This window comes from Drosophila ficusphila, unplaced genomic scaffold, assembly GCF_018152265.1.
Source record: "Drosophila ficusphila isolate 14025-0441.05 unplaced genomic scaffold, ASM1815226v1 contig_106, whole genome shotgun sequence".
In the NCBI taxonomy this organism is placed as follows: domain Eukaryota; kingdom Metazoa; phylum Arthropoda; class Insecta; order Diptera; family Drosophilidae; genus Drosophila; species Drosophila ficusphila.
The window spans coordinates 4,156,206-4,228,294 of NW_025063993.1; the positions used below are offsets into that span (position 1 = coordinate 4,156,206).

General features: G+C 37.2%; 5 protein-coding genes, 2 long non-coding RNA genes and 1 pseudogene across 9 annotated transcripts; 7 read left to right on the plus strand and 1 right to left on the minus strand.

Moving 5' to 3' along the window:
- Window positions 1-3,749: 3,749 nt before the first annotated feature.
- LOC108099981 lies at window positions 3,750-4,357 on the minus strand. The gene is made up of 2 exons (XR_001771965.1): window positions 4,201-4,357; window positions 3,750-4,016 (listed from the first exon to the last, which is right to left on the minus strand). It is a non-coding gene; the product is annotated as an uncharacterized LOC108099981 (long non-coding RNA).
- Window positions 4,358-8,569: 4,212 nt separating this feature from the next.
- Window positions 8,570-9,162, plus strand: LOC108099802. Its single transcript, XR_001771949.1, has 2 exons — window positions 8,570-8,813; window positions 8,914-9,162. It is a non-coding gene; the product is annotated as an uncharacterized LOC108099802 (long non-coding RNA).
- A 4,523-nt stretch (window positions 9,163-13,685) lies between these two features.
- Window positions 13,686-27,990, plus strand: LOC108099936 (gamma-glutamylcyclotransferase-like). 3 transcript variants are annotated; one of them, XM_017203606.2, is made up of 3 exons: window positions 13,686-13,777; window positions 27,031-27,433; window positions 27,641-27,990. In XM_017203606.2, exons 2-3 carry the CDS (start codon window positions 27,084-27,086, stop codon window positions 27,951-27,953), a joined length of 663 nt encoding a protein of 220 aa, XP_017059095.1. In that variant the 5' UTR covers window positions 13,686-13,777; window positions 27,031-27,083; the 3' UTR covers window positions 27,954-27,990. The 3 variants fall into 3 exon arrangements, with proteins under 3 accessions (XP_017059095.1, XP_017059093.1, XP_017059094.1); XM_017203604.2 differs by lacking the exon at window positions 13,686-13,777 and adding an exon at window positions 25,963-26,086; XM_017203605.2 differs by lacking the exon at window positions 13,686-13,777 and adding an exon at window positions 26,021-26,039.
- On the plus strand, window positions 17,093-17,778 carry LOC108099725 (annotated as a pseudogene).
- Window positions 21,451-22,166, plus strand: LOC108099724 (complement component 1 Q subcomponent-binding protein, mitochondrial-like). Its single transcript, XM_017203346.1, is given in 2 exon segments — window positions 21,451-21,745; window positions 21,748-22,166. Coding segments are annotated over 2 exon segments (714 nt in total).
- LOC108099722 (gamma-glutamylcyclotransferase-like) lies at window positions 23,392-24,323 on the plus strand. Its single transcript, XM_017203345.1, has 2 exons — window positions 23,392-23,741; window positions 24,014-24,323. Exons 1-2 carry the CDS (start codon window positions 23,392-23,394, stop codon window positions 24,321-24,323), a joined length of 660 nt encoding a protein of 219 aa, XP_017058834.1.
- A 794-nt stretch (window positions 27,991-28,784) lies between the features above and the next one.
- LOC108099937 (gamma-glutamylcyclotransferase) lies at window positions 28,785-30,302 on the plus strand. The gene is made up of 4 exons (XM_017203607.1): window positions 28,785-28,872; window positions 29,417-29,540; window positions 29,623-29,756; window positions 29,817-30,302. Exons 2-4 carry the CDS (start codon window positions 29,436-29,438, stop codon window positions 30,133-30,135), a joined length of 558 nt encoding a protein of 185 aa, XP_017059096.1. The 5' UTR covers window positions 28,785-28,872; window positions 29,417-29,435; the 3' UTR covers window positions 30,136-30,302.
- Window positions 30,303-50,693: 20,391 nt separating this feature from the next.
- Window positions 50,694-52,068, plus strand: LOC108099772. The gene has a single exon (XM_017203401.2). It carries the CDS (start codon window positions 50,817-50,819, stop codon window positions 51,141-51,143), a length of 327 nt encoding a protein of 108 aa, XP_017058890.1. The 5' UTR covers window positions 50,694-50,816; the 3' UTR covers window positions 51,144-52,068.
- The last annotated feature ends 20,021 nt before the right edge of the window (window positions 52,069-72,089 follow it).

Consider the following 72,089-nt stretch of genomic DNA (forward strand, 5'->3'; position numbering starts at 1 on the left):
CAATAACTCGGCAGCAGGGTATAAAATACTGCTGCGGTCCACAGCCAAGCATTCAAGTCGATATACGATGAACTTCTTCCAAGGTTGTGTGCTCTTTGTGCTGGGACTCGCCCTTAGCAACGTAGATGGTCAGGCCACCCGAGATTGCAGACCCGACAGTTTCTTTAATACATTTGCCAACAAATGCCAACCTCTTGTACTTTAGCTTGAGTATTGAATAATATTTTTGTTAAGATAATTGATACAGAGATTAAGTTGTACAGATTTGTTGGCGATAGTGGTGGACAGAAGAAGAAGGGAACAGTACGATCGTTAGAGAAGTTACATTAGACTTTTACGATCGATAGTTCGGTATGCGATACCGTGCCAATTGCATTTCCAATACTTCCCCTCAATTGGTAAGGCAAACCTGTCAACTAGACAGTTAATTATATTCCGTGTCAAATGATAAATTAGACAAAGAATAAGCCAAGTGATTCATAAAAACAGAAAAGGTCAGCCGTAAAAAATGATACTAGAGCATAGAGTGCACCTAAGCAATTAGCTATGCTGAAAAAACCTTGAAGGGCAACCGTTAAATCGCAATATGACTGGGATAATCCGAGCCACATATGTACATGCACCCAAGTCTATAACTCGGTGGCAGGGTATAAAAGGCTGTTCCGGTCCACAGCCAGGCATCCAAGTCGAGAACGATATACGATGAACTTCTTCCAAGGTTGTGTGCTCTTTGTGCTGGGACTCGCCCTCAGTAACGTAGATGGTCAGGCCACCCGAGATGACAGTAGGGACGCATTATGCGGACCCGGCCGTTACTACAATAACGCTCGACACGTTTGCTATCCCTACTAGGAAAACTAGAGAGTAATCTTAGTGTATGCTATGAATTTAGCTTATGCTGTGTGGCTTACCCATTTTCAAATATTCGATATTGCTCGAATAATCAAAAAGTTTATGATTATATTATACTTTTAAGCTATTGTATAAATAAATTGTAAATTGCTTAATAAACAAATTAAAAGAAATAAAACAAGAAAGGAAGCTAGCTTCGGCATGCCAACGCTTATATACCCTTGCAGTCATCAAATATGTCGAACAAAATGCATAAAGGCTAAATGCATCAATTTATTTCCATTAATTCTATATATATTTTTCGATCTCTCCTATGGCAGCTATATGGTAGAGTTATACGATTTTGGTTAAATTTAATCCGAAATTCAATAACAGTTCAAAAACGCCATCTTGAAGAAATCAAGTCGATCCGATCAAAACAAAACAACGGCGTGAGAATTTTTTATTTCATTCTCTCGTATGGGAGCTATCCGATATAGTCGGCCGATCCGGCCCGTTCCGTCTTATATACTACGTGCAACAACTACACAACTTTTGGGAAAGTTTCAACAGATAGCTTTAAAACTGAGAGACTAGTTTACGCGGAAACGGACAGACGTACAGACGTAACATATTCCGATTCTGCTCGTGATGTTGATCAAGAATATATGTATATACCTTCCGGGGTATTATAATTTCAGTCAGAAGTTTGCAACGCAGTGAACTAGACAGTTAATAATATTCCGTGTCAAGTGCTAAATTACACAAAGGGTTAAGTCAAATGAGCCATAGTAATGAAAAAGGTCATCCGTAAAAAATTATACTAGAGCATAGAGTGCACTTAAGCAATTAGCTATGGTGAAAAACCTTGAAAGCCAACCGTTAAATCGAAATATGAATGGGATAATCTGAACCACACAAGGCAATAACTCGGCAGCAGGGTATAAAATACTGCTGCGGTCCACAGCCAAGCATTCAAGTCGATATACGATGAACTTCTTCCAAGGTTGTGTGCTCTTTGTGCTGGGACTCGCCCTTAGCAACGTAGATGGTCAGGCCACCCGAGATTGCAGTTTCAACAAATGCCGACCTGTTGTATTTTAGCTTGAGTATTGAATAATAGTTTTATTAATTGCCGTATTGCACATTGAGACAAAATAAATATTGGCGCTTCAAAAATGTTATGCTTCCATTAAAACACATGTCTGGAAAAAATTCGATTTTATCATCTTATAATTCTCAGACCCAAGGGGGGGGGATTGATCCCCCTGATTCCCCCTATCTACGCCACTGGAATTTAGTTTATGCTATCAAACAAAATAAACACTTTCCTAAAAATGTATCCAAGTATATAAAAGTTGGTCACAATCCGTTTTATTTATTATAGGTCAGCAACTTGGCTGTGGCTTACCCATTTTAAAATATTCGAGATCGCTCGAATAATCAAAAAGTTTATGATTATACTTTTAGCTATTGTATAAATAAATTGTAAATTGATTAATTAACAAATTAAAAGAAATACAAAAAAGGCTAGTAGAGGCCGCTTATATTTTGAGAATTAAAAAAAATTTAGATCAAGTTTCTGTTCTGTCTATGTGTTAATTTAAGGAAATGGTATTACCGTAACAGTCATGAATATTTAAAAAATAGAACATTGTATTTGTATAAAGGTTATACCAGTTCAAATGAAATTTCTTGTTAATTATAACCTGCAATTCAATAATTTTTTAAACAGTTTTCATCTCTATTGAAGTCTGTATATTAGTTTTAATGCCCATTAAGCCTTGGCAAGGAGTTGTGTGCCTTTCGTCTCGGGCTCGTCTAGACCAATTAATAATATTCCGTGTCAAGTGCTAAATAAGACAAAAGCAGCTAGCGTAAAGCTGCAGAACATCAGCAACAATAAACCAAATAAATTCCCCGACATTTGTTCCATGTTAAAATGGCGAAAAAATGGAAAACTGAGCCGAGAACTGGCAAAACCCTCTTTGTGTCCTGGCCCCACGAAAACTGAGATTAATACGCAGATTACAGCCAAGTTATAATTACTGGCGTCCCAAAACGCAAAGTAGGCGAGTGGAGCGGAGTAAATTGAGCTGTCAAGAGTGCAAGTGAAAGGAGAGCGTGAAATGGGTTCGTTTCGGCTGCTTCGGTTCAAGTCTAAGCTCGAGGTCTGGGCCAGGTTAAAGTATCCCGTCTGTTGGCCAAATTGATTTAGCCAAAAGTTTGCTCGGCATTCAAATATTTAGGCAATTAAGTAACTGTTTTCGGGACCATAAACATGAAACGCGAAGGAAGCACGTCCTTCGAGATGGTATTATATTCACAGTGGTTTCTCCAAGTGAAAACCATTAGTTGTAGTAAAACCATTAGTTGTAGTTCAAAAATAGACATATTTTCGTTGTATAATTATAAGTAATTTTTCAATCGTTGGGTTTCATATGCATGAATATTACTTTTTTGTACTTTTTTGCTTATTGATTTATCTTCCATCCCACAGTGCCATGAAAATTGCGTGTAATTGTTAACCGAAAAGCGAAACTGTGTCTCAATGTCAAGACAAATGGCGTTTTATTTTTCGTTAGGCTATGAACTCAATTAGCTGCCGTGCGTAGCGTAATTAAGTTTTTGCCACACCCACTTCGATAACCTGAGCCCCCTGCGCCGCCCACTTACGCCCACCGCCCCGCCCACTAAGCTATCCCATTTTGTGCCACCTGGCGGCGCCTTGCGATGTGTATGCAAAAACATTACACGGAACGCTTCGGGTCTGGCTTAAATTAATTTATCACGTGCCGAAATAAAGCAACTTCCGCTGGCTCCCCTTCCCGTTTTTGCGTAATTAATTGAATTCGAAGCGGAGGAGCCCCGAAAAGTTAACCGCGAACTCAAGCCAAAGAAATAAAAACTCGCTCGGCTCAAGTTAAGGCAAAAACTTAAAGTTTAAGTTTCTTGTAGCAGTGCAGCAGCACAAAGCTATCAGCTTACACATAATGGCCCGCTTTTGAGTCTCTTATATGCCCAACTTCAATCCGACTTTCCGGGTAATTATGTCCCATGTAAGCTTCTGGCAACTGCAATCAGTCAGTTGGGTCCTCCCTCTGCTTTTCCTCTTCGATTTATCCGAAAAGAGGGATATAAAATATTCACTCGGAAGAGCTCAGGTAACCGGTCAGTAGATTTAACTGGAGAACAAGAACAAGAGGGTGGTTAAAAAAATATAACTACTTATTTCAAATCATATAATGTAATTTATATATTGACTGCAAGAATTTTTGGGATATGAATGCACATCAACTTCACTTCAATTTGCTACTAGTCGAAAAGTGGAGAAACCAAGTGACTAAGTAAATATGTGAGGAGTATTACAGCTGATGTGGCTCTTTCCGAAACTCCCTTCGCTCGCCAGTCAAATTCAAACAGATATATAATTTAAATGGGAGCAATGCTAAAGAGATCAGAAGAGGTACGGGGAGAAGGGCTCCATTTCTTGCACATTTTCCATCAAATATACGCCAATTAGGCCATTGAAACTGAGAAGGTCAGCGGTGAAAAGTAAAACTAGAGGAAAGAGTTTACCTAAGCGATTAGCTATTGAAATTCTCAAAATCCTTGAAAGCCAACCGTTAAATCGTAATATCACTGGCTTAATCCGAATCCTATACTTGCACTTAAGTCTGTAAGTATAAAAGTCTGCTCTGTTGCCACAGACCGGCTGTCCAACGATATTTGATAACGATCTACGATGAACGTCTTTCTAGGCGGTGTGCTCTTTTTCCTTGGATTCTTCCTCCGCAACGTGGAGGCTGCTCCGAACAGCCTCGTCGTAGGCAGGCCCCCATATAAGAGGAGTTAGATGCGTGAAACAAAAATCATATAAATAATAACAATAATACGCAGGTATTAAATACATTTTAGTACTCTTTGTTAAGAAATAAATTCGCAAAAGCAATGGCCAGTTCTGCACAGTTCCCCCTCTTTCCACTGATTAATTAAATCACCCTTAACAGCAAGGCTTCCATGTCACTCGAAAGAACGAGAACAGGAGGGTGATTTATAACAATAACATTACTAATTTCAAATGATACAATACGGTTATTAATATGCAGACTCCAGGAATTCCCTTTAACAAAAAACATCCAACCTTAACATAATCACACTAATTCAAGGCTGGCAGTTACGCGCTTTTTAAAACCACCCGGTAATGAGCCAATAGATTTTAAGGTAGAGCCGCATACGAGTGCATATCAACTTCCCTTCAATTTGAACCAAAGTGACTAAGTAAATATGTGAGGAGTATTACAGAAAATGTGCCTTTTCCGGAACTCGCTTAGCTCGCCGGACAAATTCAAAAAGAAATTATATTAAATATGGGGGAATACTAAAGAGATCTGAAGAGGTACGGGGAGAAGTGCTCATTTTCTTAAACTTCACATTTGCCGTCAAGTAGACGCCACGTGAGCCATTGAAACAGAGAAGATCAGAGGTAACAAGTGAAATTGGAGTAAAGAGTTTACTAAACCGATTAGCTATTTAAATTCTATGAATCCATGAAAGCCAACCGTTAAATCGTAATATCATTGGTTTAATCCGAATCCAGTACTTGCACCCAAGTCTGTAAGTATAAAAGTCTGCTCTGTTCCCACAGACCGGATGTCCAACGATAATTTGATAACGATATACGATGAACGTCTTCCAAGGCTGTGTGCTCTTTTTCCTTGGATTCTTCCTTCGCAACGTGGAGACTGCTCCGGAGCCCGTATGCGAACCCCCCTTCTATGTGCTCCTAGATGGAACAATACCCGCGTTTAAATAATTAATAATAATAATACGCAGGTATTAAATAAATTGTAGTACTCTTTTTAAAAAAATAAATTCGCAATAGCAGTGGCCAGTTCTTAAATGCTTGCGGAGCTTTCTTATCCACATTAATGCTTTTTGGAAATATTACCCAAGACGTGCTAGAGATATTTTAAATGCACAGTTTCCCCCTCTTTCCACTGCTCGTTAATTAAACCACCCCGAACAACAAGGCTTCTATATCACTCAAAAGAACGAAAACAGGAGGGTGGTTTAAAACAAAAAAGAAAATTTCCTTTATCACTCAAACCGAGAGCATAGGGGCCTGCCTCTACAACTTGTAGTGGATACATTAACCTTTGGTATTTTCGATCAGCCTGGTGATTAGCTTGAAGCGACTTATCCTAGCGGTGGGTTGCCACCTGGCGCCATCTAGGAGTATTTGAGAACGATCTACAATGAACGTCTTCCAAGGTTGTGCTATTTTTCCTTGGATTCTACCTCTGCAACGTGGCGACTGATCCGGCTCCCGACGTCGTATGCAAAAAAAACGAGATCAATGCAAAAGGGACTTGCTTAAAAGTGGTCCCACTTTAAAATAAATAAAAATAATAATTCGCAGGTATTAAATAAATTATCGTACTCTATGCTAAAAAATAAATTCGCAATAGCAATGGCCAATTCTTAAATGCGGAGTTTTCTTAGCCACACTATGGCTTATTGGAAATTCTACCCAAGACGTGCTAGAGATTTCTTAAATGCATAACTTTTCGCCTCTTTTCTCTGCTCATTAATTAAAGCACCCAAAACAGAATGGCTTCCATGTTACTCGGAAGAGCTCAGGTAACCGGCCAGTAGATTTAGTTCAAGAAAACCTTGAAAGCCAACCGTTAAATCGTAATATCACTGGCTTAATCCGAATCCAATACTTGCAGCCAAGTCTGTCACTATAAAAGTCTGCTCTGCTGGCTGTTGCAGCTATGCAACGATATTTGATAACGAAATACGATGAACGTCTTCCAAGGCTGTGTGCTCTTTTTCCTTGGATTCTTCCTCCGCAACGTGGAGGCTGCTCCGATGTCCCCCGTGGACTGCCCCGTGGGCTATTCGGACAGGGGACACGGTTGCGAAAAAAAAGATTGGCTAAATTGAAAAATAGCGTTACCTTGCAAATGAAATGTTGTTCATTAATAAACCGGAGAAAGCATTTTATTGTATTCATGATTTGTCTATTTGCTTACTTGCTATAATTATTTAATATATGTTTACGTCAAAAAATAACTGCACATTATTGTTTATTTTTCAGGCTTCTGTTCTGTTCTGGTAAGTCTTAAAATGCATTGAACGTATGCTTAGCCACAGTGCCAGAAAAGCGGGAAATTTTTATTCGCCAGACTTTTAAATTTTTGCTGATAGCAGAAGAACAGAGGATGTTTTTAAATTGTTGTTCTTTATTCTCAATCTTCCTATCGCACTCTAGTCAGTTGAAGGTGCTCTTATAAATTATTAAATTATATGACGAACAGGCGAATCTAGAATTAGTTTTAAAGCTAGAGACCTAATATATATGTTGTGGGTAGGCTTAAAGACTTAGGTCTGATGAAAAATTCATATATACTATTTAAAAAATAATATTTATTTTATAACAAGAAGGGAAGCTAGCTTCGGCAAGCCGAAGCTTATATACCCTTGCAGTCATAAAATATTTCAAACAAAATACATAAAGGCAAAACAACATCGAACGATTTTTCTTTTAATTTTCCATATTTTCGACTATTGTTCATATGTCAGCTATATGATATAGTTGTCCGATTTTGAAAAAATTTATTTCGTTATTCAAGAGTCGTTAGAAAACTCTATATTCCAAAAACATGCTTGTCTAATGAAAAACAACGATGTTATCATTTTATTTCCGTTAATACTACATAGATTTTTCGATCTTTCCTATGCAAGCTAAATGATATATGTAGTTGTCCGATTTTTATGAAATTTTTTTCTCGGTTAGGTAGTTAAAAAATTAGATGTTGTAAAAATCATGCTTGTGAAATAAAAAAACAACGACGTTTTAATAATTTCGCAATTATTTCTATATATATTTTTCGGTCTTTCCTATGGCTGCTATATGATAGACTTCTCCGATTTTGATCAAATTTAATTCGAAATTCAATAGTAGTTAGAAAACGCCATCTGGAAGAATCAAGTCGATCTGATCAAAAACAAAGGCATACGAATCTTTTATTTCATTCTCTCGTATGGGAGCAATCCGATATATCCGTCGGTCGATTCTGGTCGTGATGTTGATCAAGAATATATATACTTTATGGGGTCTGAGGTGTCTCCTCCACAGCATTGCAAACTTCTGACTGAAATTATAATACCATTTGCTTGCGCAAGGGTATAAAACAGAAGAAATATAAATTTCATAGCTTCTTAGGTATTCTAACTTTTGCACTACATTTTTGAAAGTCTTGCAAAAACAACAAAAATATAAGGCACGACTATATCATATTTCTGCCATAGGAAACATTGAAGAACTGTTCAGATTTTTCATAAATTTAATTTGTACAGCCTGTATTAGAGGCATTACAATTCATTAAGAATTCAGATTAAGAAAATAAAATTGGACTATATACTTCCATTAAAATGATGATAGAATATAAGAATATCGTTTCCATAAGTTTTCCTAATAGCTGACCAACAATATGAAAATATCTTTTTTTTTACTAAAAACGTAATATGAGCTAAAATTTTTATAGGTTTTAATTTATATTTCTTTTACTTAATTTTTATAAACTTTATTTGTTATAACTAACATCTTAGGTAGCATAGATGACTAGACATCATCAGTGTTATTGTAAAACCTGTTTATTATCTTATATTGTATTTATTGACGAAAAAATGTTTTGTAGTACTCTGCACTTTATATGTTACATTTTACTTTAGTCTAGGGTAAAAAACGTTTTCAGTTCCTATCAATACTGCAATGCTGTTTTGATTAGCTACGTTTGCACAACAATTTTATTCAAGAGTAAATTGTCAAAATCGAGCATGTGTTGGCCGCGACCGAATCGTTTGGTTTTCGATTTCAATATTTGGCGACATGATGGCAACATATCATGGCAAAAAGGAGGACATTTGCGTTTGTTTGTTCGGGCGCCGCAGTGACAGGCGATTGCTGCGCTGTATGCGAATGTATTTTAAATGATTTTTACGATTTTATTGCGGAATTTGTTGCATGTTCTCCGTGGATGTTGGTGTGGCTTGCGGCGGGACTTTGGCCAGTTTGACATGGTTTCTGGCCAAAACCAATACCAGATCGCACCCGGGCAGGCGACAGGAGTTGGATGCGTTAAGAGGTCTGACATGGCCGTCATGACAGCTGAACTTTGTGGTGATTTATGTGTTTGACTGCGAGTGCCAGGTAGAAAACGGGATTCTGATGATGACAGCAATGCGTTTATAAAAACTACCAAATCTTATTTTGCTCTAAGGTAAATTGCAGCAATAAATTTTGTGTTCATATTAAATATATTTATTTGCGGAAAATCATTTAATGTAGGTTAGCTTACACATCTCAGAGATCCCAAAAAATGTGCAAGCCTAAATGGAGGGCTCGCGCTTTGCAGATAAAGCAGGAGTTATTCCCTACTGCTACTTGAATATCCTCTTAACATGGTTAATTTATAGCACAACTTGCCGCAAATCATTCAATTGAGTGCCCCATCTCAGACCTGATGGCCAGAAACAAAAACAGACGCCTGCATAAATATTCATACATGGTAACCACACTGAATCCTTGTCGTTGTTCCCGTATCTTGACTGATTTTCACGCACACATGAGCACGTAAGGAGCGCAAATGATCACAGCATCGTCATCATCTTGTGCCGCTTCTACAGCGTCATTATCTTCGGCGGAATTCACGCCAAGCAGAGCGAAAACAAGCATATTCTGCCAAAACATATCTTCGGCATGCACGTATTCATAGATACTCGAACACACGTAATTTGCATTTGCCGGCATTTACGGCTTTCGAAGCCATCGAAATGCCAACTGTGGAGTCGTCATTTATATCTACCACCTGCCGGTAGTTTTTGTCGTGTAAATATCGCACATCAAGTGTCTTTCGTTACTTTTTCGGTACTTTTTCATTCACATACAGATAGCAGCCATATGATAAATGGATTTTCCGCCTCCACGAACTTTGCATGTCGCATGGAGTGCTAGACTGCTGCCTTTTGCTTTTACTCGTTTGCCTTTCTCATTTAAAGTTTCGCGCGTAAAAGTTTGCCGCTTTTATTCGCGTATACGTGTCGTATACGTATTTGCGTATCTCTGCTCAGATCTCTTTCAAACCATAGCCGTTTCCATAGATGATAAATAGCGCTCAATTTAAAGTGGGCTATTATTCGCCTTTTTAAACAAAGTTTGGTGTTGTGACACAAAGGATGAAATTGTTATGGGTTACCATGTATTGGGTTATTTCGATTAAAAGTTGCATTCTTTATGATAATCCACAATTTACATATATTTGTATGTTAAACAATAAGGTGAGATAATTATATTCAACTTTAAATTTTGTAGACTCAAAATATTTTTTGCAGAGCTTTCCAAACTCTGAACTTTTTTAACTTAATGAATGTACATGGTTCTACACAATCAAGTTGGGTAGTTTAAACTTTTGTTATATGTCAATAAATTTTATTTTAAAACTAAAGCTTTAGCAAATTAAGTATTTAACAAAGCGTGAACGAATCAATTAACTGGATTGCCGCATGAAGCAAATACCAAATAGTATTTGCATTTAATTTATTTGTTTTATGCACAGTTTTAATTAATTTTTAATGTTCAGCAAGGACAGCAACGAAAAAATCAAACAGCATTGGTCGATTTATGGCGATTGTTGAACGAGGCGAAATCCGCAAAGAATTCACCACGCGCGTGTGTGTTTGTGGGTGTTTGAGTGGGTGTCTCTATGAATTTCCAACAAGACCTAACACGAGTCTGCCATTAAAATGATTGAGCCGCAAACCAAAGAATCCACAATAAACATCCGCCCAAATTGCCAAGTAAACGGATTAAATTTCCGATTTCCGTTATGCAAAGCGGAAAAGAGACTTTAGACTGGGAAAAGCTTTAAAATACCCTGAAAATTCGATTTTCTCAATGGGAAAGTCTGTCACTAATATAAAAACTGGTTTTACCTAGAAAAAATAAACTTTTTACAAGTTCTTTGTGTGGCTTTACTTAATTTAAAATTTGTTGGAGAACATTTTGACCAGCACAAGCTTAAACAACCTTATGTTCAAATAATATTTTAAAAAGTATTTTAGCATAATTAAGTTTTGATGACTTTTTGGATTTCATCGATAAAATCCGAAACACTGGGAATCCAACAAAAATAAATCTACCTCCTTTAGTGAGGGTATAATTATGAGGGGCGACGACAGAAAGATTCCGTAATCAATTTAAGCGCTTGAAATATCAACAAGGACTTGAGAACCGCTGGCAAGTCACGTTGTTTGAGCGGAGCTTCTTGATGTGTGGTCTTGTCACAAGGAAAACTTTTCGGCAGGTGCGCAGCTCAAATATTTGCATGGGAAATACTGAAGCCACGGGGAAAGAGAGGCAGTCGTGTGGTAAGGAAGACATATTTTTGTGGCTTAACGCAAAACATACTCGTAAATATATTTTTTGGGTAGGAAAGTCAACGGAGAATCGCTGAGGTAAGAATTGAAGTACCGACTTGACCTCAACTGAACCCACTTCGCCAATCAACGTCCCTTCAGATGAAAAACGAGTGTGCTAAATAAATACTTTAATTTCCAATTATTCTTATTTCCGATTGGCGTTTAAATAAACTTAGCATACTTAAAATGCATTTAAAGAAGCCACTGGGAAGCTGGTCATTTATATACTTTTAAAATACAAAATTCAAGACATGAAACATTTACTTGAGTTCGAAAAAAACGTGTTTTTTATTTATCGGAGCTCGGAGATTCTCTAATATGCTGAAACAATAAACAACAATAAAAAAACCGTATTTATTTATTACCTGTCCATTGTATTTTAAAAATACAAATTACTCGCTTTCTGGCAGTGTGGTAAAATTAGCAGTTTGTCCAAAATTGTTTAAAATGAAAATCCACTCAAAATTCAGAGGAGTGACCTCATTACGCATACGCAGTGTGTGCCATAGCTCAGCCAGCAGAGTTTAACCAGATAAGCACCGTCGCATCATCATAATCAGGCAACTTGTATCGAGGGCATCAGCATTATTAGCAGCGCCATCGCCGACAACAAAGTGATAAACTGCTCGACATCCAGGCATCAGGGAGTCAATTATATAACGATGCGTCGACGTCGAAGTGGCTGCTGTTGCCCCGCCTGTTTCGCATGACAAGCTCGTTAAAATGTATGTTTTGTTTGTATTCCCGGGACGGAGGAATCTAGGATGCTCCTCGCATGACGCACTCATTTCTGGCGTGCTCTGCAGGACCTGCACAGGATTCAAGGGGTTACAGCCCGCAACTATCCTTCCTCAGTCGGTTGCCACAGGCAGCAACTGCCACAATAGCTGTCACTGCCTGGACTTTTGTCGATGGCCATAAAACAGAAGCTTAAATATTGGATCGGTTCTAAGCGCCGCGGTTACAGGCTACGAATCATAATCATTTGATTATAAAAAAGGAAGAACAAGGGTTTCATCATTATTATAGTTATTATACGTTTACAAGACGAACTTTAAAATATTGAAACTTTAGTAAAAATTGTTGAACGGCTTTCTTTTTTATTTTAAATTCTTATAGCAAGTTAGCAAATCAACAAATAAAAATTACATATAATGCTCTCTATTCAATCTCCGTTTTATTAATGAGCAACATTTCATTTGCAAGGTAAAGCTATTTTTCCCAATAATTTTAATTATTAAATTTTAATTATTAATTTTTACACAAAATGCAATATATATAATTTAGATATTGCATTTTGTGTAAAATTCTAAATATTGTTTAAGAAACACAACATGGCTATAAACGACCCGAATCAAGTTAGGTCAACATGAACTCTTGTCGTAGTGCAGTGATAAGAAAAACCGTTCATTTTGTCGCACAAAAAATTTAGAATAACAATGAAAATCTTAAAAAGAATAATTGGAGTTAAATGGAAAGCAAATATGGGCTGTAAAACCGGATACATAAACGTTAAAAATAATCAACCAAAAAATGTTCATTCAGTCGGTAAATATCACTTTTATGCCAGCAGCAAACAGAAAAACGTTTTATTGGCTGTCCGAAGATAGCCCACAGATAATTATAAATATTTGGAATAAAATCGGTGTTTGCCAACCAGTGAACCGATTGAGTGCACTGCAGAGCCCGCATTAAATCGGATAATCTGTGGCGATGTGCAGTCCCACCAGTTTGTCTTTTCCCGAAATCGGGTTTTCAGTAGAGAGTGCAGCACCCGAACTGGCAGGAAGAAGCCTGAAGGAGTCTTCCTGTGGGATCCTGCACATGTTTACATGAAGCTGTCTGCATTCTGCAGTCGCGGCTGCATGCAAAATTAATAAGCCATAACCAGTTGGTTTATGTTCCGGGTTTCAGGGACGAGGAGGCCTTGCTGTTGGGGTGATTTAATTACCGGGCAGTGAAAAGAGGAGAGAAGTGTGCATTTAAGAAACCTCTATTAGGTGTTGGGTAAAATTTCCAATAAACCATAATGTGAATAAGAAGTTGTATATCGATATTGCGAATTCGTTTTTTAACAAAGAGTACTAGAAATTATTTAATATCTGGGTATTATTATTATTATTTATCGTAGATCGTTATCAAATTATCGTTGGACAGCCGGGCTGTTGCAGCAGAGCAGACTTTTATAGTGACAGACTTGGCTGCAAGTATTGGATTCGGATTAAACCAATGATATTACGATTTAACGGTTGGCTTTCAAGGTTTTCTTGAACTAAATCTACTGACCGGTTACCTGAGCTCTTCCGAGTAACATGGAAGCCATTCTGTTTTGGGTGCTTTAATTAATGAGCAGAGAAAAGAGGCGAAAAGTTATGCATTTAAGAAATCTTTAGCACGTCTTGGATAAAATTTCCAATAAGCCATAGTGCGCTGTCTAGTCATCTATGCTACCTAAGATGTAAGTTATAAAAAATAAAATATTTAAAAGTAATTAAATAGCAATATAAATTAAAACCTATAAAAAAAATTAAACTCATATTATTTTTTTCGAAAAAACATACATATTTTTCTATTGTTGGTCAGCTATTTGGTTACCTTATAGTACTACTTAGGAAAACTTAAGGAAACGATTTTCTTATATTCCATCAACATTTTTATAAAAGTATGAATCCATAATAAATAGTAATGCCTCTTATACAAGCTATACAAAGTAAATTTAATAAAAATCTGAACATTTCTTCAAAGTTTCCTATGGCAGAAATATGATATAGTCCTACCTTAAATTTTTTTTGTCTTTTTCAAGATTTTCAAAAATTGTATAAAAAATTAAGTAGTCTAAGAAGCTATGAGATTTATACTCCTCTTGTTTTTATAAAATAAAATATATTTTTTAAATAGTATACACTACCTAAAACAAATATATTAGCTCTCTATATTTAAAGGTAATTCTAGATTCGCTCGTTCGTCATAAATATACAGCCATTAAAAGCTGTTTAATAATTTTTAAGAGCACATTCAACTGATTGCAGTACAATAGGCAGATTGAGAATACAAAAAAAAATCAATTTAAAAACCTTCGCTGTTCTTCCGCTATCAGCAAAAAATTCCCGCTTTTATGGCGCTGAGGCTAAGGTTCTTCAATGCATTTTTAGAATTCCCTGAAGAGATAGTCCGAAAAATAAACATTAATGTGCAGTTATTTTGTTTACGTAAACATAATTTAAATACTTATAGCAAGTAAGCACATTAAAAAATCATGAATACACAGCCTTGGGAGACGTTCATCGTAGGTCGTTATCAAATATCGTTGGACAGCCACGCTCTGCCAGCAGAGCAGACTTTTATACTTACAGACTTGAGTGCAAGTATAGGATTCGGATAAACCCAGTGATGGCTTTCAAGGATTCCTAGAATTTCAATAGCTAATCGCTTAGGTACATCTTTGTCCTCTAGTTTCACTTTTACCGCTGACCTTCTCTGTTTTAATTGACGTACACTTTATGGAAAATGTGCAAGAAAACTAGCACTTCTCCCCGTACCTCTTCCGATCTTTTAGTATTCCCTCCCACTCCACTCGTATCCCACTCTCCCTAAAATGTATTGGCTTATTTACCAGCCTTAAATCAGTGTGAGTATGTTAAGGTTAGATGTTTTTTGTTAAAGGGAATTCCTGGAGTCAGCATATTAATAACCGTATTGTATCATTTGAAATTAGTAATGTTATTGTTATAAATCACCCTCCTGTTCTCGTTCTTTCGAGTGACATGGAAGCCTTGCTGTTAAGGGTGATTTAATTAACGATCAGTGGAAAGAGGGGGAACTGTGCATTTAAGAAACTTCTAGACATTTAAGAACTGGCCATTGCTTTTGCGAATTTATTTCTTAACAAAGAGTACTAAAATGTATTTAATACCTGCGTATTATTGTTATTATTTATATGATTTTTGTTTCACGCATCTAACTCCTCTTATATGGGGGCTTGCCTACGACGAGGCTGTTCGGAGCAGCCTCCACGTTGCGGAGGAAGAATCCAAGGAAAAAGAGCACACCGCCTAGAAAGACGTTCATCGTAGATCGTTATCAAATATCGTTGGACAGCCGGTCTGTGGCAACAGAGCAGACTTTTATACCTACAGACTTAAGTGCAAGTATAGGATTCGGATTAAGCCAGTGATATTTCGATTTAACGGTTGGCTTTCAAGTATTTTGAGAATTTCAATAGCTAATCGCTTATGTAAACTCTTTCCTCTAGTTTCACTTTTCACCGCTGATCTTCTCTGTTTCAATGGCTCACTTGGCGTATACTTGATGGCAAATGTGAAGTTTAAGAAAACGAGCACTTCTCCGCATACCTCTTCCGATCTCTTTAGTATTTCCTCCCATTTAAATTGCATTTCTATTTAAATTTGTGTGTCGAATTCCGGAAAAGGCCACATTAGCTGTAACACTCCTCACATGTTTACTTAGTCACTTTGGTTCAAATTGAAGGGAAGTTGATATGCACTTGTATGCGGCTCTACCTTAAAATCTATTGGCTCATTTACCAGCCTTAAATTAGTGTGATTATGTTAAGGTTAGATGTATTTGTTAATGAGAATTTCTGGAGTCAGCTTATTAATAACCGTATTATATGATTTAAAATTAATAATTTTATTGCTTTAAACCGCTGAGGCAAAGCATTGGTTCTTCAATGCATTTTAAGAATACCCAGAAAATACATATAGCCTGAAAAGTAAACATTAATGTGCCGTTATTTTGTTCACGTTATCAAAGAACAAGACTTTCTGAAAAAAATCACAAAAATCTTGACTGAAAAAGAAAGTCAAGAGTCGAGCTTTTACCCTTTCAGTCATCAGAGATGTCAAGCAAAATGCATAAAAGCTAAACAACATCTAGGTTATGAAGATTCACCGATATGAAAGCTGTATAATATAGTCGTCCGTTTTTTATACCCTTGCAGATCAAAAGGGTATTATAATTTCAGTCAGAAGCTTGCAACGCAGGTAGACATCTCAGACCCCATAAAGTATTATATATATATTCTTGATCAGCATCACGATCAGAATCCAAATACATCTGTACTTATTTTTTTGACCTCTTGTATGGGAGCTATCCGATACAGTCGGCCGATCCGTCCCGTTCCGACTTATATACTGCGTGCAAAACCTACACAACTTGTGGGAAAGTTTCAGCAAGATAGCTTTAAAACTGAGAGACTAGTTTACATAGAAACCGACAGCAGGACAGACGGACAGACAGACAGACAGGCAGACAGACAGACGGACAGACGGACAGACGGACAGACGGACAGACGTACATACATATTTCGATTCAGATGGTGATGCTGATCAAGAATATATATTATATATATATATATTTTTAATTCTCTATATTTTCGACTTTTGTTCGTATTGCAGCTATATGATATAGTTCTCCGATTTTGATGAAATTTAATATGCAATTTAAGAGCAGTTAGAAAACTGTATATTCCAAAAATTATGCTTGTCTTGCGGTATTTCCGCAGGTGTCTTTGCAAGTGCGTAGCTCTAGTTTTATTCGTCCCATCGGTTCACGCTAGAGCTTTTTGAAAAGCTCTTTTCACGCGCTATGGAGAATAATAAAGAAAAAATACAGCATATTTTACAGTACTACTACGATATAGGGAAAAATGCCAATTGCCATGCTGCTCACATTGGACATTACACATTCGGCGTGTTGCACATTTTTCTCTGTTTAATGAAAGTTAAAGACCAAATCACGGTTATATAACAAGATGTACAGCCTGAGAATAGCCACCATGAGATTGGCCAGCCAGGCCAGCTCCAGTGCGGGTTCCTTGGGCAAGCGCTACTTCACCCGCAGCTTGTGGCACATGACCAAAAAGCCGGTGGCCGCCGGAGGATCCGATCACGTAACCGTTCTGAGCCTCCAGAAGCCCAGCATAAATTGCACGTGCGGCTGCAATGTGCACACCAAATGCGAGCGAGAGCTGGTGGAGTTCCTTACCGACGAGATCGTGGCCGAGCGCAAGGTACAGAAGGGCAAGTCGATTCCCAGCACACTCGATGGGTGAAGCTGACCGGCGCCGATGTGGAGCTTACCAAGCAGACAGACAAGAAGGAGGTGGTAGTCAGCTTTAATGTGAACCACTCCGTGGACAGCGAGGAGGAGCCCGAAATCAATCCGAATGCCGACAAGCCGGAACTGGGCGAGATGAGGAGCAAGCCCCAGTTCGAAGTCGACATCATCAAGGGAAAGTCGACGCTTTCCTACACCTGCTCCTTCCTGCGAGGCGAAGCTCAAGAGGGCGAGTATAATGACGTATTTTCTATTGATAAGATGGCAATCCTTGAGGGCTACTTGTACGACTTGCTGATCAATCTGCTGGAGGAGAAGGGCAATAGCCACTTAAAAACGGGTTTGATCAGTTGTGCTTTTGGTTTTTCTATGTGGTATTAACGGAAATAAAATGATAACATCGTTGTTTTTCATTAGACGAGCATGTTTTTGGAATATAGAGTTTTCTAACGACTCTTGAATAACGAAATAAATTTTTTCAAAATCGGACAACTAGGTATATCATATAGCTGACATATGAACAATAGTCGAAAATATGGAAAATTAAAAGAAAAATCGTTCGATGTTGTTTTGCCTTTATGTATTTTGTTTGAAATATTTTATGACTGCAAGGGTATATAAGCTTCGGCTTGCCGAAGCTAGCTTCCCTTCTTGTTATAAAATAAATATTATTTTTTAAATAGTATATATGAATTTTTCATCAGACCTAAGTCTTTAAGCCTACCCACAAGAAATATATTAGGTCTCTAGCTTTAAAACTAATTCTAGATTCGCCTGTTCGTCATAATTATGGTATACACCCATTAAAAGCGGCTTAATAATTTATAAAAGCACCTTCAACTGACTACAGTAAAAACATCCTCTGTTCTTCTGCTATCAGCAAAAATTTAAAAGTCTGACGAACAAAAATTTCCCGCTTTTCTGGCACTGAGGCTAAGCATACGTTCAATGCATTTTAAGACTTACCAGAACAGAACAGAAGCCTGAAAAATAAACAATAATGTGCAGTTATTTTTTGACGTAAACATATATTAAATAATTATAGCAAGTAAGCAAATAGACAAATCATGAATACAATAAAATGCTTTCTCCGGTTTATTAATGAACAATATTTCATTTGCAAGGTAACGCTATTTTTCAATTTAGCCAATCTTTTTTTCGCAACCGTGTCCCCTGTCCGAATAGCCCACGGGGCAGTCCACGGGGGACCTCGGAGCAGCCTCCACGTTGCGGAGGAAGAATCCAAGGAAAAAGAGCACACAGCCTTGGAAGACGTTCATCGTATTTCGTTATCAAATATCGTTCGACAGCCGGTCTGTGCAACAGAGCAGACTTTTATACTTACAGACTTGGGTGCAAGTATAGGATTCGGATTAAACCAATGATATTACGATTTAACGGTTGGCTTTCATGGATTCATAGAATTTCAATAGCTAATCGGTTCAGTAAACTCTTTACTCCAATTTCACTTGTTACCTCTGATCTTCTCTGTTTCAATGGCTCACGTGGCGTCTACTAGACGGCAAATGTGAAGTTTAAGAAAACGAGCACTTCTCCCCGTACCTTTTCAGATCTCTTTAGTATTCCCCCATATTTAATATCATTTCTTTTTTAATTTGACTGGCGAGCTAAGAGAGTTCCGGAAAAGGCACATTTGCAGTAATACTCCTCACATATTTACTTAGTCACTTTGGTTCAAATTGAAGGAAAGTTGATATGCACTCGTCTGCTGTTCTTCCTAAAAATCTATTGGCTCATTTACTGGGTGTTATTAAATCTCGAGTAAGTGCCAGCCTTAAATCAGTGTGAATATGTTAAGGTTAGATGTTTTTTGTTAAAGGTCAGCATATTAATAACCGTATAGTATCATTTGAAATTAGTAATATTATTGTTATAAATCACCCTCCTGTTCTCGTTCTTTCGAGTGACATGGAAGCCTTGCTGTTAAGGGTGAATTAATTAACGATCAGTGGAAAGAGGGGGAAACTGTGCATTTACGAAACTTCTAGACATTAAAGAACTGGCCATTGCTTTTGCGAATTTATTTATTAACAAAGAGTACTAAAATGTATTTAATACCTGCGTATTATTGTTATTATTTATATGATTTTTGTTTCACGCATCTAACTCCTCTTATATGGGGGCTTGCCTACGACGAGGCTGTTCGGAGCAGCCTCCACGTTGCGGAGGAAGAATCCAAGGAAAAAGAGCACACAGCCTTGGAAGACGTTCATCGTAGATCGTTATCAAATTATCGTTGGACAGCCAGTGTGACAGAGCAGACTTTTATACTTACAGACTTAAGTGCAAGTAGGTTTCGGATTAAACCAATGATATTACGGTTTAACGGTTGGCTTTCAAGGATTTTGAGAACTTCAATAGCTAATCATTAAGGTAAACTCTTTCCTCTAGTTTTACTTTCACCGCTGATCTTCTCTGTTTCAACGGCTCACTTGGCGTATACTTGATGCCAATGTGAAGTTTAAGAAAACGAGCACTTCTCCGCGTACCTTTTCCGATCTCTTTAGTATTCCCTCCCATTTAAATTGCATTTCTATTTGAATTTGTGTGTCGAATTCCGGAAAAGGCCACATTAGCTGTAATACTCCTCACATGTTTACTTAGTCACTTTGGTTCAAATTTAAGGGAAGTTGATATGCACTCGTCTGCTGTTCTACCTTAAAATCTATTGGCTCATTTACCAGCCTTAAGTTAGTGTGATTATGTTAAGGTTAGATGTATTTGTTAATGAGAATTTCTGGAGTCAGCTTATTAATAACCGTATTATATGATTTAAAATTAACAATTTTATTGCTTTAAACCGCTGAGGCAAAGCATTGGTTCTTCAATGCATTTTAAGAATACCCAGAAAATACATATAGCCTGAAAAGTGCCGTTATTTTGTTCACGTTATCAAAGAACAAGACGTTCTGAAGACAAGAGTCGAGCTTTTAGCCTTTCAGTCATCAGAGATGTCAAGCAAATTGCATAAAAGCTAAACAACATCTAGGTTATGAAGATTCACCGATATGAAAGCTGTATAATATAGTCGTCCGTTTTTTATACCCTTGCAGATCAAAAGGGTATTATAATTTCAGTCAGAAGCTTGCAACGCAGGTAGACATCTCAGACCCCATAAAGTATTATATATATATTCTTGATCAGCATCACGATCAGAATCCAAATACGTCTGTACGTCTGTCCGTTTGTCCTCCTGTCTGTTTCTATGTAAACTAGTCTCTCAGTTGTAAAGCTATCTTGCTGAAACTTTCCCACAAGTTGTGTAGGTTTTGCACGCAGTATATAAGTCGGAACGGGACGGATCGGCCGACTATATCGGATAGCTCCTATACGAAAGAATAAAATAAAAAATTCTGAGACAGTTGTTTTTGATCAGATCGACTTGATTTCTTCCAGATGGCGTTTTCTAACTACTATTGAATTTCGGATTAAATTTTATCAAAATCGGATAACTCTATCATATAGTAGCAATAGAAAAGATCAAAAAAGATATGTATAAATTATGGAAAAACAAGAAAGGAAGCTAGCTTCGGCAACCCGAAGCTTATATACCCTTGCAGTCATCACATATGTCGATCAAAATGCATAAGGGCTAAACAACATTGATACTATGACGATTTTTCTTTTAATTCTCTATATTTTCGACTTTTGTTCGTATTGCAGCTATATGATATAGTTCTCCGATTTTGATGAAATTTAATATGCAATTTAAGAGCAGTTAGAAAACTCTTTATTCCAAAAATTATGCTTGTCTTGCGGTATTTAAGCTAGGTTTCTTTGCAAGTGCGTAGCTCTAGTTTTATTCGTCCCATCGGTTCACGCTAGAGCTTTTTGAAAAGCTCTTATCACGCGCTATGGAGAATAATAAAGAAAAAATACAGCATATTTTACAGTACTACTACGATATAGGCAAAAATGCATCTCATGCTGCCAATTGCCATGCTGCTCACATTGGACATTACACATTCGGCGTGTTGTACATTTTTCTCTGTTTAATGAAAGTTAAAGACCAAATCACGGTTATATAACAAGATGTACAGCCTGAGAATAGCCACCATGAGATTGGCCAGCCAGGCCAGCTCCAGTGCGGGTTCCTTGGGCAAGCGCTACTTCACCCGCAGCTTGTGGCACATGACCAAAAAGCCGGTGGCCGCTGGAGGATCCGATCATGTAACCGTTCTGAACCTCCAGAAGCCCAGCATAAATTGCACGTGCGGCTGCAATGTGCACACCAAATGCGAGCGAGAGCTGGTGGAGTTCCTTACCGACGAGATCGTGGCCGAGCGCAAGGTACAGAAGGGCAAGTCGATTCCCAGCACACTCGATGGGTGAAGCTGACCGGCGCCGATGTGGAGCTTACCAAGCAGACAGACAAGAAGGAGGTGGTAGTCAGCTTTAATGTGAACCACTCCGTGGAGTGCCCCGAGCCCGAAATCAATCCGAATGCCGACAAGCCGGAACTGGGCGAGATGAGGAGCAAGCCCCAGTTCGAAGTCGACATCATCAAGGGAAACTCGACGCTTTCCTTCACCTGCTCCTTCCTGCGAGGCGAAGCTCAAGAGGGCGAGTATAATGACGTATTTTCTATTGATGAGATGGCAATCCTTGAGGGTGAATGGAACGACAAAGTCTATGCCGTCGCCGGCGACGAGCTCGATGGCTACTTGTACGACTTGCTGATCAATCTGCTGGTGGAGAAGGGCAATAGCCACTTAAAAACGGGTTTGATAAGTTGTGATTTTGGTTAGCGAACAATCTACATGTTTCTGGAAAAACGGACTTTGTTCTGTTGTTATTTAAATGGAGTACTGTAAACCACCTTATTTTAAAGCTCTTAGAATTATCTTTAAGTGGGTAGATTTTTCGTAGATTTTGTTTAATAATATAGACAATTACCTACTGCTTTTTGTTGCTTCAGAACTGCCTGGCAACAGTTTCATCTTGATTGTTGGAATCTTAACTTTAGACTAGACTGTTGAAGCTAGGGAAGCTCCTTTTTATAACACAGATTTGCTCTGATTATCTCTGCTAAGAGTGATTTCCCTTTTGGGAACTACGCCTTTCTGTTTGTGCTCCGTTGGGATCCACAATTTACTAATACATCTATGTACAACTGAAATATTTACAACAATAAAAATGTATGCAGTTTATGTACCCAATACAGTTTCCATTTCCACTGCAACGATAGCTTCAAAGTTTTCGTTCTGGTGCAGAGTGGTCGAGGATGCGCAACGTCGAAAATTGCAATAAAATCGCTGAATCGATCGAAAGAGACCGGCATAGTCGCAGCCGTAGCAGCGGCCAAGAGCTGGGCAAGAGTCATCAAACCGTTATAAACCATTTGAAGCTTGGTTTCAAAAAGAAACATTATTGATCGTATGGATGCATGCGAATCGCTTCTATATCGCAACAAAATCGACCCGTTTTTGAAGCGGATGGTAACTGGCGATGAAAAGTGGGTCACTTACGACAACGTGAAGCGCATACGGTCGTTGTCGAAAAGCGGTGAAGCTGCCCAGACGTTGGCCAAGCCTGGATTGACGGCCAGGAAGGTTCTGTGTGTTTGGTGGGATTGGCAGGGAATCATCTACTATGAGCTGCTCCCCTATGGCCAAACGATCAATTCGGACCAGCACTGCCAACAACTTCCATCAGAATGATGCCAGGCCACACACATCTTTGGTGACGCGACAGAAGCTCCGGGAGCTCGGATGGGAGGTTCTTTTGCATCCACCGTATAGCCCGGATCTCGCACCAAGTGATTACCACCTGTTTCTGTCCATTGGTAGTTGAAGTTGGCCACAAGAGAGTCCTGTGAAAATTGGGTCTCCGAGTTTTTTGCCAATAGGGAAGCGAACTTCTATAAGAGGGGCATTATAAAGTTGGCATCTCATTGGGAGCTCGTCATCCAACAAAACGGAGATCAAAAGCAGTTCCACGCTCAGCCAATCGCTAAAAAATCCCTTTTTATAAATGTATTGCAACTGCCTCATCGGTGTCGTCTTCTGCCTGTTGGTAAATCTTTTCAAAGCTGAAGAAATCAGCAGCGAGGATTCGAACTTCTCCTTGGATCTGCCAGAAGTGCGGGGAAACAAGTTCCTCTACTTCGGCTTCGGGAGCAACATGCTAGCCGACAGGATCCACATCAAGAACCCAACGGCTGTGAAGATTGGGCCCGCCCTGCTTCCCGACTATCGGTTGGACTTTGCTCGCCATTCGGCTCGTTGGAAAGGTGCGGTGGCCACCATTGTGCCCACTTTGGGAGATCATGTGTGGGGCACGCTCTGGGAAATCGATATCAGCAATCTGCCGGATATAGACAAGTGAGTATACGCATTCAGGGGAGTATAGATATAAAGATATAGATATAGATATATGTATCCATTAAAATACCAATACTTTTAGGGGTATTATACGTTAACAAAATTAATTTTAGACTTCTTGCACTGGGTAGCTCCTTAAATACTATTCAGCTTTTAACCAAATTCTATTCATGTCTTTAAGTAAATTGTTGAAATTAAGATTTTCGACCACTTTGTGAAATTTATTAGAATGATAATATTTATGCTTTTAACCCCTATGTTATTTTATATAGACAAGAAGGCGTTAACATGGGCATTTATGAGCCCCAAACGGTATACGTTAAAGTGCGTAATGAGTCCAAACAAACTCCTGCCCGTGCTTATCTACTAGTCGATCAACCGGAGACCAATCTATACGAATTTTCAAAGGACTCTATTCCTGCATCCCGTCAACCCTCCCATACTTATTTAAAATGTCTCGTGAAGGGCGCTATTCAGAGCTCCGTTCCAGAGGAATATGTTCGGAAATTGATGGGCATCAAGCACAATGGTCGCGTGGTCAAAAAACTGGAAAAGAAACTGAAACTGCGGCATATCGAATAACTAGTTATTTAGTATGCCATCAAATAAATTACCTATTACTCAGACCTTTATTTGAATCAATTAATCGAAGCTGATTCCAATTTATACTAATAGTATAGTCTGGTAAGTAAAATAATTGAAAAGTGCTTTATACCATTTGTAAAAGATGGAAAGAACCTTTGACCAAAAGGCTTAAAAACTTCACTTTAAAATTAACAACAATCAATACAAAGGGGTTTAATGTTTTCATATCAGCAAAACTTATAACCAAATCCCTTGATTATAAGAACAAAAGAGTGCAGACAGACATTGATCCCATTTTCTAGATAATAATTTTCTTGCTAATTGAAAGCAAATATGTTGGTCTTCCTAGCAACACCATCACAACAACAAAAATGTTGCTATCATGCATAGCAACCATTTTCCAGACATAATGGAAACTAGTTAATTGCAACCCAAAAGACTAGTATTTAAAACAATTTGTAAAGCCAGAGCTGCGGTCCAAATAATTATTTATTTCATAAATATAAATTAAAATATGTTATGTTATGTTAAGTTACATCATAAAATATCAAACATCAAACAGATCGCTTGAAATTGTTTTTAAAAACTACTTTGACAGATAGTGTAAGTTTTCAGTTATTAAGTTAAATTGTTATTTAAAGATAAAAACTTATTTTATTTCAAGGAATTTTGAAAAACAAGAAAGGAAGCTAGCTTCGGCATTCCGAAGCTTATATACCCTTGCAGTCATCAAATATGTCGAACAAAATGCAAAATTCCTAATTCAAGAGTCGTTAGAAAACATTATTATCCAAAAATCATTCTTATCTGATGAAAAACAACGATGTTATAATTTTATTTCCGTTATTTCTATAAAGATTTTTCGATCTTTCCTATGGCAGCTATAAGATATAGTTGTCCGATTTTTATGAAACTTTTTTCTCAATATCAGAGTTGTTAAAAAACTTGAAATTCAAAAAATCATGCTCGTGGGATAAAAAACAACGAATTTATAAATTTATTTCCATTAATTCTATATATATGTTTCGATCTCTCCTATGGCAGCTATATGATAGAGTTGTCTGATTTTGATAAAATTTAAACCGAAATTCAATAGTAGTTAGAAAATGCCATATGGAAGAAATCAAGTCGATCTGATAAAAAATAACGGCGTAAGATTTTTTTTATTTCATTCTCTTGTATTGGAGCTATCCGATATAGTCGGCCGATCCGGCACGTTCTGACTTATATACTGCGTGCAATAACTATACACCTTTTGGGAAAGTTTCAGCAAGATAGCTTTAAAACTGAGAGACTAGTTTACATAGAAACAGACAGACGGACAGACGGACCGACGGACAGACGTACATACATATTTCGACTCAGATGGTGATGCTGATCAAGAATATATATACTTTATGGGGTCTAAGGTGCCTCCTTCACTGCGTTGCAAACTTCTGACTGAAATTAAAATATGACCAGAGAGTGAAAACTATGTAATCTCCTCTTCAAAAAGTTGTCTAGTTCATCAAACTATTTCCGGACAATGATGCACTTGCTACATCCTTTAATGCTGTTCTTAATAGTAAGAAATCATCTGGGTTTTCACGGTTATAAATTTCTACGTTGTTTGGCTTAAAATTTTATTTTCTGGAACAGCATGCTTATAGAATAAAGTCAACAACACTTAAATTAGTTTGATATGGCTTCCAGAAAGCTCTCCTCGACGTCTTGGTAAGGCCGGCAGTTAATTCACTCGGTAGTATAATGACAATTACAAGGCAAGTGGTGGGATCCTCGTGGCCCGAATTTTTTTTACTTATATTATGCACTGAACTTACATATTCTTCAGTCAGTCAGGAGACACTTCAGACCCTATAAAGTGTATATGTTCTTGATCAGCATCACAATTTGAATAGAACTAGATGCGTACGTCTGTGTCCGACTGACTATTTCTATGTAAATTAGTCTCACAGCTTTAAAGCTATATTGATGAAACTTTACTAAAGTTGCTTTTCGTTCATCTTGAATATGTAATCAAATTCCTAGTAGAGTGCCAAGTATCTAATTAACAACTTTGCTAATTTCTAACCGAAAATATTTTCTTCAAGGTACAAATTCTGAGCATTACAAAATAGCTGCATTACAATTTTCGAAACCACCTTAACCTGATTTAATACAATAGACAAATTAAAATACTTGGGCAAGTGATTGTTGACTGGCAAACAAAAATTTGAATACTCTGTCTTTCTGCTAAGAGCGTAAATTCAAAAGTCTCTTCGAACAATAGTTTATGTACTCTTTGTGCTTTTCTTAAGAGCAAATATACAAAAATCTTTTCATTAATTCTGATAACAATAAACAAGTGGAATGGCTATAGTCGAGTGCCAGACTAGCAGATACTCTTTACTCAGATGGACAATCTTAATTGACCTCTTTTTAAAACTTATTTTGCTGCGTATTTATGAATTATAATTATAATTTCCAAAATTTGTGCAATTGGTAAAATAGTTTTGACTCAAGAAATACAACACTGAGAGGTTGTCTGGATCAATTCACTCCAATACATTTTGGAAATTCTTAGAACTGATATTCCTGAAAAATAAACATTTATGTGCAGTTATTTTGTAAATAAAGCACAAGGGGCTTATCTGAATAAATCTACCCCAACCAAATCAGAGAAAGCTAGACTCACAAACCTGAAAAATATAATTTAATCTTTCAGAAGCCGTTCCACGCTCAGACAGTCCAAATCGTTTGAAAGTTCCGATTTGAAAAATGTATCGCGACTGTCTCACTGGTGTCATCTTCTGCCTGTTGGTGGCTCTTTCAAGAACTCAAGGGAACAGCATTGGAGATTTCAATGCCTCCTTGAATCTACCTGAAGTACGGGGAAACAAGTTCCTCTACTTCGGCTTCGGGAGCAACATGCTAGCCGACAGGATCCACATCCAGAACCCAACCGCTGTGAAGATAGGACCCGCCCTCCTCCCCGATTATCGGTTGGACTTTGCTTTCGAGTCGGGTCGTTGGGGAGGTGCAGTGGCCACCATTGTGCCCACTTTGGGGGATCATGTGTGGGGCACGCTCTGGGAAATCGATCTCAGCAATCTGCCAGATATAGACAAGTAAGTATATGCAAAGATCTTACAAGTTCAGTCTATATTATTTATAAATATATTTGAAGCCGATAAAAGTGCCTACAAATATTAAAATTTATATTTGAATAGCCATAATCTTACCGTTTCAAATTACTGTTTTCTTTAAGATTTCATCTATATATCTTTTGAGATTCTTGAAGTATATGCTCTTCACCTGTCTTTTAATTTTTTTAGCCAAGAAGGCGTTCATGAGGGCATTTATGAATCCAGAACTGTCTACGTTACCCTCCGTACTGAGTCTAAACAAACTCCTGCCCGTGCTTATCTGCTAACCAAGCAGCCGGAGACCAATCTCTACGAGCTTTCGATGGACTCTGTTCCTGCATCCCGTCAGCCCTCGAAAACATATCTCCAGTGCCTCGTAAAGGGCGCCATTGAGAGCTCCGTTCCAGAGGAATATGTTCGGAGATTGAAAGGCATCAAGCACAATGGGCACGTGGCCACCAAGCTAGAGGAGAAACTGGAGCTGCAAAACATCGAACTTTAAGCAGCAAATACATCTAATAAATTACCTGCTACTCATATTCACCCGTAATTTTAAATAGTAGCTAATTTAATATTATGCTTGTAATAATTTTATTTATAACCTTTTATCGTAACGAATTGCCAAACGTCGAGCAAAATGCATAAGGGCTTGACAACATCGAGGCTATGATGATTTTTTTTTATTAATTTTCTATCACTTCTCATGCTGTACCTATGACATAGTGACGTACATACGTATATATACATATGTATATGATATGGGCGTTCGATTTTTATGAAATTTAATCAAAACTCAACAGTCCGTTAAGCTATATATTCCAAAATTCATGCTTGTATGATTAAAAACAACAACGTTGTTTAATAATAATTTTTTTATTTGCCGTACAATAGTGCAAGTATAACATTTTAGTACGGTTTTCAGAAACATTTTCAAGTGCATACACTCTTTGACAGGCTGGTAAGGTCGGCAATAAATTCATTCGACAGTACTGCCAAATCTGCTTACCAGGCGATCCTCATGGTGGTGCGATCCTCATGACCGTAAACTGTTACTTATACTACACTTATACTACAGTCAGGGCTAAGTGTAAGTTGCTAAGATGGTTCGAGTCCTAGCTTTTAGTGATTGATAATGAAAATTCAAAAGCTTTTTGTTCTTTTTCATTCGATTTTTTTTACTGAAAATTAGGTTACTTTCTCTTTTGGGTTGAAATAATTAATTCAAATTAATAAACAACGAGAAGTAGAGCAAAAATTACATTAACATTAAATTCATTACTTTTTTACTTAAATACCATGCTATCGATAAAAATGTTATCATTGTCAATGTCAGTTCACTACCATCTGTCTGTCCGAACCGAGTAAACAAAATTTCTGTTAGTTTTATTTGACGTGTTTTTCATATTTTGGAAATCAAAAAAGTGAGTTAAAGCAATGTTGCGCTATTGGACATCTGTGCCTAAGTCATATATCTTCGATTTATAGTAAATTAATGCAATGGGTAATTGTTGTTTTGATAAAAACGTTCGCAAATCATATGCTGGTACAGCTGATTTGATTTACTACCAAAAAGCTCAAAAGCTGATAACAACAAAGAGCTTTTCAACAGCTGACCGTTTGAATTTGTGATAACAGAGTAAAAATAAAATTAAAGGAAAATAGGTATTGTGAAATGACAAATGGTAAATCTAGATGTATTTATTTTGGAAAGCTTCATTTTAGCTTACGCAATATTGAGCAATTTATTTAAATCCTAATAAGAACAGTCATAGTCAAGACATGCACCGCAGACTGCACTGCTTTTCATACTGCTTTAAGCAGTTCACAGTTTTACATCCATTGTTGTAGTAATGACATTCCGGGCTTGCAAAACTTTAAGGTTATATCATAAACTACTATTGTCTTTACCTGTTGATATATAAACAAAAATAGAAATTCCAATTGAAAGGGAGTTTAATCTTTCAGGACCAACGATCCTTCAAGTATGGCAAGCAAATTCTTTTATTTTGGTTTCGGTAGCAACATGCTTGCCAGCCGAATTCACATACAAAATCCCACGGCAAGAAGGATTGGAGCTGGAAAGTTGGAGGTAAGCTTTAAATTAATTTAAATTAAATTGTCAACTATAATTATTGGTTTTATAAGTTTAATTTACGTAAATTTGTCCATAGAACTTCCGCCTGGACTTTCACACTGGATCAAAAAACTGGTTGGGGGCTCCCGCCACAATCGTGCCCACTCTAGGATCTCACGTTTTTGGAACCATTTGGGAAATTGACATGTGCAACCTGAAGGATCTGGATGAGTAAGCCTCAATCTGCATTTTTGAAAACTTATTAATAACATATATTTGAATGTTTCCTAGTCAAGAAAGTGTGCCCGATGGCGTATACATTCCGATTAGCGTGCCCGTTCACTCGTTGACTACCGATACCAGTATCACCTGCCGAGCCTACCACCTCGCAAATCAGCCCCAAACAGATTTACACTCAGTTGGTGGAAAGGAAGACATTCCCCTGGATCGTCAGCCGTCACAAACGTACCTCAAAGTTTTGGTGAAGGGAGCCAAGGAAACCGGTATTCCAGAGGACTACATCAAATGGCTTAAGGGAATTAAACACAATGGTAGACAAGTGCCAATCTTGGAGACCAAACTTGAATTGGACCAAGTGCAACTTAGTTGACCATATAACATATAACGAGGATTTTATTAAAAAATTGATGGAGGATTTATTAACGCTTATGAATGTACAAACGAGATTATGTTTGATAAAGTTTAAACAGGTTTTCAATACAAATATTAAGATACCACCTTGTTGCTAAAAATAAAAGTCAGAGCTCTTTACCAACACTTTGATTACCTCTCTCTTGACAAACTCTTTTGTCGCAAAACGGAATTTAATTAATTTGAATCACTTATTTATGATGATTACCAATTTCGCGTCTGCACCCCATTCAGACAATGGCCGAAAATTTTGGCAGAAAGGCGAGTAAAAGTTTTGAGTTTTTCTCATCGACTGGCTCTCGCCTAAAGTGCAATTAAAGTGCAATTTAGTGAGCACTCTGAGGACGAGGACGCTGATGATGATGCTCCACAAGGCTAACGAAGCTAACGAAGCTCATCTAGCTGGGCGATCCTGGCTCCTGTCTTATTAATTTAAATTTGAAGTTTTGCCATCGGGTGAGAATGGGAATGGTGCACTCCTTTCCGGAGTCTTTTGAGGCTCCTTTGGCTGCTGCACATTTGCATATTGTTCGGGGAGCAGCATTTGGCCACTTGGAGTCCAAATTGTGTGTGCCAAAGTAATAATAAACATAATTTCCTGTTTCAGGAGAACTTTTCCCTTAAACCGCACACCAAGAAAAAATATTGAATTAAATAATATATGTGTGCTTGTTATTTACAATAGTAGATTACATTTACAAAAAGGATAATAAATCGAAAAGTATCTTGAGGAATTTAAAATCTTTTAAAATATTACTTTACTAACATACAAATTTGTTTATTTAACAAAGGGTAATGAAGTATTACTTTCCAATATTTCCAAGGGAAAACATTATTGTTAGAAAAACGAACTGTTCTAATGAATACCTTTTTTATTTCCAATATTACATTGTTCCTGTTTTTCTTTAAGTGCTTATATATTTCCCAGTTAGCAGCTAATTCCAGGAGCTCCAGCTGCCAGCTGACCCTCCAGCAAAAGTTGTTGTGTAGGTGGCAAATAAAAGTCTGCCCTCCGACTTTAACAAAGTAAAAACTTTGCTTCGAGCTCTTGTTGCGGTTTGTTCACTTTGTGCAGTTGTAAATTAAATTTGCAAACGGTCGGTAGTTTATAATCGTTTGGGAATTGAAATGCAGTCGAGTCGATTTTTGGCCCAAGTCGGAAAACTTCTGCTTCGTTTTCAGGTTCTTGGTCAAAGTTTTGGTCCAACATTTTTATTACATTTGTGGAACCTCCCGCCTCGTTGGCAACTTCTGTTTTCCTGTTTTGAGTTTGTGTGCAATGCACTTGTACTTCACTCGCTCTCAGCTCGGCCATTAATTATTTAAAATGCACGGCGCCATAACCATTTAGATGAGTCCTGTAACATGTGCCAATGGCAACACCGACTCCAGGCCACAAAGTAAACGACGACACCAGAATGCCAGGATGCCAGGAGCAGCAACACAAATAACAACAAACGGACTGGCGTTCATGTAATCATAAAAGTTTACGATTTTAAAAAACAAGGAATGCTAGTGGATACTTTTTTACACCGGTTTCAGAAGTGCTCTATATGTTGTTAAAATAATTAAAAACGTTTCATTTCATACTGACTTTTGATTGATATTATTTTTACTTAAAGAAATACAATTAAGACACCAAAAGACTACAAATGAATAAAATGAATATTAAACCAATAAAAAGAATGTAATTGAAATTTGTGTGCACAATTTTAGATTCTTATATACATATATTTTATATTGATTTAATAATTTAATATGATACTATTTTCCTTATTTATATTTATAAGAGCCTCAACATCGATTCAAGTTAATAGCCAGAATACCTTTCTTTTAAAGTGCAACCGAAATTAGAATGACAAGTGACGAACAGATGCAGAGAGAAGGCCATCGAAATGCCACAGGACGAAAGGGCGATGAGGTTTACTGGAGCGGCCTCAGCTGTTTGTGTCGCATTTCGCGGGAATGGGAATTTAATTAAAATCAAGCACTTCAACCCCAACCACCCGCTTTATTTTTGCCACTTCCACACCTTCCGCAGAAGCTCAGCTCAGCTCGTCGTTTAGTTTCAATCAAAGTGGCGACAAACAAACACTCAAAAAAAGGACAAAAATTTTACGCAAATTGACAACAGAAGCGACGACACCGAAAACAGCAGGGAAAATGAGGATGCGGGGCACAAATGCCGTGTCAATAAAAATAAAAACTGTTTCAGGCGTCCCATCTTGTCAGTTGGCCGTAATTGAAACTCATTAGCGTGCATTTTAGTGGCAATTCTGGAGCTGCGAAGGGCTTTTCCAGTTGGCAACCCTTTCGGGAGTTTTTCTGGTTCTACGGCTATTTTACCCCACCACTCTGTGGATGGTTTGCACCACTCTCAGTGGGATCCGGTGGTGGTTGTGTGTGGTGCGTGCGGTTTATGTGGTAAGTGTGTCATCATTATGACTGTCATGGCTTTTTCTCCTTTTTTTGGTTGGATACTTTACAATATGAGTGTGTTCGATACGGCCAACATCTTTTTTTTTTTTTGCTGTGAAGAACTCAAGTGAGCTTGTTCAAAACATTTTCAAACTGACTCGTTATATGTAAACTTGTAAATGCTTTTCTTTCTTTAAAAATTAAAATATAAAAATTAATAAAGAAATCTCATATCTTGAACTATTGAAACCTGATCGATGAAATTTTAAAGGTTAAAGAAAGTGTAAAGATTACAATTACAAATTTAGACATTTAATAAAGCACCTTTCTAACGCTTACAAATTCCAATCAGGAATTTATGGCAATACTTTTATAAAAGCACAAATTGTTAATGCAAATTTGTTTGGTGTTCCCGTTTAAAAATTGCTTATATGTACATATTTGTAGTTAATCATTTTTGTCATATTACTCCACTGCTCGGAAAAATGTGGAAAAGTTATTTTGTGATTAAATTTCTGACTATTTTAATTGTGACTTACACAAAGTGACCACAAATCATCATTAATTGGCTTGTCAGTGGCACAAAGGATTAAAAATCTCACACAAACCGCATCGAAGCGCGTCCAAAACTTCCCTCGACATCAAAACTAAAAGTTACTCACACCCTTCCAAAAAGCCATTTCCACGAAAACCAAATAAATTTTAATTGAAGAACTTGGCTAGTCCCTGTAATTATGCTTCACACACGAGGCGTCAAAGGCCCCACGAGACTCACAGGGGTTAATGGAAGTTGTGGGAATGGAAAACCTTTCAGAGGACCCAAGGTAAATTCAATTTGCCTGCCTAAGAAAATCAGCCAAGAAAAGGAACTGAACTTGAAGGCAAATTTGCATATAGTTTCGAACATTTCAAAGTGTTTGAAAGTTTCTGCTGTTAGAAAACTATTAATTACCAAAGCAGAAACACTTTCGATTAGCGACCACCTTCTGAGAAAATTGAAGGAGAGAACTGAATGAAAAGGGTTTAATCCCCAGGGATCACTATAAAAGGTTCTCAATAGCATTCTTAAAGAAATAATCTGAACTTAAAAGAAATGTAAATAGCTTTTATGACCAATATGCAACAAAAGTAACTTGTAGGTGTTTAATCGCGTTAACTGGATCTGGAAACGAATCGAGCTTAGGAGGAATTAGTCATCAGTTGGTCAGCTCTTTGGTGACCCCAACTGCCACTGATGGACTGCAATTGTGTGCCTAAAATATTTGTCATGTTGCACGTGCCACCAAAGGCGCTGTTGCACCGCCGCCCACAGCGCGAGGTGGTGACATTAAAATCCAAACTCCGCTGCATGTCGTTTAATTAAAAAATGCCCCAAAAGCATTTACCCAAACCAGAGGTTGTATTCAAAAGGGCAAAAAACCAATGCAACCATTGATGCAGTAGAAAAAGGGATGTGTGCATTTTAATGAAAACGGAAACCGAATAATCAGCAAGTGACAATCTCCTAGGGTGGTGGTCAAGCTCACATGGAATATGACCAAACAGGAAAAAAAGATTTGTTAAAAAATGAAAATGTATTTTTGGGTTTTATAAATTAGTTACATAAGTATATATACGTATAATGTGGTTTTATAATGTTCCATAAGTTTATAGTGAAAATGCAATCTTTGAAAATAAACTTTGTGTTTAATCCTTGGTTTCTAACTTGCCTGTTTTACCTTTTTAGTATATTTGTATACTAAATTATTTTTTTGGCATTCCACGTACGTTTTTGAATCACATAGCTAACATTAAAAAGCTTATAATTTCATATTTTAAAATACATTTTAAAGTTTTTTTCAGTGAATTCGCGAACAAAGCGCCAGTGCGAAATGAGAAAAGTGCAACCCGTGGAGCGTATGAATTTAATGATTTAATCGCAGTCCCTCGCCCCTTTTTTGGCCACGCCTTGTTGACACTGCATGCGTGTCAAGAGAATTTGTCAAAAAATGCAACCGCCGTTGGCAGCCTCAAGGGAAATTGGACAAAGCCAAGTGGTTTTGGGCCGAGTGGAACGGGCTGGGGTTGCACTTGGCCAAGTTATTGACTTTGTCTCTCTGTCAAATCCTGGCATGTGGTCAACATTTAAGTGTAATTAATGCCCGCGGCCAGTCGCCAGTTGCATTTCATCCAATCTCCTTCCTCGGAATCTGGAATATGAAAACCAAATATTGCGCTTAATTTGATTAGCGTGTCTGCGCCCAGATTCCGATTGCATTTTTCGGTTTTATTTGTGCATCCCAGCCCGCGGCAATTTTCGCTTCCGCAGTTGTCCTCTTCCGGTTCAGGCCTTTTCTTGATTATTTTTGGCGAACTCGGTTTTAGAATTAAAAATGAGACAATTTTGGCATCGAAAGAAAATATGAATTTAAAAGAATTTTAGGATGCAAAGCCAATGGGCTTAAAATCCAGGTTAAATTGCTTCTATGTTTGGTTTCAGACAATTAAGTTCTAAACACTCTAGAATCAATAAATAATGAATTACTTTAGAATAGTTAAAATCACTAATTTTTTGGGAATATAAATATGCTTTGTGAATAAATTTAAATTTTTGCTCTTCAGATCTCTATTCCAATGGATGTAAGGTATGGCAACGGTACTGACAAGACAAGAAAAACTTTAATTGAATTAGAGGCAAACTAAAACTAATTAAATAAAAATATTTTTTTGTACGTAAGTCAACATATGTTCTTAGCCTGAAAATGGTTGAATTTTTAAGTGAAGGTCATAAGTAAGATATTCAAATAAAATCGGTTTATAAAAATTTGTGGATTACAAAAAGCCAAGCCGAAAAAATGTGTAAGTTAAAGTTGGTTGTTTTTAAACTGTAATTCGAACCCATCGGATTTTAACTTCTCCAAATGAAACTGCGTTGCACCTAACGCATTAACTTAAAGTTAAACCAGAGCATGAAAAATAAATTTTACATTTTCATTTTGGCATTTTCGCTTAAAAGCTTTCCCAGCAACGGCAGAAGGGGTGAAAATAAACGAACGCAGAGTTCGAGCGTGGAAACCGAATCTCCGCTTGTTTGGCCACGGCTGACTTCCTGCCAGATTTCCTGGCCAATCCCCACCCACCCTGCTCTCCCCTCCTACAACGCACTAAATAACCTTGTTAGCGTTTTTAATTAAAGGTGTAAATATTGATATTTACCCATGCAGACCTGCACAGCTCCGAACCGAATCACCACTTTAACGCATGACGCCGGCGGCTGCTCGCGACTGCCGCGGAAATGCATTTTCGCAAAAAGTCAAATAAACTATGTGGAAATATGAGCCGGTTATTAAATATGGATAAACGCGGGCTTGCCTTCACTGGAAAATTTCGTTTTTTGTCGGGTTGTAGGAAAAACTCGGTTCAGCTTGTCATGCACAAAGAAAAGCTAACAAAACTTTAAATAAAAGCGAGTTTGGATTACAGTGTTTATTTTGTAGTTAATTAACCATTTCTTTGTGCAACAAATATACAAGAAAAAAATTTTGCATTTTCATTTTACCAATTTATTAAATTTTACAAATATTTAATTGCAATGACTTGCCCAGTCTTAAATTCTACCCACTAACATTCTCACTTATTCTAAAATCCTGAACACGTTAGGAATCTTCCCCTGCCATTAAATGAAGTCCTGACAGCCGCAGGCTATTAAAACGGCAAATGCACTCAAAAGCCTCTCCGGTCCGCATCAATAACGCTCACTTGACGCTGCAAATTAAATAACCATCATCAGAATCAACTGGAATAGAAGACAGAGGGGCCAAAGAACACACACGTTCCCACATCCCCAGCGATATTTCCCCGTGCTGTGCTCCCAAATTAAGTTAACTCTGGCCTAAAAGCCTAGCCCCACAATGTAAAAGGACCTGTTAAGTTTTGTGCAAAAAATGTTAATTTTAATTAAGGCCTGCTATCGACACCCGAACAGACACGATGCATTTTGAGGCACTCCACTCCACTCAACTCGGCTGAACTCCAAAGTGCAATGCAGCGCATCTGATGCACTTTATGGACAGACTCGCCTGGATTGGATTGAATTGGCCAGGCCGGGTACACTGCGATAAAAGAAATCACTAAAATCCTATGTACGAAATTGTGTAACTAAAAAGTTCAGCGTGTTTTATCACTTTACAAAACTTAAGTTGCTTATATTCTGTGTTGATATTTTCAACAGATAGGTTCTATAGCATTTGAAAAAATTGAAAAACAATTTGAAAAAATATTTTGCCATGAACGTAAACTATTAGTTTTTTTATTTACTAATTTTCTTACAAGATAATTAAACAAAAACTATTTAATTTAAATTCTAAATATATATATTTAATTTAAATATGAAGTAAATATTAGCCAATATTATTTTAAAAATTTGTATTTAAAAAATTTTTGTTAATAACTAATATAAAAGTACGTACAATATGATTGTGAATTTATTAGATATTTACATAAAATTATAAACTTAATTGAAATTTTAAATTAAGACTTTTTAATAAATTGGTTTTAATTGTTTTTTAATACTTTTTCTTATATATATACATAGGTGCATATATAAAATTCTGGCGGTGCAACTTCAGTTCTGGCCTGAAAATGGAACCGGAATGCTGCCCGCTCTGGGATCGTGTTCATTGTGGTCGTGTCATGGACATGTGTAAACATTAACACAACATTGTTGCCCACCCACCAAGTGGGATAAAAAGAGAGAGGAATACGGGATAGACAGAGAGGGTGACAACGACGAACATTAGTTTGAAAGGCCATGCAACAATTTGTTGCATACCACACGTCGTCATCGGCAGCCAAGCGTTGCTCTTTTATAGGACGTTGAGAAGGGTATTTCTATATGGGAATAATAACTTTATTACTCTGTTTGTTACCAATTCAAATTGCAAGCAACAAAAATATTATTAAAAAGGTCTACATTTATTAAAACAATAGTCTTTTCAAACCTAAAAATAGTTTGTCTTTTTTCTTCGAACTTCTTAGCAAGTTTTACCATTAAATTTAAAATCTAGAAGTTTGGTCACCGATTTGATAACTCTATTTCCATTTTAAGGGTAAATGTATTTGGCAATCCGGATATTTCCATTTACAGGATAGCATTGCTCTTTTTTCAAAATTTTATTTTTGCATATTGCAGGGCCACTTAAAAATTTAAATTAGCGCTGGCCGAGTGAATTGCATTAGCGCGCTTTTTAATTCGCTTCGTAAATATTTCAGCTCCATACGTATGAATTTTTCAGCATTTTAACGCGTTGGCCGTGCTGATGATTATCCTGCGGCTTATCAGCGCCTGTACAGGCTCCACGCAGGACATCCTGCCACCATCCTCTTCGTCCCGTTTATTGAAAAGCAATTAAAAAATCCTGGCGCCAAGCAAGTGCGGAAATTATTGAATTATAATGCACTTGCTATACAGGACTCGGTGCAGCTCATAAATATAAATAGGTGTGTGCATTTTCAACGAGGGTTGACCACATGCTTCTACTTTGTTTTAGAGACCTTTGATTGGAATGAAATATAACAAGGGTTAGGGTCAAAGTGTATTTTGCCTAACAAACTTATCTAAAGTTGCTTAAAGATTTATGCTCTTTGAAACTTTTAGCTATGGTAGCACAATAATATCATATGTTATACTATTATTTACAATGTCTCGTTGCATATTAAAATCAAGTAGGTTAAGCCCACACATCTACTTAAAATGCCGTCTCTTTAAGTTTAAGCTGCACTTGTGTGAGAATAATCCGACAATCTGCTTATTGTTATTAAACTCTCATCTGGTCTGACCTCCCAAGTTTCGCCTTGCTAATTGCGGCTATCGGATTACCAACGCCAAAAGCTATTTTCAATAACAAACTGAAAAGCGAAGAGTGCAAAAATGAAATTTTATAATTGGCTTTTCGATGAAAAAACCCAACGGAGAAGATAAAAACAAAGACTGCTTGGCGTTGCATACGAATATAATTAGCATAAAATAAAACAAACATCGAGACTCGCCGAAAAATATTAAATTTCAGGCAATTAAAAAATGCGCAACGCTGAAAAGCGCGCTAAGGATTCTGGCCTCCAGCCAAGGGAAAAAAAGGGTTGAAAAGCAGATCAAATTACCCGAATGAGCAATCAGAGTCCTTTTTATGCGGCTAAGACAAACAAATAAATTGAGGAATTTTATTCGTGGCCCAAGAAGCTTAGAGCCATAAACGCAATCAAAGCCAATCCAATGCAACGACTTGGCAAATAGTCGTAAAGGTCATAAAAATTGTCTTAAACGAAATGAGCCAACCTCCCTTTTTTAGCGCTCCACCCTCCCTCTTCTCCCAGTAAGTACACAATTTTTTGTAAACTGTGAACAGAACGATAAAAATTTCGCCCTCAACACCTGTGACCACAATTAAGCCGCGTTAAGCGTTTCCACGAGAAATGAGGAGAAGAAAAAGTTTCTCCACAATCAAATTGAGTTAAAACTCGACCGAAAAACTTTTTCAGCGGCCAATTTTTTCTGACCTCGCCCTTCGGTCGAGACTTCAACGTCCAGAAAGTTGATAATTTAATTGAAGTTGTTAACAATTTTTTCAAATAATTCGCCAGAATTTGAAAAACAGAAAGGAATTATATTTTATATATATAAAAAGGACGGCAGTCGCAAGGTGCCTCATTAAAATTTGTTGAAATATAATTAAAGTCATGCTGAATTTAATTGCTCGACTGACAAGGGTGTTCTAGGACTTAAAAAAGGGCCGGTAATGTAATTTACCAGAAGGGTAATGGAGGTAGCTGCGATTAGCAGGTGCTCGTTTGACAAAAAATTTAAAAGTAAATTAAATAAGCAATATTTTTGGTTTTTGCAAAAGTCTCGTCTTGAATGACTAAAAAATAATATTACATTGTTAATATTATAATTTCTTAAGGAAGCGTTTTCACACTATACAACTGATTTTAGTATTAGATTTTCTAAAAAAGCGAATGGAAAAATGAAAAGCAAAGGACCCTTAGGGTATTCTTATTTCAACTTTCAATCTTTACTTTTACTTTTCATTTAGCAGCAATTGAATGTAATCCAAGACTCAAACGGGAGTCAAATACATACAATAAAAGCAGACAGGACCACCTTCCCTTGTCAAGAATCAAATATTAGGCCAAAGGCGGCAAAGCAAAAAAAAAAAAAAAATAACAAAAATTACCATATCGAAATCGGAAAAAATAAAGTGACACCAGGAACAGGACACACATCCCCGATTTTTTGGGAAACGAATCATTGCAATTATTTGTGGAATGCACTCATGAAGGACTCTATTGAGGCGCAAAACGAAATCGAGATGAGCGCAAATTGAAACAAAATGAACAAATCAGGCAGCAAATTTGCATGCGACAACATTTTCCGAGACCTCATCCTCCGTCTGCGTCCAATTTGTGAAAAGGGGACCAGGGGATCAACTTATTGGCAATTTTTATAGTTCAGTGAGGGTTGCACTCGCGTTCGGGAGGGGTATTTTATTGGGGGTCTCTCTGTGCGAATGCCAGTGCAAATTTATGTTTATTGAGGCAAGAATTTCACGATGTCATAAGAGTTGCTTGATGGTAAGAGAAGAATTTGTCATCCCAGAACTGAATACGAAATGCTCTATAACGAAGTCACCTAATGAATAAAATTGGTAGTAACAAGCGATGGGTTTTTAAATATATTACACAACAAAACAAATTACAATAAATAAACAAAATAAAAAGTAATGAGGTAAATCACTACTACTAGTTGTTTTAAATGGTATAAAATACTTATTCACAAACAAAAATAAAACTTGAATTTATCAAGACCTGTAAACAAAAATCTATGAGCAAATTAAATGAAATAAGCTTTGAACGTAAACTTTTAATAATGTATGTATATTAAGTACTCTTACATTTTGGAAATACTACTCTTCAAAAAGGGTATCTGCCAATTGTATGCAAATGTTTCTGCCGCGACTACCTACTCCATATCATATCAATATCCCGGCGATGTCATGGCAACTTTATTTATGCAAATTTCCGAACCAAATAAGAAAAATATTTCACTTGTCCGCTCCGTTCTTCTTTGCCAATTTCTTATTTAATTTTTTCGTGTTGTGTTCGCTCTGGTTTTGTTCGGACTCTTTTTTTTTATTTATGGCAACTAATTTGGTGGAGTGGGCGTGGCCACTCGTACACAAATCAATTCCACTACATTGAAGCAAAAATCAATTGGAATAAAGAGGAGGGGTTTTTTCAAGTAGCAGACAGTCGGGGAACTGAACTTGAATATCTCTCCCTGGGCCGGGCAATTATATCTGAAGGATTCGAGTGCTCCACTCCACTCCAATTCGGCTGGCTTCGCTGCGGAAGAGAACAAGTTTATCTGCTCCTGCCGATCCTTTTTCAAGTGCAGACTCACCGCCTGCAACTCAATTAAAATGAGCTCAGGTGTAAATTTTATTGAAAATGTTTAATTGCCGGGGACTTGGCATCGTCTGGTCTGAACCCCGAACTCCAAACTGCGAACTGCGAACCCACCTCATTATCTGCTCCATTATACTCGCAGCGATTTTTACTTGTAATTATTTGTTTTTGTACGTCTGACTCACACACACTGTTGCGCAATGTCCTTTGTCCCAGGATTTATTTATATATATGTATATACATTTATTTGCCTAAGCTGCGCCTGACATTGTCCTGAGGATGACGATAATGTCGATGGTGCTGGTGATGCCGCTCCTGAATTTGTCTGCATTTATGTAAGAGGAACGGAACCGAGGACAATGCGAAGTAGCTTGTTCTGGATGTACAATATTGGGCGAGGAGAGGTTGACAGGTATCCAGTTGGTATTTATCTAATTAAGTTTTTGTTAGGAAAAATGTAAGCTGTTTCGACTAATTTAATAAAAAAAAGAAAAATTAGTCAAAAAAGAATCAAAGATTTAGTTTGGAATTTGGAAGAGCCACTGAATTAGTTAATTTGTTATACCCCATCGTAATATTTAGATAAAAAATATATTTAGTCTATTTTTCAACTTCCAAATGTTTCCAAGCCATCATCATTATTTGGAACTCTTAAAGATAACTTTTATGCCATAAGTAGGCTTGAAAATGGATTTAATTTTTGGTCATGGTAACATATATTTTACTTACTCACACTTTATTAATTTGTTCAACACTCTATTACTTGCACAAAATTGCACTTGCAAAAAAAATCAAAATAAGCACAAACTCGAGGAACGCCCCTCGCTACTAACTTCCCTGCAGACTTAGCTAGAAACGATGTCCTGCGGCGTTGGCTGCAGATTGAATTTTACACAATTAACCTAATTGCCAATAGTGCTGCTGCCAGTTTTTCATTTAATATCTACCCCTTAGTTCTAGTTGTTGTGGCAACAACAGTTTGTTCACACTCTGAAGAGGCAGTAGCCGCAGATCTATTTAACTTGAACAATTAGTATGCCCGAATGTCAAACATTATCTAATGCCGAGTATGAAGTCACGTGACCGCACGAATGCAAAACAGATTTGCGTGATGAATTTATGACTGACATTGATGGCTGCCCCGAATCCAGAAGATACTTCAAAACATACAAGAAAATGTGGCAGGGGACTCCCACATTGTTGCTCTTTTTCACGCCCGCTCCTTTTGGGCCATCCTCGTTTTTTAACCCTTTTCCTTCAGCTCGATCTGGTGCTCGTCGTAAAGGGATTACGGCGTGGGTCGTGTGTCTGATGTTGATTAAACTGCTCCCATCCGAAAGGCTTCTTCGCCCTATAATTTATGCAAGTTGCGGGAAATTCGATGCGCCCGCATGGTTTAAAATTGTTTTTAAGTTGTACAGTCATTTCCAGCGCAAAGAAGCTGTGTCTATATTAACTGGTAAGCTACATTTTCCTCTTGAATTACTTTAGTCGATATAATTAATTACTATTTATAACTGGTTCAGTTCTATTTACAAAATATGGTGAACTAAAAATCCGTATTAAATACTTAATCTGTTTATAAATGATGAACATTTTTTAAATATTAAAAATAAATACAAAAAAAAAAATAAGTTTATTTAAATGTTTCACTGAAGTGTTAAAATTTGTGTTCTTAAAAAAATATGTCAAATAGTGTACAATTATCAATTTAAATTATAAATAAAAGTTGACTTTTTAAATAAATATTACATTGTGTAAATTAAATAATTAATTGGAGATTAACTAGAGTAAATCAAGAAATAAAAAATAACCTTCAATATGATCACAGATAAACATTTTAAAAGAGCCTTATAAATTTTCCCAGAGTATCCCTTTTCACCACACAAAAATTCCTCCTTTCCGGTCAAATCAAAACAAAAATCAACATTGGACAATTAATAACAAATTAACATGATGAGGTCTCTTTTGGACACACGGCCGGAAGTGAAACCAAAACCGCGCAGGCCAAACATCAATATAATGAAATGTATTTGTACAAAAATTAAGCGACAAATGCCTCTCGGTTCGAGTCCCAATTTGAGTTCGGGCATTGGGCATTGTGTTGCCGAGTATGAGCAGTTTGGCCCTCAAATATTTACACTAATCATTGTAAAACATATTCCTCAAGTGCCCCGTAAACCGAAACGGAAGGAAGGAAGGCCGAAACAATGGAAGAGGTCTCAGGATCCCCGGGATCTCAGGTCCAGTTTCGGAGTTTCGTTTTCAGGAGAACAAGGGAAACCTGGCACGGGTCACGTGCCTCACTGCACGTGTCCCTTTTAATGACCAGCGAATTGTGAAAGGAAAATACACACACAATTCGTCGGTGTCTACGGCGAGAAAACCCCAAAAAAGAAAATCAAAAAGTAAAAACTGGTAAACGTGGCATACGACTAAAATGTACTGACCATTTCTTAAATAACTCATTTTTAAATAAGAAAATCTAAGAATTATTTACCTACTGACTAATTACTTAATAAATTATTTATTTTCTAGTTGACATTTTTAAGATTTTCAATACAGAATTTTTATAATTTACTGCAATAAAGGAGTTTAAATGTTATAAACGAATAGGATAAATTTTTGAATATAACAAAACGCTTGTTGGCAGGTATTATATTAAAGCCAAATTGTAGATGCCATATTCTTTAAGGACTAATTTTGAGTTAACTTTTCCAGGGTATCAAACACAACGTGATTCCTTTTATTGCGGCACACAGACACGCATATTTGTGCTATATTGAAATCCAATTCAATGAAATTGTTGCCACGCTCGAGTTCCATTAGACAAAAACCAATCACAACAGCGTGAAAAGGTGGGAAAGCGTTGCCTCCGAACCACCCACTCGATTGTTGGTCAGTTGAAAATATTTCGACAATTTGCATGACCCCTCCCACTGCATTCACCCCTCGCACAGCACAAAAGAATATGTCAGGCATCAATTGAACTCTTTTCTCTGCCGTCAATGGACGTATTTGCCCGGACACGGCCAAGTCCTCCCATCGAAGGACCCTTTTTAATTGAGGAACTTGGCTGCGGCGTGTGGCCAGCAACCAGAAACAAACAACAGCAAACGGATGACAGGCGACGGCTGACAATTGTCCTTTGGGCAGCGGTGGAAGGACAGTAAACATTGGAGGTTGTGGGGTAACCGAAACTGAAAAAAGGACGTGGAGTTACGCTGGGATTTAACCAAAAGGAGGAGACAGAAAAAACATACAGTTCACTTGGCGACCATCTTGTTTTAATAAAATTCTCTATATATCTTAAAAACTCAATCATATTAGGTTAATATATTGAAGATTTAAATCAATTTGTCAATGGAAGGCACTCAAGTCAATCAAAACTTCACGCCTTTTGCAATTTAAAAGTAAAGAAATATAGAATGTCTAAAATTATTGTCAAGTCAAGGTCTCATCATCCCACTAAATCCACTCCATAATTTTCATATAGGTGGCTCACACTTCTCAAAATAAGACGCAATACATCAAGAATAAAGAGAAGGAGAAAAAGAAGGCAGGAGTAACACTTTGCCCACTTTGTCGGTCCATAAACAATTCATTTATTATCCTTGCAGGCTGCTGATCTGATCTAATGCTGCAGGCTTGATTTACTGGCAGCGGCTGCAAATCATCGCCCGAGTCTGAGCCCAAAAAGGGATAAAGACAATGGTCATATGGGGAAAATATGGATATATTCATTCGAACCCACACCCTTTAGAAATTCCGAGGGGGTGACATGTTCATGTAGGCATGTGCGATAAATTATCATGTGTGCCGAGGCAGAATTCAGTTCCACCTCCGAAAGGCCGACTCGAAGGTGTCCGTAATTGGTAGTCAAATATGCTTGATATATTGGTTGGATTTGCTGGCAGACAATTTTATGATCGCTGAATTTATTTCCTGCAGTGCACGCCCCCGTATTGAAGACCTCATAAACTCCAATCATTCTGCAGCGAGCAAGTCCTTCACAGGAAAATGTATACGTCCTGTTAAAAATATTCTTCGTATCGCAAAATTAAACGAGTCGAGCCGCATTTTTTAAGAACTAATGAATGAAATCCTATAAAATACGAAGGGCCAAGGATGCCGTGCAGTTCTTAAACCACCCCAAAGTAAAAACATAAAGGAGATATAAAAATAATTTTAAAAAGAAAATTGCAAGTAAAGTTGACTATAAAAAATTATATTAATGCGCTGTTTTTAAATGAAATGGCCGGGAAAACGTGGATACAAATAAAGGAATTGGGATACTCTATTTGGAAATCAATTCAAGAAACACCATAATAGTAAACTAGTATCACAAAAAATACAGTTTAACAAGGTTTTTATTTAAAATTCTAGTTCGGCACCAACAAATAAACATTAATTTCCCCTTATGGAAGGGTATCTCCTTGGACTCATAAAATTGAAAGGTTTTCTTGCTTGTTAAAACATTTCACATATCCAACGTAGAATAACACATTTGGGGGTTCCATATAAAGTCAAACATTTTGTGTTATATCATTTAAATTAAAAGCTAAGCTGACAATAAAAAGTACACAATAAACATTAACTCTCCTTGGAGCCCAACAATTCAAAAACATCCATTGTATATCTCTGGTCTGGTCGGGCCGTAAAACATTTAATAACAACCGAATCGGTTTTTTGATATGCCCGACAGACATTTCTTGGCCCAACAACCCTCAAAATTGGGAGTTTAAAATAAAAAAGAAATACTCGGCAATTGAATGCATTGAATCATTAAAAAGAAACAAGTGGGAAGAAAGTTTAGAGCACCAAAGTGGCACTTTGTCGCCTTTTATGCTTACTTGAACTGACCGCACAAAGATCCTTGCAGAATCGTTCCGCATGTTTCTTTTGTATTGGCCTGGATCGCCCCACGAAGGAAGTTGAGCAAAGTTTGTTGTCCCTTTTTTATGGCCAAACTGGACACACATAAATTTCCCTGCTCGGCTCACATGCATCGTGACCGTTTTCCCACACTTTTCCGAGGCGGGGGAGGGAATCCCAACAGGAATTATTCTTGACCCATCGGAGGGGTGGAACTGGGAGTGTTTCAGAGTGTCCTTTTGTATAATTTCCATTTAGCGTTTAAGCCAACACCTCAAAGGACCCACAAAAAGGTCCAAGAACTGACGAAGATGAATACTCCATTTGATTTGCATACGGCTTGGACTGAGGGCCAAAAACCAGACAAAAGCCTTTCCACTTGCTGACAGCAAATGGCTGACCTAACGAACCATAAATTAAACACGCTTTTGATGTCTTGAATGGTCCGGAATGTTTATTTACTTTAGTTTCCAGGACAATGTTTATCCTTAAAATTCGATTATAAAGAAACCGACCTAAAATAAATACCTTTTCGGGAGGTTTTTGGTTTATATGATTGAACTGGGAAATTAATTGTTGTGCTCAAGGGGTGTGGATGGCGGAAAGTGCCAAACAATTTGCATAAATTTCCCAAGACCTATGAACATATCACCCTGGCAATAAATTCAAGTCAGACGCCCGGCTTAAGTCATCAAAATGGTAACACCACAAAGAAAAATTGTTGGACACAGGAAAAAAGGACGATCTGCAAATAAAAAAAAATAATAATTAAAGTAAGCTATGACCAAATGTGGTCGAAAAACCTCAACTCCAATATCTTCTTCCTACAATAACTAAAAAACCTAAGAGCTAATTTTTTGGGTAATACATTTAAATTAAAATTATATGTAATTAAAATGTGTTTTAATATATGTATAAGTAAAAAACGTTCTGGTTATCCACAAATATCTTAGATTTTTAATATGATAAGCAAAATGTTAATTAAGTAACCTAGCCTTCTTAAAATTTGCATTACTCTGTTAAACACATTTATAAAACTTTTCACATAACCAACTGTACCCAATGAATAATTACCCATTCCCTAAATTTGGACGGGTAAATTTTGGAAGAAAAATATTTTGATCTGCCAAATGAATTATGTTGCAAATGCCTCGTTATTAATTAGACTCATTTGCCACTCGAGTTCAGCCAGAGATTGTTACCATGAAGACACCTTAATTAAATGTCTGTCTGCGGTGGATGAGTCCCAGATTTAACCGCAGAGTCAAAGTTTTTCGACCACTCCAAGGGTGGTTCTGCCTCATTGTCGTTCCAGCCTTGTTTTTTGCAAAAAATTATTTTGCATATGAGAGTTTTCGGCTCTACCCCGATGATTGGGCTCTGGTCCCTGGAGACTTGTCATTTCCATTTCCATAAATCAATTTGTTAATTAGTGCGGCACTTTTGGTTGCCTGACTTAGACAATGGAGACGATTAGCCATCAGTTCTGCGTAGATGAGATTGGTAGTTACCGAATTTGGGGTGTGGGGTAATTGCTTTGGCGAAATATTTCATTTTCTAAAACAATACTTTTAACCCCAATATTCGTTTTGATTAGGTAAAAACTAAGTTTATCTAGGAGACGCAGCACCTCTTTTTCTAAGCTTATTTATAGCAATTGATGCATAAGTAAGTCCCAATATTCATTACATCAATATAAGCAATTTTAAACAATTCCGTTGTTTATTGGAATTTCTATTCAACCTATTGACGAGGGAGGTAAACAAATAAAGTTGACCGGCAAACAACAATCAAATATTTAATCCCATTTAGTTTACGCATCGAACTAGAATTACTTCAATTTATTTTGATGCCCAATATAAAGGAAAAATCCGTAAATAGCTGGAAATATAAATATTTTATACGTCATCGGAATGGAAAAGCTTTAAATTGCAGGGGAACTTTAAGCTGCCACTTTAGCCACTTTATGGCAGAATGAGATGGAAAGATACGGTAGCAAATAAAGAGAGCGAGACGGAAGACGAAGATGTGGCAGCCATTTAATGTCACTTGGGCGCAACCATCAAGCATAAAGCTCTTGTATCCTTGCAGCTCCTTGAAAAATAGCAGTTTACACAAGAAAACAAAACAAAACCCACCCATGAATGCGGAACGGGGAACCACATGTGAAGTGTCCTGGCTTTGACTTTGACTTGAGGTGCATCCTCCAAAGTGCGGCAAAGTGAAACGCATTTCAGCAACAATTGTTGCCGGCTGTAAATAAACACGACTTGTCACGCCCCCCTGACATGGATTGCAAACAAAAAAGGCAAACACTGCAATGATAATAAGGTATATAATTTAATATCAATCTGACAGCCAGAAGGCAACAAAGTGCAGCTACGACGAGAACGACGCTGCGTTTTATGCAACGTTTTTTTTTGTTGTTCCCGAGCTGTAAGGTAAATACCCTATAATGGCCATTATCGATGTGCTGATATCGAATGGAAGGAAGTGCTGTTCGAAAGGAGTAGTGAAATTAATTTAGAAATGTTAGAGGTAGGTGGTGCCAATACATTTTAAGAAATTATGTTAAGAGTTATTGAAAATTATATGGGGAAAGCGTACACACTGTCAAAAAATACATAAAAAAATTGATTAGTTTCGAGATTAAGCCAGATTTTGTTTAGTAAAACATAACAATTAATTTAATTTTTAAAAATAATATGCTTTTTTTATTCTCAAGGCAAAATAAAATAAGATTTATGCACTCCTCCTCAATATTATTATTTTGTATATTTATCACTATTGCTAGGCAAAGCTTATTTGGATTTATTATTATTAGATTTATTTCTTGTTTCTTTATTCAAAATAATGGCAGAATCAAGCCTTCTTGATTTCAGCCAAGGCATGCCTGGATAAGAAGGGTATCCTTTCTCTCTCCTTGAAACTCACTTTTCTGGTTGCTGCCCCTTGTCATTTTTTCCGCCGTCTTGTTTTGTTGTCCGTGTGCTGCACATGCCCCGGCGCACTTCACTTTTATACGTACACGGGGTATACCTATATGCATTGTCTGTCTGTCTGGAGGTACTCAAATGCTACTCTTTCGATGCGATGCGATGCGATGGCTTTCTTCCTTTGGATCCCATTTTTTGCTTCTTTTCCCTTTTTTGTTTGCTAACTAAATAAATGCAGTTTGTGTGTGCGCCTGCACTTGTTGTTTGTGTTGAGCCAAGCAGAACATTTCCATTTGAATGTTCTTTTAAGCGAAAGCAATTCTTTCTTTGTTTTGCTTTTGAAAATACCTCCCTGCGAATTTCGCAGGTATATGTAAGCGATATGCCCATCCCTTCGGATTTCACTCGAGTGTTTAGCAAATTAGATCATGGATTTTTCCTCTGATTTCTCGGGGTTATCATCGCGTGGATGTCATTATTGGACCCCGACCACTCACCTGGACGCCCTCGAAAGCAATATCCTTTTGTTGTGCATTCTTTCGTGTATTTTCCCTTAAAGTTCGTTGGTCGGATTTTATTTTACATTTTTTATGCGGCAACTATAAAAAAGTTTTTACATTTTTTTACTGCTCTTATTTCTGCTTTCTTTTTTATTCCACTGCTGCTTCTTTCCCATTTTATTCTGCGGGTAACAAAAGAAGTTTTCGACGGCGAGTGCATTATATTTTGGACTTACGGCGAGAAGTTGATTATGTTGATTTGTGGAATTGATTTCCCAAAGAGTGAAGGGGGAAACACAGCAAGGAAGCAAGGAACAGACTCTCCCTATCACCATAAAAAATTCTTGGCATGTGGTTGGTATAATGATAACCGATTGTTTTTTAGCTCTACGGAGTTGTACGTTTGTGAATTGGTTGCTTGAAAACTTAAGAAATAGCATGTAGGGGATTTCAACATTTATATATATTTTATAATTTATTTGTTATATATGTATATATTTCTATTTTTGGTATATTTTACTTATTTTAATCGAATCTTACAATTTATTTAAAGCTTATAATATAAAATTCCTTATTAAAACTTTTATAAGTCTATTTTCTAGACAAACATACCCTTATACATAGAACTAATATGTTATAGGGGCCATAGAAGAAAATTGAGAAAAGAATATTGCATGAAAATTGGTCAAGGACACGTTTATGCCACAGTGAAACAAAGTTAAGGAGAAGGCAAAAACGAAATCGAAAATTTCAATAAAATCGGTCAAATTGGCAAATCGAAATTTTCCCCTTTCTTAATGCGATAATTTACTACAAATCTAATAAAAATATGAAAGAATTCACCAAATAAGAAACTATGAAACGCAGTAGTGTAAGCCGAAAATGTTTATGTTTTGCTGTTGTCAAAAAATTGTCAAAAATAAAACTAATTCGAACATTACCCCTTCAAAATTTGATGGTTTCTATTTCGAAAACTTCCCTTCCCCAATTCGAAAGAAGTAATGTAGGCAAAGGCCATATTATTTGGAACTACCCCTTAAATTTCGAATTTGAAACGTAACACCCCTGTGTAACGTAATTGACAAAACGTAATGCGTATACGTAACATGCCACAAGTGTGACTCTCCCAATTTGACACTCTCTCGCTTTCCTTTGAGGAAACGTTTACTGCACGTGATGAAAGTAGCTCAACATAACGGCACAGATATAGACAAAGGGAGATAGAGAATCAGGGAGTGAAAGGGAGGGAAGATGAGGAAGAGAGCGTTACAGTGCTCTCACTGTGAGAAGGGATGAGGGTGGCTAATTCTCCCGCCGTTTCCCGGGTATAAATACGGGTGTCCTGCGAGCTGAGCTCCTCAGTCGGTCGACGATTTTCCAAGAGTTCAGATCTACAGAAGCAGAAAAGCCCAGAAAAACTGAGCCACTTAGTAAAGTGAAATTTTTACGTAAAACTTGAGCGACCCAAAATGGCAATTCCATTTTTTGAAGAAGAGCACTCCTCTAAGTCGGAACCAAGTGGCGATCAAGTGGATGGTCCCATGGCATTTTCCATAGATCCTGGACACGATCAGGTGGACTTCGAAGGACCTCCGTCTGCAGCCGAGGAAACTCTCGAACCAGCAGCAACAAGTGAACCTGTTTCGACACCGAGCACCGAGGAGCAACTGTTGGCCTGGAAAATCCTGGCCATCACCATGTGCAAGGTTCTGAAGCAGTTTTACGTGCAGCACAAGGCCGCCGGAAAATCCAGCAAACTAAAGGCCACCGTTCAAATTCAACCGCAGGCGCAGTAAAAATAAAATAACAAAACACCAACTAAGGCTCCTAAAAGCGCAACTTGTGATTTCTTTTCGTTGGTGAGAACTAGCGCAGCCCCGAAAATTTTCGAGAGAGAAAGAGCGAGACAGTGACAGAGAAATGTGAATCAATTTCCCAAGGAAAACCCAGAAAAATTAATCATTTTTATACAAGTATTTTCTTTGGTGGAACTTATTCCTGCCGATAGTTTCTTGATTGCCGTCGGTAAAAAATAAACTAAACTTTGGATAAGCGCAAATGTGATAAATGATTTTGCTAAAAATATTTCCAGTCCAAGTATTTGCTTAGTAAACTTATTTAAGTTAATTTTAATAATTTATCTGAATAAGTTAAGTTCTCTCAAATGGTCGGCCGAGTGCAAGGAAAAATCGAAAAATGAACCGGAAAACATATTGGAGAATTTTCTGAAAAGAAAAAACAAAATTTTATAAGCAGCAGCTAGTTTTCAAATCGAAACCAACTTAGTTGATAAGCCAAACTATTCTATATTCTATATCTACAAATAGTTAAGTCGACTTTTTTACAACAACTCTCTTGGTGTCTATTTATGGGAAAATTTTAAAAGTTTAAACTTCCTAGGTAGAATGCTTCTTACACTTAGCGAATATTTATGAAAACGTGTTTTTTTATAAATACCAAATCATATATATTTTTATATTTACTTTGCCATTAATGTTTAAGCTGTGTGTGTGTCAACTTAGTTTTTAGATAAATACTTATAAGCAATATGTGGCTAAATGCGGAATAATCCAGAGAAGAGACGCATTTTCGCGTCACGAGCATAAACATAGTACAAGTTCAAAGTAGAAATGTTTACTGAAATAACCCAAACTGCATTTTCTTTTAAGTAATTGAATGTAAGTTAAGTAAAAAACCGTATGCATACAATACGAAATAAAATTATTATTAAATAAAAACATACGTTTTTTAATGTTTGGGGTGTGGGAAACAATTTTCTTCTTAAATTTCGTTTGATTTTTCATTTTGAAAAATCAGTTCGCAATGCAAATACAAATAAAAAAAATAGGCGTTTTTGTGAATACTTTGTTAATCGTTCAGATTATATAAATAAATAAAGATATGTAATTAAAAAAGATTGTAATGAATAAAATGTATTTTACAATGCTTACATTTAGACGGAAATATGATATTTTCCTATTGTATGATTAGAAACATCTTTTCATTAGCATACCATACGAGGCAGTTGTTGTTTACCTGGCATTCTTAACTCCACAGATCACCGATAACACTCTGCAAATTTAAAAAGAGTAGAAGCTCTTACCCCTCATCCAATCAAATGCTAACCGACGGCAGAGATCAAAGCCGTTTGTCACACAATGGACTTTGGATAATTCCTGATATTCCTCATCCCGGGTTTCCGGAATCATACAATCGATGCGGAAAAATGTCGCGTGGCGCCAACCAACGAACTCAAAAATCTGCCTTTGGGCTGGGCTTTTAACTCTGGATTTTTAATACGCTTTGTATAAGGCAAATAGTACTGGGAAAAGGATGCTGATGCTAAGCTGTTTTTTTAATTTTCTAAAATCCAAATAGAAGATTCGTTTTAAGCGCCGTCCACCGAAGCCATCAATCAATTGACGGACGCATCCATAATAATATCAATCAGGACGAGAACTGGCAAAGAACAAATACCATTTGCCAAATAAACTGTTCCCCAGCCCCTTAAGATGATTCTAAATTTTTTGATATTTTCCTTCCAGGCAAATAAGCAGAAGCCAAAGGATTTCCCATTTTTTTGGTTTCAGAAATGCGCATTATGAGGACGGTTAACTGTCTGAATTCAATCAAATGTTCCCCCGGGAATTTGCACTTTTGTTTGCTCTGGCGTCCACACATGATATCGTATCGTTCATCCTTCAGCAACCCTTTCTCCGGGAGAAAGCGGTGAAAGCCTCAAGTGCATGTGTGTGTTTTGCGTGCGTCCAGCTGGGTTTTATAATGGGATGGAGTTGGAGTGGTAAGGTGACCCGTAAACAAACAGTTTTTAGATTTTTTAAACATAAGCAACAGATTTAAGGGGTAAGATAGGGCATAAAAAAGTGCAACTGGGAAGATTAAGTTTAGAATCAAAAAGATTTCTACTTAAATTCAATACTTTAAAGACTGCGATTTATTAGTATAACATTTTTCAACAACCTAATTTATAGTTTTTATTGTAATTTTTTTTAAATGGTTACACGGTAGCAAACAGTCTATATTCACACACTTATAAAAAAGTTTTGCAAACATTCGTTATAAGCATATACTCAGATATTTGGCTTTTTGAGTACCTTTCTAGGCATTTTTAACTTAATTGAAAGTACACAAACTTACTAAGCAAATCAATTGCTTTTTCTTTATTTTTTCGCTTCTGTCCCGAGGGTAAAGAATGTTTGCAAAACTCAAAGGGAACTTGAAAATGTGTATAAAACAAGATTATTAAAAATAAATTAGAGTTGCTCTGCCCTAATGAAAGGGGGCTAAGGTTTTTTCCTGCGAGCTCTGCTGGTTTTTATTTAGGAACGTGCTCAAGTGCAGATTTACTGCAATTTGGTTGTTCTCTGGGTTGGATTTGTGGTCATCATTAGTGTGCTTTATTAAGTGGAAATAGGAGTAGCAGCTCTAGCTGGGTGGCTTAAAGCGCAAAGTCTTTAATCCCCCTCTCAAGGTCGCCCTTTGAGCAAAAACTGCATATGTTGCATCTTTGAGCACGTTTCACTTGGAATTGCATATGCCGAACGGGAAAAACACGTATGTAAAAACTAGGGGACCTCAAATCGGAATGAATTTGTTTACATCTTTTGTTTATATTATTGCAAAAGGGTTGGGTGAGCAAATCTGGGTCAAGGTGAAGAAGCATTCCAAAGTGCACTCAGCAAACCTAAACTGAAAGTGAGTCTACAACTGGTTTTTATGATGCAGCAGATTGCACTTTTTGTAAAGAACTTTGAATGTGTGTCAATTGTTTATAAGTGGGGAAACTTCAAAGGGAAAACGAAATATTTTCTTTATAATTGTAAGTGCATTTATTTCCCGCTCTGCGCTTACAATATTAACTAATTAACAAACAATTAAATAGGCTTAAAATTCAGAAAAAATGGATAACTTATTTGTTGACCATCAGTAGAAAAAATAAAAATAACTATTGACTTTACATACTTCCTTCCACTAATTTGTTTTCATTTTTTAGGCATTTTTAATTATATATTTAAATATTTGAAATTAACCTTATCTCGATATAAAGTAAATCTGTTTCCCCAAAAAATTAACCTCCGTAAAATGCAATAATTATGCAGGGAAATTTAATAACTCATTTGTGGGGATGTGTTGAGGGTTCATTTGCAAAGCTGATATTAATATTTTGGTATTCATAAGTTTTTTTTCATACTGAAGAATGTATTGCAAGAAAGTTAAGAAAAGTAACCTAAGATGCGTACTAGTAAAACATTTCTGTAAGAACTTTTAATCAATTTGAATACATTATTATAAAATAAGTATTACGCATATATACTTACAATTCATGCCCAGAGTCTCCGACGCAGAGTGGTCTTCGCTACCCACTCCTCCATCGATTTCAAGGACTGGCATTGCTTGCACTTCATCATTACAATTAATACAGAAAATGCAGCAGATCAAAGTGCGAATGCAAAGTGGGATGAAGTGGGTGGAAATGGGGAAAGCGCGGACAAAAGGCGTGAAAGACAAAAGGCGGCGACAGTCAAAAGGCAAAAACAACAACCACAAGCTTCCATTGCCATGTCAAAGGTAATGACAGAAGCCAAACAATTGAAAAGTTGTAACAAACAGCAGACAGAGAGGGCAAATGGCGACAGAAGTGAGAGAGAGGGAGACCTACCGGAAACAAAAACAATGAGACTTCGGTAGCTGTGGCACAAAAAAAAAACACATTTTTTAAATCACAATTATAAAAAAACCATGGAATTGTCAAGGAAAAAGAACAGAGAAATAAAAAAAACTGCCAAGCAATTTTCTAGCAATATATTTTCCACTGCTAACCAAACTTTTCACGCGCTTGTTTGATGTTTTCGCCACTGCAAAAGTGCAAAAATAACAAGGAAAAATTGCGCAGAAATATTTAATGAGACCAAAGTGCAAAAGAAGTACAAAAAAAAACGAAGGCAGTCGAAAAAAAAAACTAATTTAATAATCAAATAAAAAGTAAAGAAAATTTGAAAAAGAAAGCACGACTATGCAAATGCCGCAGATAAAGAAAAAATACGATTCGCATAACTTGAGCGATTTGACAAATTTACGAGTGAGTTTAGCGGACTAATCATTAGAGATATCGTATTCCCTTCTTAAAAAAAAGTAACCCCGCAGGCAAGAATTAACAAAAAAAAAAAACGATGGGGTGGTATTGAGAAAGAGACAATTTTTCCTTTGCTTAGCTTTTGCATTTTTTTTTTATCGCCAGTCAGAGTTAACGTTTTTGTGGAGATACTCTTTTAAAATAAACTTCACTTAGGGACTACCAAAAGGCTTTTATCATATAAACAAAATGGGAAAGCTTAATTCATATATAAGATAGTAATTTTTTTATTATACATATATTGTAAGCATTGTACCTCTCATTATGCTATTTTGTTTTCTTTTTATTTAGAGTATTTCATAGTCAGTTTTAAGCGATCTAAAATTTCTTTTTACTGTCATAATTTTTTCCGCTTTTTTGAGCGTAGACCAAAAAAAAAAGAAAAAGGTAAATATCTTGCACATAATTTTAATGTGTATCGTCTTTTATTGTCAAACAAATTATTTTTGATATTTGTGCTGCAGGCGAGGGTCACCCCTCGACTACGTTGAGGTGATTCTGTCTGGGAAATGGTTCATCTGCTGAGGGTAACCAAGGAGATTCGGTACACACACATCTTGTAATTTGATTAGCATGTGGCAGCACCGGGAAAAAAGAAAAAGAAGACAGATAACTCGGTGTTGGGGGTTGTCCAAAGTACCAGGGGCGGACGCAGGGGGGGTGTTTGGGGGGTCCGGACCCCCCAAAATCGCAGACTTTTTCAAATTCCCTTACAGCACACGGCCTTTCAACCATATAAACTAAAAATTTTTTTGACCGGACCCCCCCCAAACGAAAAATTTTTTCGACCGGACCCCCCAAAATTTTTTTCTGCGTCCGCCCCTGCAAAGTACAATAATCATAAAGAAAATCCGAAAAACGACATGCTGATCTCTATCAGGTGAAAGTCAAAACAATTTAATGCATGAATAAAAAATAATTTCTTTGCGAGGACATCCTGCTGCGGAGTTTTATTGGATTTCCGTCCAAAATGAAGTTCATACAGTTGTTTTCAAAATAATAGGAGTGACCATCACGAATGTGAAAATCGGTGAAAAAAACTATGTCAATACGAATTAAATTTCTTAAATTCATTTTTTTTAACAAATATGACTTGTATTAAAGTAATTAAAACTAAAAAAAGTTACTTCATTAAATACATACTAAAAAAAAAATAAAAAAGGGAACAACACCCAATATGGGTTTCTCAAAATAATAGGAGCGTTCAAGCAAATTCTCTCAGAACTTTTGAAAATAATATATAACGATAAAATATGGTTATATTAAGTAATTTAATGTTAAATGTAATTAAAAAAAACTATAATTAGTACTTCGTGGCACCACCTTTATTGGCTATCACTGCCGCACAGCGCCTTGGCATGGAATCCACCAATTTCTGGCATCTTTCGGGACGAATCGAGGTCCAAGAGGCCTTTACAATTTCCCAAAGCTCGGAAACATTAGTTGGATGCCTTTCTGCGACCGCCTTTTTAACGTCTGTCCATAAATTTTCGATCGGATTCAGATCGGGGGACTGGGCGGGCCATTCAAGTACTGCAATCTTATTGTCTGCAAACCACTTCTTAGCCACTTTACTTGTGTGCTTTGGGTCATTGTCTTGCTGGAAGACCCAAACCAGTGGCATTTCTTCGCTAGCATAAGGCAGCATTGTTTCCTGCATTATTTGGACATATCCAGGACCATCCATAATATTTTTAATCCAATATATTGGACCTACGCCATAGTACGAGAAACATGCCCAAATCATTATATTATGTCCGCCATGTTTGATCGTTTTAATGCAATATTTGGCATTAAATTCGGTGTTAGGTGGTCTTCTAACGTACTGTCGAGATCCTTTGCCACCATAAAGGACTATTTTCGACTCATCCGACCACAAGATGTTACGCCACTTTTCAACTGACCAGTTGACATGGCTCTTTGCAAATTTCATTCTTGCGGCTATGTGCTTCTTGGTGTGGAATGGAATTTTCCGTGGACTGTGGGCAGTCAAATTTTGCTTCTTTAAAAGACGACTTATTGTTGGGATACTTGCGTCCAAGTTAAGCTCATCCTTGATTTCTTTGCAGCTTGCAAAAGGATGCTTCTTCGAGTACCTTGCAACACGTGTAGCCAGTTTATCGGCTAGAACTTGGGGTCGGCCGCGGGTTTCCGGCTTGGGTGAAAATTTTAGTGCATTTCGGATCATGGAAGCACCGCATCCAATTATTTTTTGTACTTCCTTGTACGTTTTCCCACTTGAAATCAAGTTTTTGATCAAATCACGCCGCTCAGGTGTGCAATGTTTGCCACGACCCATTGCTTTAAATTTTCGATCTTAAACGTTAAAATTGTAGTTGGATATTAATCATTCTATACTTTTAAGCCGTTTTTTTTAAGAATAATTACCTTTTTTTGCGCTCTGAACAGATTAAAATGGCACACTCCTATTATTTTGATGAGCGCAAAATGAAGTTTGTTTACGAATTTGGGTAATTCTCAGAAAACGAAGATAGTAAAATGAAAAAATAACGGTACCTCAGAATGTGTATCCATAAACAAATTTGGAAAAAGAAATAAAATTGAAAAAAATGAACGCATAACATTGCTACAGAAGGGACAAGTGCATATGCAAAAGCACTCCTATTATTTTGAAAACAGCTGTATGTGCACTTGTCTGTGCAACCCCAAAGCCCAGACCAAGAAGGTCCCCCACATATCTTATCTCCCTTTAGATTTATTCCCCTGCCTTTCATGTCTCCATATCCCAATACTCACATATTTGATTATTTATCCAACATTAAAAGAAAGTTGGAAAAAAATTAGCAAGCACGCACACGCTGTCATTTTGCATATGAATTAAAACGCCATAAATTAGCAAAGAGCGTTTTTCCTAATTGAACTGTTTGTCCTTTTCAAAGGAAATGGAGGGGATGTCGCGCAGGAAGCTTTTGTTTGCCTTGCTAATGCTTCCAAGTCTCGCCGGTTGTCGTGGATTAATTCAAAGCCGCACGGAAAATGGAAAATAGAGAACGAAAGCCAGAACCAAAAGCTGCCGCAGGAGCTCTTAATAAGCTGATTTGTTATTTATGATGTTTTCCTAATGATTTTCAAATTTCGTTTAGAAGTTTCGGGAGGAGTTTAATAGCTTTTTTTTAAAGCTATAGCTTTTGAATATAAGGTAGGGTTTAAATTAAAACAAAACTATGTCCATTTGGTTACCTTACAGAAATTTGGTTTTATGTTTTCCAGAATTTTTTTTGTTTCGGCTTTAATGTAGAATTGTACCACTTTTCACCACAAATACTGCTATTTCTCATGTTTATTTAGGGGACCAATAGGGGACTTGTTTAAGTTACACTTAAGTTGTTAAATTTTAAAAAGTTCATTCTGTGGTTTTATTTAAAAAGATTCGGTTTTACATAAACCCAAACAAAAAGTTTTAAAAGTAGCTATCTTTAATTCGTACTATTAATATTGTTGAATGTAAAATACAAGCCGAGATTTAATGTATCCCAGAATTAAATAAATATGCACTTTAAACGATTGAATCGAGTGCGTTAAAATCTCCCTCTCTTCACACAACCCGACATAAATTAGTTAGTGCAGTGCGATGGCTCCGACCCAAATCCGACTTAATACGCTTCGCTTAATTGTTTACAGCATTAACGCAAAAACCTCAGCAAATCCAATAAACAGTCCCAGTCCCGGGGAATCGAAATCAGGATCTAGCGACAGGACGACAGGCCATCAATATTACATCACAACATGGCATCACATAACACGCAGTCAGACCAAAATCGCGGCGACAGGAAATATCCTGGCTGAGGAGAGAGCAGAAGTGGAAGGGGAAGTGGATGTGGGCTGGGGAGGTCCTGCTGATGATTCGGTGGCAAACATTAATCAGCGAATTATCAATGCAAATAATTTTCAACACGCCTGAATGCGATATCAATCAACGGACATCGCTTCCGCTGCAATAACCAGCAACGACACCAACAACATCACCGAATACAGAATAGTACACACATACTTACACACACATACTTACACACACACACGGGCAAAGTGCATCCCAGTCTGGGGCACTTAACACACAATTAAGTGCAAATAATTGCAAGCGCTGAATATAAATGATTTGTTTAAGCCAACATGACGTGGGATAAATCAAGCAGCATCTTCATTTTGGCTACAGTGGGAAAAAATCGGTTGAAAATACAATAAGTCCGAAAAATAAGTTGGTAAATTGGTTACAATACATTTTATGATTATTAAGATTTATGAACATAGATGTTTAAATAAAAAAAAACTTTTTAAATAAGGATTTTTAAAAAGAGTAGCCTTCACTTTATAAACCCACATAAACTAGATTGAGTTGAATAGAATTTTAAAATTGTAAGCTTATAATCGAAACTTAATAGTTAATAAAAAGGTTATTCTTCATATATAGATTTAAAAATATAAAACAAATCATCTTAGAATTCCACTGTAGTAGTGAAATAGCATTCGTGGAAATTTGACCAGCGGATAATGAATTTGGGGTTTTCAGCGGATGCATCAAATGACCAGAGAAGTAAGACCGTAGAAATGGGAGTTAAGACCCCTGATTTCTGCACTCCCTCTTCAATCGACTGCTGAGGCGCTTAATTAGTATAATCCGCGTTGAAATTATTCAAGTGTGCACTGTGGAATGTGGAATGCAGCGGGGGGTGTGGCAATTGAGCGGGGGCAAATCGACGGTGGGTGTTAGTTACGCCGCATGGCAACGCATGTGTGTGTCAGCTGCATCCTGATTATGATAAGATTGGCAAAGCTGCATAAATTTAATGACAGCAATTAAGCGAAGCGCCAAAGTTTTCGCAAGACGTCTTATCAGAGGGACAGCAGCATGAGCAGGGAATTCAGTGGAACACAGTGCCTGCTAAAAGCGCACGGCATAATTGAATACTATTAAGCCAACTTAATGCGCGTTTTATTGGGCCACGTGACGTACGCTTAACACCTTGATGACCAACTATTTTTTAGATACTATTTAAATTGTTCTTGATTAAAAGATATTTGTTATTTTGTTTATAAAATTGTAATATTTGCAAGGTGATTCGAGCTTAATCGATGAAACTTGGCACATGAAAGATATTAGATGGGTATACCTTTTTATTTTTAAATAAATATCAAAAAGTAGATTAATATTTGACGAAATATAAATACAAATTAACACTAACAGAAAGTCTAAGACAATAAATGTAGTTATAAACATATATAATTTAAAAAATAAAATGGAAAAAAAATTTTTAAGCAATCATAAACTTGGCTAAAAATGGGTTAAAAGGTGAGAGCGGTTGCATTTGCATGTGGACGAAGAACATGTATGTAAGTGTCATTAAATATGCAAATTGCAAAATAAATACACGAGCGAGACGATATGAAAAACAATTTGGTTCAAATGAGATTTATGGGGTCCAGTTGGCATCGAATAAAAGAAAAATGTGTAAAGTGCACTTAAGCAGTCGAAAGGATTGCTTCCTGCTTTCTCCACTCGCTCCTCCGGATTTCTTCCTTCTGCGGTCACTTTGTGTGAATCACTGGCGTCGCCGAGTCTCCAACTTGCCACCACCCGCCCATTTTCCCAGGAAGCCGTAATGGAGTTTTCATTCAAATTATTTTCGGTCCAGCTCTGGGTGCAACGAAAACGAAAGCCAAGGAGGCAGTAAATTGCCTGAATTGATGTTCTCTTTCCTGTTTTGGTCCTTCTCTTTGCCAACTCTCTTTGGTGCTGATAGCTCCTTTTCTTTTAGGGCGAAAGGTCTCACATATTGTCCTGGTATAAATCAGCTGTGGAGGTGGAGCTGCTGCCAAGTTAAATTTGTTGAGTTCGAAAGATGTGGGTAAAAATGATATTGCAATAGTAAGGGCTTTAAGGTAGCCTAAGAATATGATTCAAACCAAATATAAATATAGGTGGCTCTTAAGCTCAAATTATTTGTTAAAAATAGATGATAAGTATTTGCTTTAAAAATGAAAGCCTGCATATAATTTCAGCAAATTATGTTTAATTAGTATGAGTGTGTATTTACATAGATAAATAATATGTATTTTATGTTTAATAATTTTTTGAACTTCTGAAATGGTAATTCAGTTTAAAACACATTATTTTAGTTACATAGAATACAATATTCTCATTTTATAAATTCAATACAACATTATTACCCCTTCTTCCCACTCGGCCTTTCTAAAATTTGGCAGCCACATGGCTCACATTTCATGTTCAGGGAAACCCACATAATATATGCTCGCTCTTACCCAGTCACACATCCACGGTCCCCGAACAATGCAAAATTTTACACATAAAAATTCTTTTCGCACTTTTTATACCCTTGCAGAGCAAAGGGTATTATAATTTTGGCCAGAAGTTTGCAACGCAGTGAAGGAGACACCTCAGACCCCATAAAGTATATATATTCTTGATCAGCAACACGAGCAGAGTCGGAATACGTCTGTACGTCTGTCCGTCTGTCCGTCTGTCCGTCTGTCCGTTTCTGCCCAAACTAGTCTCTCAGTTTTGAAGCTATCTTGCTGAAACTTTCCCAAAAGTTGTGTAGTTATTGCACGCAGTATATAAGTCGGAACGAGCCGGATCGGGCGACTATATCGGATAGCTCCCATACGAGAGATTGAAAAAAAAAAATCTCACTCCGTTGTTTTTCATCAGATCGACTTGAATTCTTCAAGATGGCGTTTTCTAACTACTACTAAATTTCGGTTTAAATTTGATCAAAATCGGATAACTCTATCATATAGCTGCCATAGGAGAGATCGAAAAATATATACAGAATTAATGAAAATAAATTGATAACATCGTTGTTTTTTATCGTACGAGCATGATTTTTAGAATATCAAGTTTTTAAACAACTCTTATATTGAGAAAAAAATTTCATAAAAATCGGACAACTATATCTTGTAGCTGCCATAGGAAAGATCGAAAAATCTATATAGAAATAACGGAAGTAAAATTATAACATCGTGGTTTTTCATCAGACAAGTATGATTTTTAAAATATAGAGTTTTCTTACGACTCTTAAATTACGAATTAAATTTGATCAAAATCGGACAACTATATCATATAGCTCCCATATGATCTGTAGTCGAAAATATGGAAAATGAATAGAAAAATCGTCATAGCTTCGATGTTGTTAGGCTTTATGCATTTTGTTCGACGTAATTGAGATCTGCAAGGGTATATCAGCTTCGGCTTGCCGAAGCTAGCTTCCTTTCTTGTTGCATCATTAATTGCGATATTTATGGCTCGAACCCAAAAACCAAGAAGGGCCAAAAATGGAAGGTGGCGGCTCAAAGGGGATCGGGGCGACATTTTCTATGCAAATTTGCGAGCCTTTTATAGAGCTGTACGTACGTGCTGAAGGTGTCAACTCAACTGAAGGGACACATGACCAAGTGCACTGGAGAAAAAACCTATTGAAACAAATATTTTGATGGTTTAAAAATTATGTTCTTTTTTTATTCTTCTTGACCCTTGAATTTAACTCAACTTTTAAGTTTAATGATTGAAACTAAATGTAGATCTCCATTTGTATGATATCGAAAATTTCTCATTTGATTTTTCAATAGATAAGACTTTTTTTTAGTGCACATATATTGCAGTTTCCTTGTGGAGGCGAAAAAAAAACGCGGCTCGTGAGCGTTTGTTGTTTCAATTTCGTATAAACATGTAAATAATTTCCAGCTGATTGCACAAATTCGTTGCGGGCTTGATTTTTATTATTGCATCCTTTGTGTCCTCCCGTTCACTCACTATGTTGCCCTCTCGCTTCCACTTCAAGGCAGGCAGCAGGATGCATCACGAATTTTGAATTGCAGACTCCTTTTTGTCCTGCTGCCGTTTTGCATTTTCCTCTGGGTGCGTTGTTCGCGCTTTTGTTTTCAATTTGCAGTAAGTCTGTCAATTGGCGAATTAATAAACTGGAAAATTCAACACAAATGGGACAGATTGGAAAAGTCATTTGGAGGAACTGAGGGTTAGCAAATTGCTCTTCCACCAGCCAGCACATGAGTCGGGAATTTAGTTTGCTTTGCAAGAGTTTGTTAGTTGATATAGATAAAAAGAGGTTTAATTTTATTTAAAGAAAAAACTCATGTAGTGGTCTGAGGTGACTCGAAATTAAATTTTTGTTTTTTAATTTAGCTTAAAGCTTAGCTTCTTTGTCAAATTAAAAAACAGTAAAACACTTTTTGACTACCCACCTCGCAGCTCATTATGTAAATTCGCAGAAAATTAGTCAGCCCATTGCAATTTTATGATATCAAGTTGTAAAATTGTAAAAACTGTCAGCGGGCACAGAAAATTAGCCTGATCCTGTCGCTTGCTAAAATTATGTAAATTTACAAATTTTACGACTGGAGCACGGGAAAGAAAACATTTGCTAAACAATTTTACGACTTTCCGATAGGCAAATTTGCAACTTTACCCTAATTAGCCATATAGACTGGAGACACGCGAGAAGAATCGTAAAATTGAAGCCACGTGCAGGGCAGGCGAATTTTTCAACATCTGTCGGCTTGGTGAAAGGCCCACGTCATAAATGTCGAACGCCAAAAAGTTCATAAATATAACTTTAAAGTTAAATGAAACGATTAGTGACGGTTGACTGCGAAATTTTTGCATCTTTGGCTGGTCATTTGGCTGCAGGCGTGATAAAAATGCAATAAAATACGAGACTGACAATAAAAAACAAAATTCAATTTGATTTTTGCAGGGTTGACGAGCTGTTGACGGTCTGGATAAATCTTTGTAAACGGGTTGTAAAAATAGGGAAGAGGAAAAGTGTAGATGTTCTTTAAAGCGAACCACTATTTTGCATAAAAGGGTGCGATTTTTTAGGTGGCATATTTTATTTCATGATAAAAAGATATAGAAATAGTTGATTGCCTTGTTTTGTAATTTTGTATTTCAAAAAATAACTGATGTGGAAATGCAAACAAGCTGTTGCTATTTTGTTAGAAATAGGTAACAAAATGTGAGTGTAAAAATAAAAAGCAATTCTCTTGCACAAAGGAATATTCAAATATTTGGTTTTAACGCTTTAAATGATTTAAGACCTTAAATTAGATATGTAAAGCACAAACATTTGTAAAATGGGACGGGCAATTGTTTCCCAAATTTTCGAAGCCTTTTGAAAGTCCTGCTAAAATTGTTTTGACCACTCGCAACACAGCTACTAACTAGCTAGTATCGAAAACAATTCTCCCCCCGTATAATTTGACATAATTTATGCAACGCTCGGCCAGTTAATCAAATCGCAGAGTGCTGAAAAAATTCCTTTGGACGCCTGCATCCATGCAGCGGTCGAGGGGAAATTGCAATCAAATCAGCTGCCGGTCCGCAGGCCAATCTAATTCAATTTTCAAAGCAAATTCGTGTCATGCCATGCACACAACAGCCAAATAAACACAAATAGAACGTCACGCGCTGCAAAGCCGAAATTAAATTCCCCCAAAGTGAACGGAAGAAAGAAAATGCCAGGAATACACAACGGCAAAAGCACACATGTGGCCGAAAAAATGTGCAGTTGTGTTGGTCAGTTTTTGGCTTAGACAGCGGAAGTAGAGGAACAGGCGACCAGCAGCAGGTGCCAAAACTGACGCCTGGCTAAATTGTCGGCCAAAACACTCATATACAAGGCAAAATACAATGGTAGCAGGAAAAATAAAGTAAAAAGAACGATTGATTCGGTTGATTTAGACTAACGCATACCTGTTATTTGGATTTCAACAATAGCGAAAAATTTTACAGTATATTGAATGAATTTTAATCGATATAAATCAAGCAGTTTGGTGTATTAAAAAAGATTATACAAAAATGCAAAGTACCAAGAAGATCATGTAATATATATTTATTATGTATGAATAATAAACTTAGCATAGATTAAGCATCATATTTACCAAAGCATATTTATAAATATTTTGTTATCGGCAAAATATAAAAGTGTTACTAAACTAATTGACCTCCAATCTGTAGGGTAGAAACGATTGCAATAACTAAAAGAAAGGCAAAACTGAAAAGAAATGAACTAGACCATGGCAGTCAAACATTTGACGAATGTGCGGAAAACCTGCTGCTCGGCCACAGGTTGGCCAGATCTGGTCAGGTTGTTTTTCCAGCAAGGAGGGGTGTTGGTGGGTGGAATGGGGACGGAGTGGGGATGTGTGGATGGGAAGGTGAACTGCTGGGTGCTTGAAATGGGTGCCGCAACATGCTGCGGTTACTTGGGGAGTGGAAAAGTGAAGTGGAGCTTATGAAACCCACACACCCAACCAGAACAAAGAGGGAAAATAACAAATGCAAGGGCTGGAGGAGTGCAACAATGAAATACGCAAAATATTGACAGGCCAGATAATAGGGATGTGGGTGGGTGAAAGAAAAAGTGGCAGTCACCGAGGCACCAAATGCACTCGCAACATGCGACTTGTCTGCCTGTTACTATTGAAACCCCGGGGGAGAGAACGGAAGTTGGATATCCAGTACCACATTTTATGGGGCTGGGCCAGTGATGTTTAAAAAATATACAGAACAGTAATATTAGAGTAACTACCAGCAATATATATGCAAAAATAAAATATTTTAAAGTGGCAAAAGAAAGAATACTAATCGTCGAAAAGTGATTGAATTGAAAAATTTTCATATGTATAAGCAAAAATATCTTAAACATGGGTTTATAAAATGGAAATTTTAGCAAAAAATATATGAACCATTTAACAATAAATTGTTTTATTGAAAACCTGTTCCTTAATAATAATTTTGAAGTTTTAAATTTGCTTCTATGAATCACACCTTGTAGTGCTCTGGTTTTACTCGTTCAAAGTAAGACCCACTGCAGAGATTCGGTGGGACTGATGGTCATTCCCAGGGAGGCTGTGTGGCAGTGGACCCACCACTCTTATGTAATGCAGTGGACAGGCACACTCGACAACCTGCGACGCGTCATTTGGCCGCCCATGACTTTGTGGAGCAAGGACAAAGGACGACGGCAGAGGAGCAGCTGCAATTTTGCTTGAATGCTTCGGCTGGCATGAATAAAGCATCCTTGTGCGCTTGTTATTAATCCGACATGATTGGCAGCAGCGAAATGGACAACGCACACCGACACACACAAACACAGCCGAAAAGGACACAGGTGGATGGATCCAGTGTCCTGTCATCGGCCCACGAATTTCGAAAAGAGACGCCGACAAATTTGTTAATTTATTATGCCAAAGCGACGCGACGGCGACGGCGACGAAAAGGCAACGATTTTGACCCGACTCCCTCGGCATCATTTAACACACCCACACACACATTTATGCACACCCACACAAATATGCCCAAAGTTTCCTTTTGGGTTTGGGCTCCTCATTTTCTATCCAGCTCATTTGGTTAGCTGCATGTCAAGTGGTTCCGTCCAACGAAAATCTCATTTCGAAACAAGAAAGTAATGGGAACTTGGAACTGCGGACATTGATATATACCCTTTAATCAATGAATTACATGTTTCATTATTACTATTATTAATATTATTATATTTTATAGCATTAGCTAAGGAAATAAAATCGAATTATATAGCACACTTATTGGGGCGCCTTACTTTTCCGACTTTAAATATGCACCCAAACTCAGAGGTTTTATTTTTCAGAGCATTGAACTGCATAAGACATTTGATAATCTTGAAATTATTATATATATTTATTTGTTCATTTATTGCCCATATATTAACTTGTCATAAAATATATTTTACAATTACAAATGATTATTCAAAATCTACCTCATATTGAAATGTAGAAAATCCACATTGAAAAAGTGTATCATGGGCAGCTGCAACTCTGTTGCATAGATTACTGTTCTGTGCCCATGTGGTCAGAGTGTCCTTTTTAATAAAGGCAGTCGTGCAGGAGCCGGCAGGAAATCGCAGCTTCACAGCCACATCCTGCTTCTCCTGATCATACAAATTAAGGGGTTACATGGGTTTCACGGTTTCAAAAAATCGATTTTTTTTTTTTTGTTTTATTAAATTCTATAACATTTCTAGAATATTGTCCTAAATTTTCAAGTTGATCCGAGTAATAGTCTCGGAGATACAGCCTTGAGAAAGTGGACGCTTGAGACCACTTTCATTGTCTCTTAAAACTTTAAACGCGTTTTTCTCAAAACTATGTTTTCAAAGTCGGTTGTCAAAATTTCTCGCAAACTACTCAACCGATCTTAATGAAATTTTACACAAGTATTCGAGATATCATTTACAAGGTATTGAACGAAGGATTTTTTTTTTTTTCAATTACAACTATTTAAAAAAAAAAAATGTCGTGAAATTTTCATCGAAATTTGCATTTTTTTGTAAAAACGTCTGCCAAAAATCCAATTTTCATTTTTTTTTTTTTCCTTCGTCCAATACCTAGTTTATTGTCTATACTGAAACACGTTTTTTTTATTTTTACTTTGGATGATCCTGAAAGAAGTTCTGCTGACAACGCGGAGGCACCTTTTTTCCGAGGGACTGCCGGAAATGGCGTCGTAATGGCCGACATTTTGATATTTTTTTTGAAAATTTCACAAAATCTTTATTAAATATGTATCTTTTAAATAATAAAAAGTTTCATTGAAATATTTCATTTTTTATATGCACAAAAAATGTTTGAAAAAAGGCCGTTTTTTACCCGAGGAAACCCATGTAACCCCTTAAGCCCCCGTGTTCAGTTCTGTTCGGTTTGCTTGTTTGTTTGCTGGCCGGGGTACAACACCATGGAAAATGGACTGCGGCATCGTGTGACTTAAAAGTGAAATATTGCAATCAGTCAATGGATTTCGCCGATGTTGTTCTGCCGTGAGTAGGCTTCGATTTTAATTAAGGAATTAGGCAGAGTCCCAGCGAACGTGAAATGAGCAGGCGACACTCACAAAAGCTCATTAGGGTGCAACTCCCTTCGGCAGAAACTGGAATTGGCCGAAAGGTGGGAGGGATTACGTCGGGGATTGAGTGCATCAAACTTAGTTAAAAGTGAATGACATTTCACGGGTTGGGGATGCATAGTGATGGACTCTAAATTAGAGAAAGGCATACAAAGCAAGATAAAGCGAAAACTCAAGATAAATGTACAGTAGGAAAAGGTACCGAGGAGTTACGATATCTAGTTATCTTTTAAATTCATTCGCGGATATAAACTAATCTGCTGCTCCATCTAATTAAAGAAGTAAATATTAAATATATAAGCTTTTCCACCGAAAATCTTTTCCCTAAAATATCAGTACACTGATCAAGAAACCGCACAATTGACCAACAATACCTCGAATTAACTTTGATTAAACGTTGGCCAAGCGGATCATCAATAGCTTCAGGTTTACCAACAACACCTGAGAGCACACAGGCTCATACAAAAACACACCTCAAGTGGCCCCAAACATTAGTACAAAATTTCCAACGTTTAATAATCGAACTGGGAAATGGAAGGATAAATTCGATGGAAGGGAAAGGCAGGACGACAGCAACAGAAATTACACAAATGCTGAAAATGTCCACATCCAGAGAACGGGTTAAAAGGAGCCAACAGGAGAGGGCCACTCAGCAAGGAGTGATGCGAGTTCGGATGCAGTTAGCCAAAATGTTTGTATCTATGTCATGGTATTAATAACTCTAAATGTAATGGATATAAACATCATATTATTCTTGAAATAATATGTTGATAAACATTTCTTCAAGATATTAAAAAAGTTCATTTGGTGTTTTCAAGAATATAGAAAGTAATGCATAATATTTTTTTGAGTGTTTCAGGAGTTCCATTGGAATGAGTAGAGGGGCGATGGAGGTAAAGTGAGGCAGAATGGGTGGGGAGTCGGGCTTGTGTGGTTGGCACACCCAAAGTGGCATTAGAGATTTATCAAGTGTAGCGTGACGTGGCATGGACTAAGTCACAGGATGCAGTCCCACCCCGCTCCCCAAGCTTCTCCACATCGAAAGGACAATCTCCACACACGGACACATTGCATTACGTGTAGCGTAACAAATGTACAAAAACACGTAAGCCCGGTGGAAGGGCGGAGTTGGAAGGGAAGGATTCTGCTGCCAACTGCAGGCTAAAGTGGAAATGGAGCCGGGACACTTTGACTATTAAGCAGCAACGACAGGACACAGGAGAAGTAGTAGCAGCTTGGGAGCTGCTCATATTCAATACCCTGTAGCTCGAGGGGAAGAACTCTATTAACTTCATGAAATGATTGGGTAATTTCTTCCCTAATTTATGTAAACCTTATTTATTGGTATTTTTCCTAGGTAATTCTTTTCACTTCGTTGAAAGTGTATTTTTTTCATGATAACGATCTTATTTGGGGTCTTTAATTTAAAAATACAGATATTTATTTAAGAAAGAAAATGATTTAAAATAATGATATATGAAACTATTACTTTTGTAGGTTATTATACATTGCAGTTTTGAACTAAACAATTTCTTGTTTCAAGTTGTTCTGATGAATTGAATAACTGGGTATTATTCAGTTGCAATGGCTGGCTACTTTCTTCCTTGGACATTCTACCTCTCCCCTCCACAATCCCCGCGTTCTGGTGCTTTTTCTTCCACTTCTGCGGGGGCTATTCGATGACAATCAATGGTTTTTGGTCTGCTGCACACACTGGACCCAGAGTTGACTCAAACTGGCAACCGGAGGAGCTGAAGATACTTCTGCAGTCCTGGGAAGATGTGTATGCATGGGCATGTGTGGCGAGTCCTGTTTTTGGGTCCTGTTGTTGGTGCCACGCTTCATAAAGGATTCAAATTCGAGTGCATCAAGCGAAGCCGAGTGGAGTGCCCGGTCTAATTCCAAATAAATGAAGTGTATGGCAAACAATGTGGTCGAGATTGGGCAGGAGAGCTCCTCAAATCTGCTGGACAAACTTTATCGTCCTTCACAAGCCAACACCAACTGTGCTCGGAATTTCCAGTTCCTCCCAATACTTTTCCCCTTGTGGTTTCTGCTGTCTCCTGGCATAAATCCGTTCTAGCTTTTTCTAGTTCTCAGTTTTCCCCAAAAATTAATTAACTCTGGCCAATGCGGCGCATAGGAACCCTGGGGCCATGTTACTTTTGGCATCCTTTGTGGCTTCTGTTGATATGTCTATCTGGGCCTAATTAAAAAGTCAACAAAAACCAATCATAACATTGTATTGACAATTTTTTTAGATTACCCTAAACGTATGTGGGGTTTTTTAGGGTCCATCTACTTTGGCTTTAACTAGTCACTTTTTAAATATAGCAAGATCGAATGAACAAAAAAAAAACAGAACTTATAAAAAATATTGTTAGGTGTCTTTTTAAATAAAATTAAAGCTTATCCAAGCAATATTGTTAAATCTCTTTGACTTACATAACCCGCGATTAACGATTAACAATCCCATTTTGTATTCCTTAGAACATCTCCAATTCGTTTGCAACATCCCAATTTGTTTAAAGCGGTCTTTGAAAAAATGAGGACTTAATCAAGTGCAGTATTTTGTTGTTTCCTTTCAATTTCATGTGCAACTCGGATTGCAACCGCCCAAAGCTGTCAATCAGCATGATGCAGGTGGTGCACCGAGCTACCCATTTAAATGAGAATCCGGGGAACCCTTTTCACCCGTGCTCAAGGCATTTGGCTAAATGCCGCTGATTGCTTTGCGAGACAAAAGGCGCAAAATGCGCCGAAGTCCTTGCCAGTCAAACATTGCATAAAATCCCATTTAATAGCAAACAGCCACATGTGTCTGCTGCTACACCACCTTGGTACACTGAAAAAAATTATGTCTAATGAGTAGGTTATTAAGTCAATCTAATATTGTATATTGTACATTGTATACGGTGTGCTTATTTTGTTCAGTGCACTTAACCACCACGCCACCCACCGAAATCTCCTCAAGTGCAGTTTTCTCTGCCATTCTAATGGAATTTTCCTCATGACTTAATTTAAACAATAAATGCGCTCAATTGAATGCAATTTTCATTCGCCGTTTTCGCTTCCCTTTTCTTCCTAAAAATATTGTAAGGGATATTCGAGTCACATCCCGCAAGGGATCCTGCGGTTACACACCACTGATAAAGCCACTTGAGTGCAGCATGGGGGATTGCCTCTACGAGCACTTTTTCGATGACGTTTGCAGTTTTTTCCGCAGCTCCTTTGTGCGTCCTTTGTGTGTTGTTTCCGTTTGCTTTGCTCGCTTAATAAACGTATACAATTTGTTAATTTGTACAGGATCAAACATGAACGTTGTCGTCTGCTGCTCCTCGACGTTTCCTGCCGCTGCATCCTGGTAATTAGTTCCTCTTGCTAAACTCCGAAAAGCTAATTAGATTTTGGCCGAGGCGAAAAAAGATTTCATTAAACGCAAGCGGCAAATGAATTCTGTGGCGGCAGGATAAAGAAGGCAAAAAGGCTTAAATTGAGAGTGGAGACTTATGTAATGGAAGAGCTAAAATCAGCTCAGAAGAAATTAGAAAAGGGTGGAGTAGAACAAAATGGAGGGAAGTTAAATATTATAAGATTGACTTATATCAACTCAAATGTAAATATAAAAAATGTTTAAAAATATTTCTTGAGAGT

Excerpts from the sequence above, each read along its gene's own strand:
- LOC108099722 (XM_017203345.1), top strand. The coding sequence starts at position 23,392 with ATGTATTGCAACTGCCTCATCGGTGTCGTCTTCTGCCTGTTGGTAAAT. Across the intron at positions 23,742-24,013 it reads AATCTGCCGGATATAGACAA|ACAAGAAGGCGTTAACATGG; the intron begins GTGAGTATACGC and ends TATTTTATATAG.
- LOC108099936 (XM_017203606.2), top strand. The coding sequence starts at position 27,084 with ATGTATCGCGACTGTCTCACTGGTGTCATCTTCTGCCTGTTGGTGGCT. Across the intron at positions 27,434-27,640 it reads AATCTGCCAGATATAGACAA|CCAAGAAGGCGTTCATGAGG; the intron begins GTAAGTATATGC and ends TAATTTTTTTAG.
- LOC108099937 (XM_017203607.1), top strand. The coding sequence starts at position 29,436 with ATGGCAAGCAAATTCTTTTATTTTGGTTTCGGTAGCAACATGCTTGCC. Across the intron at positions 29,541-29,622 it reads TTGGAGCTGGAAAGTTGGAG|AACTTCCGCCTGGACTTTCA; the intron begins GTAAGCTTTAAA and ends ATTTGTCCATAG. Across the intron at positions 29,757-29,816 it reads AACCTGAAGGATCTGGATGA|TCAAGAAAGTGTGCCCGATG; the intron begins GTAAGCCTCAAT and ends AATGTTTCCTAG.
- LOC108099772 (XM_017203401.2), top strand. The coding sequence starts at position 50,817 with ATGGCAATTCCATTTTTTGAAGAAGAGCACTCCTCTAAGTCGGAACCA.